This window comes from Dunckerocampus dactyliophorus, chromosome 15 (assembly GCF_027744805.1).
Source record: "Dunckerocampus dactyliophorus isolate RoL2022-P2 chromosome 15, RoL_Ddac_1.1, whole genome shotgun sequence".
Classification (NCBI taxonomy): Eukaryota; Metazoa; Chordata; class Actinopteri; order Syngnathiformes; family Syngnathidae; genus Dunckerocampus; species Dunckerocampus dactyliophorus.
In genome coordinates this window covers 27,292,701-27,347,327 of record NC_072833.1, presented here as the reverse complement: position 1 = coordinate 27,347,327, position 54,627 = coordinate 27,292,701, and the positions used below count along the sequence as shown (strand labels likewise).

At 45.6% G+C, this 54,627-nt stretch overlaps 1 protein-coding gene across 7 annotated transcripts; it reads right to left on the bottom strand.

Annotated features, from left to right (window-relative positions):
- Nucleotides 1–1,130: 1,130 nt before the first annotated feature.
- Nucleotides 1,131–53,479, bottom strand: ppp1r12a (protein phosphatase 1, regulatory subunit 12A). 7 transcript variants are annotated; one of them, XM_054800412.1, is made up of 27 exons: nucleotides 53,117–53,477; nucleotides 32,220–32,350; nucleotides 26,356–26,474; nucleotides 23,822–23,981; nucleotides 23,382–23,526; nucleotides 23,228–23,302; nucleotides 23,071–23,162; nucleotides 22,842–22,999; nucleotides 22,210–22,331; nucleotides 20,556–20,771; nucleotides 18,107–18,198; nucleotides 17,921–18,037; nucleotides 17,395–17,547; nucleotides 16,725–16,913; nucleotides 16,486–16,635; nucleotides 16,167–16,257; nucleotides 13,270–13,443; nucleotides 13,032–13,185; nucleotides 8,647–8,768; nucleotides 8,473–8,538; nucleotides 7,710–7,726; nucleotides 7,511–7,631; nucleotides 7,334–7,438; nucleotides 6,735–6,782; nucleotides 6,164–6,191; nucleotides 5,618–5,668; nucleotides 1,131–2,456 (listed from the first exon to the last, which is right to left on the bottom strand). In XM_054800412.1, exons 1-27 carry the CDS (start codon nucleotides 53,351–53,353, stop codon nucleotides 2,446–2,448), a joined length of 3,144 nt encoding a protein of 1,047 aa, XP_054656387.1. In that variant the 5' UTR covers nucleotides 53,354–53,477; the 3' UTR covers nucleotides 1,131–2,445. The 7 variants fall into 7 exon arrangements, with proteins under 7 accessions (XP_054656387.1, XP_054656386.1, XP_054656382.1 ...); XM_054800407.1 differs by lacking the exon at nucleotides 1,131–2,456 and adding an exon at nucleotides 2,471–3,256 and having other exon boundaries at nucleotides 53,117–53,479; XM_054800408.1 differs by lacking the exon at nucleotides 1,131–2,456 and adding an exon at nucleotides 2,471–3,256 and having other exon boundaries at nucleotides 8,479–8,538; nucleotides 53,117–53,479.
- Nucleotides 53,480–54,627: the final 1,148 nt, after the last annotated feature.

Genomic DNA, 54,627 nt, shown 5'->3' with positions numbered 1-54,627 from the left:
CTAAAACTAAAATGATTGACGCATGAAGCTGCAGTTGAGCGGAGTGGCGCGCTCGCCGATGGTGAAAAGAAGTATTGCAGCAGCTACACAAATACAGTTTTAGTATAAAATTAAAGAAAATTCTTGAACAAAAAAATGCACATAAAACGGATACATTTCTTAAATTGTATTATATTTAAATGCACGTTTAAAACTACAAACAAAAGATCAACTAGTATCAATAGACTGTATTGAGTATTCCAGCGGTGTCGTGCGCACTCTGGTGGTTAAAATAAGTATTGCAGGAGTTCTAGTTCATCCATTTATTATAAAAGTAAACATTTTTTTCCAGATTAATTTATTGAAAAAATTCTACATAAAACACATACATTTAAAAGAATGCGTATAATTTAAATTCATTTTTACAAATATCATGAAAAGATGAACTAGTATCAGACTAGTTTTCAGAGTGGTGAGGTACGCCCTCCGGCGGTGAAAATGAGTATTGCAGCAGTTATAGCTCAGCAGTTCATCCGTTTATTATATGAAACAATTTTTTCCAGATGAACTTAAAACTGCATATAAAACACATACATTCAAAAATAAATGCATGTTTTAAAATAGCAAAAGATGAACTCTTGTCAATACTTTGAGTAGTGTGGTGCGCACTCTGGTGGTGAAAAGGAGTATTGCAGCAGTTAAAGATTAACACTTCATTTATTATAAAAGTAAACTTTTACCCAAATGAACTTGTTGAAGAAAACCGCACATAAAAACTAACTGTAAAGATTGTATTTAATCTAAATTCATTTTTAAAAATATAATCAAAGATGAACTCGTATTTATTAATAGAGTGTATTGTGTTTTCAGACTGGTGTGGTGCGCTATCCAGTGGTGAAAAGGAGTATTACAGCATCTGGAGCAAAACAGTTCACTTTTTTTCCAGACGAACTTACTGAAAAACAATTGCACATGAAAACAAATAAATGTAAAAACAAATATTTAAATGCATTTCTAAAAACTAAATATATGTAATTTTTTTTTTTTAAAGTAAATGCATTTAAAAAAATATTAAAAAAATAATCCAAAGAAATGCTATCAAATGCTTTTTTAAAAAATCAAATAGAGACACAAGGACAGACGTGTGAACTTTACAATGTACAAGTTTATTTTTAATGAACTCTTCAGTGGTTGGTAGTCACAGCACAGCTTGCATGTATTTAAGCCACACACCTATTTTACAAGATGACCAAACAAAACATCATCATCATAATAATAATAAAGAATAAAATAAAACTTAACCAGAGTAGATCAGTCTATTTGCAGTGACTTTTTTTTTTTAAATCCCCTCTTCGTCCCCTTCTTTGACTAAAACAATTTAAAAAAGGCCACTGAAATGCATAAAAAGTTTGCGTGGAATATTAGTTTGTACTCCCGCTGCGCCGTGGACAGTGCACGTAGACTTTCTACTTAAAAAAACAAAAAAGGAGGGCGAGCGCCACAATAGATCTGTCTGGGCTATAATACTAAATAATACTACAGCTTTAAAACAAAACAACTGCACTCTTCCTTCCAGCGTACGCAATACAATGAAATGTTGTTTTGGAAAGAAAAGGAAAAAGTCCTGTGGAATTTGGATACTTTTAATAGTAACAGACGGGAAGGGACGCACGGCCAACAAATACGTACATATCAGCAAGTACCTGCTAAAACAAGGTGACACGTACACACAGAAACTAACCCGCTAACACGACAAGCCAAAAGAAGCGATGGGGGCCGTGGTGGAAGAAAGAAAGATGTGATGACTGCTCATGAAAGCATCAAAAACAAAGAAGAAGGAGGAGAATTATGCATATTGCACAGTCAGTGAAAGCTTCAATTCCACCTGCTCCGCCTCCGTTTGCTTATTTTTCCCTCTTGGAGGAAGACGACATGCAGAGGTAACCACACAGCTGGGGGAGTGAGACTGTGTGTGTGTGTGTGTGTGTGTGTGTGTGTGTGTGTGTGTGTGTGTGAGAGAGTGAGTACACATGTGATCCTTGTGTGTTTAAAAAAAAAACAGGGGAGGGGGAAGTGGCACAGCACACGTAGACCAAAATAAAAGGTGGCGTGGCACAAATAAAATCAGGTGTTGATATTAATAATAATAATAATAATAATAATAATAATTGTTCATCAAGAGCTTTCCTCTTTCTGTACAACTAAGGCTTACTGGTTAAATAGAGCTCTGGCTTCCCCGCCCACGATGCTCGTGCACGCTGTAAACTGGGGGGCGTCTATGATGATGGGGGAGGAGGACGCTGCAGTGGGACAACAATAAAAGTCTCTTGCCTTAATATCTAGATGTGCAATTCCATTAGTCACTGCCAGGGGGGGCATCGGTGGGGGGTCTACTTGGAAAGCTTGCTAATGACTCGAATGAGCGCTCCGTTCTCGTCCTTGAGCCTCTGGTTGTCTGCTTTCAAGTCAGGGAGCATCTGGAGGGCGAGAAGAGAAGGACAGGCGCTTAGACACCACGCCGCCACCACTCAGCGTTTGTCGCCACGTGGGCGCCATGCAGCGCTCCGACCCACCGTTTCATCTTTTTAGTCACACCACAACAAACACTCCAGTCACATGACCACACACACACACACACACACACACACACACACACACACACGGCACGGACGCAAGTATTGGGACGCCCTCGCTTGCTTTGGTACAAAGGCGTGCTTGGATGAGTTTGGTGTGGAAGAACTTTCTTCCTGTGACTTTCAGGAGGTGTCCCAATACTTGCATCGATGTGGACGCCTTCATGGAGGAACACCCCCCCCCCCCTCCATATTTCATATTTCATGCAGAGAAGCCAAACAAGGTGAGAAGCAGGACCCCCCCCAATGGACACTTTCCTGTGCAGCGGCTGCGAGCTCGTTGCTTTCACACCAACTACTGCCAAAGGAAAGTAGCCTTTTTTGGGGGGCGGATCAAACCAAAAATACTACCCCCCAGTGAAGGGGAAGAATTGAAACAAAAGCAGTTGGGCGGCAGAGCACCTGTGGGCGGGGCAGGGTGGGGCAGGGAATGGCTGAGTGGCTGAGAAAGGGGTGGGGAGTGAAAAGGATGGAGGAAGTGGCGGTGGACAGAAAGGGCCGTGGCTTTAGAGGTCGACGGCGGGCAGCTGGCTGCAGGCGGACTGAGAGAGCTTGGCCACCACGCGGGCCAGCGCCCGGTTCTCTGCCTGCAGCCGCTCCTTCGCCTGCCGCAGCGCCTGCACCTGCTTTACCTGGGGGAGGTTCTGTGGACACAGCGGGGGGCAGAACAGAGTGGTAGAAGAAGACACAGGGTCAAGTATAAGAAGAAGAAGACAACACATTGATAGAAGAAGGGAGCGAGAGGAGGAGATGAGGAAACAGAAAAGGAAGATTGTTAGAAAATGGGGACAGACTTTGGACCCGCATGGACTCAATTCAGAACCCGAGTTACCCCTTCTCCACTGTGCCTGCTTTGGATCCCTGGTTCATTGTCAAGGTTCCAGCACTGCTTGCAAGTGAAGCTGTCTCGCTTTGGTTCAACTCTGCTTCCAAAAGCCTGCTGGGCCGAGTGAGTTTGCATAACGAGGTGGGCGGGGTCACCTCCATCTCTTTAACAACGCTATGAAATGGACACTAGAGGAAACCTGCTGTCTCTTGGAAGAAGTGCAGAAGAAATGTGAACCCTGCCGATACTGGAAGGCATCAAGAGGCCTTTCAACAAACAACTACCACAGAAGGACTAGAGAGACCAGGAGAAAGACCTAGGCAGGAGTGGCAGTGGTCGGAGCTTAAAGTGTTGGGCCACAGACACCGCTGGTGCTGGTGGGTTTAATACCACATGCCGTACTTCTCCCAGCTCCACCAGAACCCTGGAGGGCATCACTAAAGAAAACCCCCAGAGCCGCAGGTTGGATTTCTTTCATGTCATGTTGACAGCAGAGTTTTGGCTGTAAATACGAGCCTGCTGTTGGGGTTAGCACGCTAGCTTGCAGCCTATAGTCATGGAAGAAGCAACATTTGTTAACATTTACTGTCTTCTGCTTTCATAAGCTTTTATCTTTGGGCCAGAAAACCATGGTGATGAGATGCTATGAGCTCCCCACACAACCCAAAACTCTTTATCTTCACATGGTTAGCATTTTTGTAGCATTTGACCTGTAAAGAATGTGCACTATAGTGAGTTGTGTGTTTGGATTCCAAAATGGTCAGCACTGTTATTTGCTGATGGAGGCGTGTGTCACTGCGCCACAAGGGTCATTACCCCCCAGGACAATGGAAAATGAAGCCAGTGTCTGAGTCAGTTCGCAGGCAACACGGTTCCACCCCGGCCTCTAACTTCACCCAGCACCAACACCAAAGTCAGCTACAGTGCAAAAGGGGTAAGTGTGACCCAAAGGACAAAAAAAGTGCTCAATCAGCTCTACGTGGCCCCCTGGTGGCAAGACGCCATCAATACATGCCCTCCTGTTCCCATGTTTCATTTCATGGTGCCAACACATCCCAGGCATGACATTAATCAGGTATGTCCCGATCTGATCTTCAGGATGGGGATCAGCTGCCAATCCACTGTATTTTGAAGATGAAATATCGGCTTCCGCCACGAGATGGGGCGAATAATGTGTCAGCCACACTCCAACACGGTAGGTGCGGTGCCTCAAAGCCGGTTGCCACTCAACTCCCGCCCCCCGCAAGAAGAAGAAAAGGCAACACCACCATGAAGACATGTCTGTGGTGTACCACTGGACATCAGATTTCGGGCTCAGTAGTACAGCGGTAGTTCCCCCTCACTGTGCTCGGACTGCTGTGTCATGGTGCAGGGAGCTCACACGGGAAGTGCTGCGCTAACCGCTAGTCGTTTATACTAGGGACCGTCAATAAATTACTATTGTGTTGAAGAGAGTTTGTTAAAAACATGTTGTATAAGGTCAATCACAGCACAAATTGATCTATCATCATGTCAAATGATTAGTCCTACCCTAGGAGTATTTTGCACACATTTTTTTTACAATTTGATCTTTTATTGGATTAGGGACCTGACTCAGAACCAAAGAATATTGTTGCTCATGCTGTGTAATAAAGTACATTCAGCAACAATTTACTTTCAATTCCACAAATTCATTTTCGTAATAAAAATCTTACAATTAAAAAAAAATAATTCGGATCAGAAGCCAAAAAATGTGGATTGGGACACCCCCAATATAAATAGCATCCACAGCCCATATGTGATATGATTACTTCTGATGGCAACACATCAAAGAAAAGTCACATGAAATGAGACATTAGGAATCAATTGGCTGCATGCTGTGGCCAGCAGGAAGGGTAAGGATGTGTGCTCCTATGAAATGGACAGTAATAACCCGGTAGTGTGGTGGTCTCATTACTGACGCTTCCTCCTACCCTCCCTTGCAAGATCCAGTATATGATGAGATAATAAGACAAAGATTTTAGCATCTTCAAAGCATCCTTTACTTTTCCTCAGCGGAAGTTAGGACGAGCCTGCGGTCAGTCCACAGGCTCTTTGGTGTGTTTACATCATCAAGGAACCAAAATCCATCCCAGTTTTACCAGCATGGACTACCTGTTCTACTCTTAGCATTAGCAAGTGTGTGTGTGTGTGTCAGTACCTTCAGTTCCTCCTCCATCTCCGAAATCTTCCTTTCGAGAGCTCGTCTTTCCTGTAAGGGGGGGGAGACAAGATTGTGAGTCATATTTGATTGTGGGTGGTAGTGTAACGTGGTTGGTGCCTAATGATGCGCGCGCGCACGCACACACACACACACACACACACACACACACACACACACACACACACACACACACACACACACACACACACACACAGGCGTGAGGCATCTACAAGCATCGGCCATGACACACCAACACAATCCGTGATCAATATGTGCTTGGAGAATCTACTTCTGGTCCAGTCGGGTCCAGTGTGATGACGCAAGCGCGCCGACACATGCACTGTGGCTGGCCTAACACACAAATAGAAGAGATCCACGCACGCAGCCTCTCAGGCCTAAAAAGGCAGCAAAAGAAAGGTGGTGGTGGGCAGGGTTGTAGAGTGGCAAGGGGAGTGGGGCGGGATGAAGTCCTGCCCGGCGCCAGCTACAAGTAACGTGACACGACAGGCAGCAGCACAAAGTCAATTCATCTTAAATTCATACCCCCGCCCAGATGATATCTGCTTGTTACCTTCAGACATAAAGCCAGCCATTTTGACACTCTTATTAGTCAGAATCATCATCATCCTTCCTCCTTTTCAACTCCATCACTCTCTCTCTTATGCTAGCTCAGGCAGGGGTGTCCAAAACACAGCCCGGGGGGCGTTTGCACTCCGCTGCCTTTTTGCTATTGCCTAAAAATAGCATTTAACAAGAAAACTACAAAAAGAAAAACAGCATAAATAAAGTTGGTTGGGGAAAAAGTCCAAATATTACAAGTTGAACATTTACGAGGATTAATTCAGAAGAAAGTTGAAATATTTGGAAAATTGAAAACAGCTAAAATGGGGGAAAAATAGCATGAAGTGAGGTTGATATGTAGGTTCTTCACCTACATACTGTATAGCATATGACAATGCTGACATGCATTGAAATACAGTATATTTTAGCATTTTACAAAGTTGCATCCTTTCATTTTTCACTATGTGGAAAAGGTTTGGACACCCCTGGTGTATTTGTTTATGTCTCATTTTCATAGGTTCCCATGGTGCTAACTTAAAAACATCTCGCTTACCCTTTTCTCCATCTCAAGCTGTGACCTGTCAGCGTAGCGCTCCTGCCTCTGCAATGACACACACACATTACACGTGTTGTACATTAAAAGGGTCCTTATGTACAGTAGCACCTGGTTTTCGCATGGGTTACATAAGCTATTGGCAGTAACTCATCCGGCCATCAAAATGTATATTTTTGCCACGCCACGCGCTCCTCCACCTCCAAACCCATTTGCAATAAAAGAGAGTGTTGTAATAATTTGATCAGATTCAAGCCTACCCTTCTCTCTTCAATTGCCATTGTTGACTCCCAACACAATCCAGGTTTCATCCCTAAATATGCCTCACACACTTAGAAGATGATCTATCAACAGATGGAATGGGAGTCACGGCACACAACTATGGTGCGTTCAAGGACCACCAAACTAAGTGCAAAATGGAGAAAACCATTGCCATGGCTGTGAATGCTGCATGCCACACTGTACTGCATGTGTGGGGACTATCTACCGGAATATCTCTAATTCCATCTCATTCATCAACTCTTTTTGCTACAACATGCAGATGCAGGTAAACAAGCGCTTTGAAGTCTGACGTGAAGGTGCGCCAGGACGACACGTACCTGCGTGGCCTTCTCCAGTTGCAGCTTCAAGTCAGCCAGCTCCACGTCCGTGTCGCGTAACTGCGCCTTCAGCTTCTCATTCTCAGCTAAGATCTGCTCATAGAGCTGTGAGGAAGCACTTGCTCAGTCAATAACGGAAGAAATATGCTCCAACAAGCCAGACGGTGTTTTGGGTACCTTTTTGTAGTCTGTGGCGTCGTCTCTGTCCAGCCGGCTGGAGTACGGCCTTCGACTCTCGCCGTAGCTGCGGCTGAGGAGAGAGTCGTTGCAGTCTAAGGAGGAGGTGCTACCCTCGTTCCTGCAACAGCAATGGCCGATTAGAAGAGGGAGAGTTCACGTTAACTGCAACAAGGGAGACACTGGCAGGTACACTCACCTGGACAGCCTGTCCACCTGCAACAAAAGAAAAGACGTCAGATATGGAGGAGCAGTCAGAGGGCGGGACTTAACCTTTATTCTAAACACCTTGGCTCGTTACCGACTTCCCTTCTTGTTGGTGTACTTGCAGCATATTCTCATGCAGTGGTTCCCAAACTTTTTACAGAGGCGTACCCTTCACACATTTGACCTGAAGCCATGTACCCCCTACTCCTGCACGCTTCTAAACATAAACCTCATGGTCTCAATGAACTTGAAACAGTGAACATGGTTCATTGTTTTATTGTTTTTATTGTAAATGTGTATTTTTCATAAAGTTTGACATGAACACTGATAAACAGATAAGTGATATCTTTTATATGATGCACACGGCGCAAAGAACAACTTCATGCCATGCGGTGTTCAGGCACACTCCTAATTTTGAGTGCTAGGTGCCAACTGTTTTTCATTTTTCTTCACGTACCCCCTTATCACAATTGGCGTACCCTGCTTGGGGAAGCTAGGTTCTAATGTATCGGAGGTGCACGTGTACATTGAAAGGCTGCAGGCGTGGTTGGAGGGAATATCAAAGTCCCTTGGCCTCAATTGAGGCAAGCGGACACGAGGAAGAGCCGGCATATGTGATAAAAGCAGTGGGTCAAAGATCAACAGGAAGTCTTGACATCCCCAAAGAGCAAAAAATGACTCACTGGGTTTAAATGAAATGGCTGCTTTGAAAACTCACTTTCTGTTCATGTGTGTGTGTGTGTGTGTGGGGATACCTGCACCTCTCCCTTGATGCTGCCTTCCTCCGAGTCAGACAGGTGTTCATGGTCGTTATCATCACCCTGCAATTAAAGCACAGACGTTCAAGATAAAAGATGAAAGCTGAAGATGAAGGTTTGAGTGAAAATGGGCCTTAAGGAAGAATATCATCACAGCGAGACCGGCCTTACATCTTGGGACCAGAAGGAGACCCCGGTGGATCGTCTCTTCTCACGGGGCCGCCTGCGATCCCGTATGGAGCGAGGCTGAGACTTGTCGTCGCCCTCCTTCTCCTCCTCCTTCTTGTCCGTTTCTGTGTTGAGAGACAAAGAATGCTACGCTAGTCTCCTTCAGCGACTTCATGACATGGCCATCTGCTCTGGAAAATCAGAAACATGTGCTTAAAAAGGACACCGTGAGGTTGACGTGTGGAAATAAACAAGACAAAGAAGTTGGTGTTGTCCTTCAGATGAACACGCTGAGGCTGCCATCCTGTTTCCATCAGGGCTTCATTCTCTTGCTATTTGAAGAAGACACGCAGACAAAGGCGTGTCGCAGATGGTCATCATAGTGGACAGAACATTGGAACACACTCATGCGGGTACTTCACAGGTATGCCTTACACCTGAGAGAGGCCTTATTTCTGCACCAGGTGTGTATGTGTGTAAGTGTATGTGCACTGATTTGAATGCAGATACACAGGTTATCATACCATTCTAAAAAACAGAACGATTCGATGCAGTGTACAAACGATATGATTCCATTAAATTTAATTGGTTTAACGGTTCATGTTTGTTGATGTAGATATTGCTCTTACATTATAAAATAAAGATGGCAATGATATGAAGGTGTCATTCTTACAGCATTTTGTAATGTGTTAAAGAGCACATCATACCCCCACGCATACTGTAAGGCACTAGCAAAAATAGAAAATGATGGATGGATGGATGTACAGTGTTCCCTTGCTCCACTGCACTTCATGTTTCATGGGCTCACTCTTTCGCAGATTTTCTTTAGTGCAATTTTAGTGCTTTTTAAATTTTTTGACAGCGTGTGAATGCTGTTACAGGCCATCCTGGCCTTTTAAGAAGAATTTCATTGTGTGAAGTTGAGTGCTGTAGTCTTCTGCGTCCTGATTGGCTGTAGACTGCCTCCTGTTGTGGTCATGGCCATACATGGCTAGCAAACTAGCTAACAGTGTGAGCTGTTTACCACCGCCAATACTGTCAATAATAGCCAACCAAGCCACTCCGAACGCTGCAAGCCTTCTCCCCGACAAAACACCATCCATCCATCCTCACTAGGGTCGCGGGTATGCTGGAGCCTATCCCAGCTGACTTTGGGCAAGAGGCAGTCAATGGCAGGGCACATCTAGACAAACAATCATTCACACTCAAATTCATACCTATGGACAATTTAGAGTCTCCAATTAACCCAACACGCATGTTTTTGGAATGTGGAAGGAAAGCAGAGCACCTGGCAAAAATCCACGCACGCACAGGAAGAACATGCAAACTCCACAAAGATGCCCGATCTCCTGATTGTGTGGCCAACATGTTAACCACTAGGCCACCGTGCAGCCTGCCGAAACACCCTGCACCCAAATGGAAGAAGAAGCAAGCCACTGCACAACAAGCCGGACCCCGGCCACGCCGAAGGAAGGCAAAAGCCACACGGCTGCAGGGTGCCACGACAGAACAAACGAATCCTCGGCTCACGGATGACGACGCAGGGGAAATAAAAACAACGGCAGGAGCAACATGCTTCAACAAGGACACAAAAACGGCATGGTCAGAGGAGCAAAACACACAAAAGTCACTGAATCATTTCTTGTGTCCAAACTACTCTAGAAGGTTGATCATTAAAATTCAAAGGAAATGGTCACTTTGAGAGTGTTTTAAACAAGAGGGAAATGTGAGAAAATGTTCATGCCCGCCTGAGAAAAGTGTATCAAGTGTATGGTGAGGGCTTTTACAGCCTTAAAACATATAGAATCATTGGAAACAAACTACTACTTCTTCGCGGATTTCACTTACTGCAGGCTATTTTGGGAACCTACAGACCCTTTCCAAAAAATTTGAATGTCATGGAAAAGTTGTTTAATTTCCATAATTCCATTCAAAAAGTAAAACTTTCATAGATTATAGATTCAGGGCCCACAATTTAAACGATTGCAAGTGTTTGTTTATTTTTACGTAATTTGGGCTTCCAGCTCAAAAAACGCACAAAACCAAGAATTCAAAAAATTTGAATACTGTGAAGAAATCACCATTTACTTCTGTTTTTGCAGGAAAAAAAGAAAGAAATTAGGATCACATCAAATCAATCAAAATATGGTGCTTTCAAAACGATATGTCAATCTTCAATACTTGGTTGGGAATCCCTTTGCCTTAATCACTGCCTCGATGCCACGTGGCATTGAAGCAATCAGCCTGTGGCATTGCCTGGGAGTTATGGAAGCCCAGATTTCCTTGATGCTTGCTGTCAGCTCTTTTTTGTTGTTGGGTCTGGTGCCCCTCATTTTCCTCTTGAGAATACCCCATAGATTCTCAATGGGGTTTATGTCCGGTGAGTTGGCTGGCCAGTCAAGCACTGTGATGGCATGGGCATCAAACCAGGTTTTGGTGCTTCTGGCGGTATGGGCAGAGGCCAGGTACTGCTGGAAGATGAAATCTGCATCTCCATACAGATCCTCAGCAGAAGGAATCATGAAGTCCTCTAAAACATTCTGGTAGACTGTTGCGGTGACCTTGGATTTAAGAAAGCAGAGTTTACCAACACCTGCACCGGACATTGCACCCCAAATCATGACGGACTGTGGATATTTCACACCGGACCTCAGGCAGCTTGGGTTCTGTTCCTCACCCGTCTTCCTCCAAACCCTTGGACCTTGATTCCCAAATGAAAGGCACACTTTACTTTCATCGGAAGAGAGGACCTTGGACCACTGGCCAACAGTCCAGTCCTTCTTCTCCTTGGCCCAGTGGAGACGCTTCCTATGTTGGCTCAGGTTCAGAAGTGGCTTGACCCGAGGAACCCGACAGTTGTAGCCCATCTCCTGGATGCGTCTGAATGAGGTGGTTTTTGAAGCTGTGACTCCCGCCTCATTCCACTCTTTCTGGATCTCTGCCAGATTCTTGAATCTTCTCTGTTTGATAATCCGCTGAAGCCCACGATCATCTCTTTTGCTGGTGCATCTTCTCCTGCCACATTTTGCCCTTCCTCTAGACTTTCCATTGATATGCTTGGACACAGCACTCTGTGAACAACCAGCCTCCTTAGCTATGAACTTTTGTGGCTTACCCATCCTATGGAGGGTATCAATGATGGTCTTCTGGCCAGTTGTCATGTCTGCAGTCTTCGCCATATTGAACCAAACTGATACAATTGAACCAAACTGAAGCAATTTAATGACACCTGGGGAAGCCTGTGCAGGTGATTTGAGTTTAGTCGATGATTAGTGTGTGACACTCAGTTTAAAACATTCATGCCCTGCAAAATTTGGGCTGATTTCTTCACAGTATTCTAATTTTTTGAATTCCTGTTTTCGTGGGTTTAATGAGCTGGAAGCCCAAATTATGTAAAAATAAAATAAATACTTGAAATCGTTTAAATTGTGGGCCCTGGTTTCTTCAGTTTATTGATCCATTTGAATGCCTAGTACAACTAAAGATACATTTGTTTCATGATGATAACAAATATAGCTCAGAAGAATTTCATTTAAGAGCTGATATCTAGCAACTTCCATGCTTTTCTTGATGATAACCAAAATCACTCCAGTTCTGACATGAGTAGCTATAGCATTGTACTGCCAAAAAATGGAACACTTATGAGCTATTTTTGTTGTCATTGTTATATTTGCCCACACAAAGGTACCTTTAGTTTATCAGGCATTCAAATGAATAAGAAACCGAAGAAAAAAGGGTGCTCTAATCAGTTTTTACATGACTGTATATTATGCATTGACAATAAACATCTATCTCTTCAGTCCAATCAATAATACACAATAAATAAATAGTGCAAAGCCCCCTAAATAATGACATCTCTTGCAAACACAGAAGTAAATGGAAGTATGAAAATGCTGTTTTAGCTTAGACAGGTAAACAATCCCATACTCAGAATGTCCTAACAATGGTCATGGTACAACATTTCAGATGCAGCATAGTGCTGTCAACACTCCAGCAGCAACATTTCGAAGTAATCAAGTTACAAAGCAGAAAAATTACCATACTGGCTGCTCAAGTTTTGCACCCTCCTTGAAATGAATCCAAAGATGTTCCAAATTTGGGCGTTCAAACACCAGCGTTAGCATCGTCGTCTTCAGCCATGGCAAGTTATGGAGCATGCGTGACAATCCTTTCACTGGCAGCCCAGGCTCTCACATTGTTTATAAAGATCCTGTCAACTGCTGCCCGGTGCATGTCTTCACAATCCATTCATCTAAAGATCTATGGCCGATTACTATCGATACAGGAGTCTTACCAGCACATCGGAATCGCTCCTCAAACCAGATAACCTGTCGCACCGGTTTATCACTCACATCCCTAGTGTGTGTGTGTGTGTTTTAAAAGCACACCTTTCTCGCTGTCTCTGGACGAACGGCCGTAAGAGGAGGTGATCCCCGTCAGACTGTTTGGCCTGTTGAGGCAGCTGGCGCTCAAAGTGGTGCTGGAGTAAGACGGCGCCGAGGTGGTGCTGACCGCTGACATAGAGGAGGAGGTGCGGTAGCGCTGGTGGCGAGAGAAGAGAGTTTAAAGATGAAAGATTTCAATCATAGACTGGTTTTAAAAAATCCATGCCACGCGTCAACGTACGTCTTCAAAGCTGCGGTACTTGGGTCGGTACTCGTCTTCCTTGGCTTCATATTCCTTCTTCTCTTCCTGCTTCTCCTTGTCCTGCTTCTCCTCTTTCTCCTCCTCGCGGGTCTTGGAGGTGCGACTCCTGCCGATGGTCTTCTCAGCCTCTTGCAGGTCGGTCAGAGTGACCCCCTGCAAAGACATAGGACATGCTTATTGAAGATGCTCATGTGTCGTGTGTGGGGTTGGCCATCATTTCAACGTTTCCTCACGATTCTCACTTCTGTTGCTTTTAAGAGGCAGGGTCATAAAAGTTTGCATGAAATGGATGAAATGTCTGAACTTCTCCATGAATTTTTTCAGAATACTGTATAAACTTTTGATCAACTTTACTATGAATTTCTCACAGACGTATTTAAGCAGTATATACTGTAAATAGCAAAACATTGAACTTGAATATAAATGTTATCAAGGTTCTTTTTTTTTTTTACAGGAGTACACTTTCACAAAGCATGTTTATTTTTGACAAATAGTATACGCAATGTTGGAAGCTATTTTTTAACCACACCCTTATTTTGTTAACACAAGTTAATAGAATACAGCCCAAATCGTTCTTATTTTGAAGGCCACAAGTGTGTTGTGTGAGCTGAGAAGGTCCCTTGACTGTGCAAATGATAAACTTGTTCTTTATTTACACAAAACTTCCACATCAGCTGGCATCCTGAAACCCTGGCTTACACTGGCTGTGAATATTCTCATTCGTCCTGGCTTCCATTGGGATTAGACACACCTCATTTATTCTTTCACTTCCCTCATTCTGACTGCTTACAGGAAGTCCGACGTAGGACACCAATGACAAGTTACTGTCGTATTTCTACACCATGAATGTGTCATCCATCATGTTGGTAAGCCTTTCATGATAAAGTTTGTGCTACAAATTATCGTCGATAATCGATACCGTCAACATTTTTTTCAGACCATTTTTAAAATAGCCATGGGAGGTGCAATTCACATTTGAACCACGAGATGGCACCCAAGAACATAATGTGAGCCACATTAGCTTGACATAGAAATGCCAGTATGTATGTTTAAAATGCATGCCATATTGAATGGTTGCATTTCTTTTGCAATGTAGCAAGCGACACTGTGAGGACGCACCATTTTGCACTGTTTATTTTATACACAACAAAAATATAAACGCAACACTTGTTTTTGTTTCCATTTTTTGAGATGAACTCAAAAATTTAAAACTTGTTCCACATCCACAATATCACCATTTCTCTCCAATATTGTTGACAAATGTGTCTAAATGTGTGATAGTGAGCACTTATTTGCTGAGATCATCCATCCCACCTCACAGGTGTGCCATATCAACATGCTGATTAGACACCATCATTAGTGCACAGGTGGGCCTTAGACTGCCCACAATAAAAGGCCACTCTGAAATGTGCGGTTTTGTTTTGTTTTATTGCCTTGAACAGTGTAAACCAGGATTCAACCGTGAAGAGAACACCTCTCCCACATGCCAGACGCCATCCAATGTGAGCATTTGCCCACTCGATGAGCAGGAGTCAGGTCGAGACCCCGATGAGGACGATGAGCATGCAGACGAGCTTCCCTGAGACGGTTTCTGACAGTTTGTGCAGAAATTCTTTGGTTATGCAAACCGATTGTTTCAGCGGCTGTCCAAGTGGCTGGTCTCAGACCATCTTGGAGGTGAACATGCTGGATGTGGAGGTCCTGGGCTGGTGAGGTTACACGTGGTCTGCGGTCGTGAGGCTGGTTGGATGTACTGCCAAATTCTCTGAAATGTCGTTGGAGACGGGTTATGGTAGAAAAATGAACATTCAATACACGAGCAACAGCTCTGGTTGACATTCCTGCTGTCAGCATGCCAATTGCACGCTCCCTCAAATCTTGCGACATCTGTGGCATTGTGCTGTGTGATAAAACTGCACATTTCAGAGTTTCCTTTTATTGTGGGCAGTCTAAGGCCCACCTGTGCACTAATGATGGTGTCTAATCAGCATGTTGATATGGCACACCTGTGAGGAGGGATGGATGATCTCAGCAAAGGAGAAGTGCTCACTATCACACATTTAGACACATTTGTCAACAATGTTGGAGAAAAATGCTGATATTGTGGATGTGGAACAAGTTTTACATCTTTGAGTTCATCTCATAAAAAATGGGAGCAAAAACAAAAGTGTTGCGTTTAGATTTTTGTTGTGTATTTACATTGCTGACCAAACACCTCAGTAAGCGTTGACAGTTTGGAAGAAGGCTCTGCCGTACAAGTAGCTGAATTTTTTTCTCAGTTGAGAAAACGGTCTGTGTCAGTCGTCTGCGTTCATGCGCTCACCTTGTTCATTCTGTTTAAAACCCAAATATTTCCATACTGGGGCTGCTGGCTTTGGCATTCGCATCAGAAACCATCGCTTCTGTGCCTTCATGCATGTTAGCGTATGCTGTCTCACGAAGCTAACTGCAAACCCCCTGTATCCACAAAGAGGCTGAATGAGATGAGGGCACACTCTCTCCGTTCATTCCACTGTAGAACCAATGTGTGGCACAGGCAGATGAGCAGATGAAACACACACACATGCCTGCACATGTTAATTTATCCAGGGCAACATAATTATCGACCTGTTTTTTTTTGTTTTTTTCTTTAATCATTCCATGAACCCTCCTTGTGGTGCATGATATCATTATGTTGCATGATATCATTGTGGTTAAGCCAAACTTTTTAGCCGCTTCTTCTTCGTCGGTGTTGTCGGCTATTTCTTCCGGTTGGCGAAGTGGGCAGAATAAAAATAAATACCCCTGAACGATTCCGGGAGAATGGGAGCGTTAGTCCAGGTTCCCATGGATGTCCGACGCAGGTTGTGTGTCATGGTTGGCGTCAGTGAACTAACCTGGGTTGACCTCCTGGACTGTCTGGCCTGTCTGGAGCGTGCTTTCCTCTGGGACTCGGACTCTTCGTCTCGCACAGGTGTCAGGTAGGACCTGAGAACACAGGAATATAACCCAACACTGAAACACTGCAGGATTCCAGCGGTCCCAACAGCATGGTGTTCCTTCCGGTCCCCTTGTGGAAAATAAATGCGCGGGCCGCCCTCCATATAAGGAGAAGTTGAAGGAGCATTGCTTTGCGCACCACCGCCACAGGTGGCTCCTTTCACTGCTGCAGTGTGAAGACGTGCTAGAGCTGAAAAGCTTCAAGTGGTGTCACACCTGCGTCGTTCAGGACCAGTGCCTGTGATGGTGGTTGTGGTGGTAGATGTGCCGGTGGTGGTGGTAAAGCCAGTGTTTATGGTGGGGATGACTGCTGCCGACTCCCGCTCCTTGTCCTTTTCCCTCGCTGCACTCTCCTCTGACCAGTACCTGCAAATCATCAAGAAAAACACACTTTTGAGTCCTGTGAGCCAAGCTTAGCATCAGTAGGCGACGTTGCGTTGGTCGTGCCAGCCTACCTGCTGGTGAGACTGGTGGTGCCAGTGCGTGTGGAGGAGGAGCCCAGGCTAGAGAGCAGGCCACGGTGGCCCGTAGGCGAGGTAACAGATGAGGAGGTGGTGGTGGTTGTGGTAGAGGAAGATGAGGAGGAGGGGGCGGTGGTAGTCGTTGAGGAACTCAAGTCGTCGTATCGTCTACCGAAAGAGCCGCTGCAAGGTGAAGACACAACAAACTGCTGTGAAGTTACGTACGACCCAGAAGATGCTAGCTACAGTTTTATCACAATGGTGTCCTGAGCCTATGGTGCTACCGTTGCTATGACAACAGCAGTCTAGCGCAGGGGTGTCCAAAGTGCAGCCAGGGAGCCTGCAGCTTGTTTTTCTTATTGGCATATCCTGAAAATTTAATTCATGGATTATTCATAGGATCCATATTACAGTGGTGTAACTATTTGTTGCGTCACCTATAACACAAAAGCTAAGATGTTAGCTTAGCATATATTGACCTACAGTACATTCATGTACTAAATGTATGACAGCCTTTCATTTTTTTGTATGCAGCTCTCTGTGGAAAACGTTTGGATACCCCTGGGTCTAGAGTCTTCATAGATTCGCGGCTCTACGCACATCAACAAGAAGTGGATGTTTGGGTGTAGGACAGTGGTGGGCGGTGTGAGACATGGCGGTGTACCTGCGGTAAATGCTGTATGACTGGTAGTGGGAGATGGGTGGTTGCCAGGGTTTAGTGTTACAGGTGTTAGGATCCAAGCTGGAGGTGGACGAAGACTTGGCCGGCACGTCCCGCGTGCTGCTACTCCGCCCTAGCGCTAGCGTGTGGGACGTGCTGGCGGTAGCGGCAGGTGGGCGGGTGAAAGAGGCATGTTAGCAGTGTGGACACACAAACACACACACACAGATACAATATGACAGACATATTTGCACCACACTAATGTTGCATGCATATCATATGGGACCTTTATGCATGAAAAACACCCAGAAGGTTCCTCATATGAAGTGAATGCAACGCAATTTCAAGTCCAGGTTCTGTGCCATTGTTTGCAATCCATGTGTGTTGGGTACGTGCATGTAAGCATAGGGATGCATGACAAATTCCAAGAAAATGTGGTGTATGGAATGAAAACAAGTTTATTCTTTCTGATGTTGAAAGCATGAGCTGGAGTGGGGGAGAAAGAGACAAGAGAGGGAGGGAGGCTAACCTTCGTTGGTAACTAGAGGTTCTATTGGTGGAGGTGGTTCCTTCACTGTTTTTCAGGTCGTCATCCCAGCGCCGCCGGGTGTAGGAGCCGCTACGTATAAGCGCCGTGGAAGAGTCCCTAGGGGATCACACGCCGTTGGTTAAATACTTCCTAAATACTCACTTCTATGAAGTCCTGAGAGTTCACCTGTTTTCCTTCTCATCAATGTCTGATGTACTGGCCAGTCTCCTGGGAATGGTGGGGGCCACATATGCAAGCCGGGTCCCTTTGTCCTTTTCCTGCCGACAGGTGAGTAATGACTTCAGAGTAAATTTAATTCCGGTGTTAAATTTAGGAAAAACGTGATCTGTACACACACACACACACACTGGGTTGCAGAAGTATTCATACCCATGAGCAACACTCAATTTCTCAGCACAGAACAAAGGAAAAGTCTGTTTCTTCTCTTTGCATGAACAGAAATAGCACAAACATGACAATCCATCACTGTTTTCGTTCATAAGCACTCTTTACTTTAGATAGATTGCATAAGTCTGTATTTCATTGTTGCAAAAGTATTCATACCATTGCACCAAAGTCGGCATTTTTAGTCAAAAATGATTGCACACCAAAAACCATTGCATCACAGTGTCACAAGCTGGCATTTACACACCTGTGACTTGTATAGGCTTCATTACTCCCTATAAATTGTGCGCATCGTCACCTGTCCACATTCATCCCATGCTTGTCAGCAGACAACAGTCATGAAGTCGAAGGAGCTGTCAGAAGACCTCAGAAAGAAAGTTCTAGAGAAGCATAGAGATGGACAGAACTAAGCAGCCATTGCAGGTTCACTCAATGTGCCAAAAAGTACTGTTCCATCACTGGTCCAGAAGTGGAAGCGCCGTGGCACCACTGTGAACATCCGAAGAGCAGGGCATCCCTCCAAGATCACAGCAAAAGGGAAGAGGAAACTGCTCAGGGAAGCAAGAGCAAAACCCTCCGTAACTCTTGAAGACCTGAAGCAGTCTCTCCAGGTTGCTGGGACTAATGTACACAAGTTCACTATATCCCGCACTTTACACAGGGAAGGTCTCTATGGGCTTGTTGCAAAGAAGAAGACATACCTGAAGAAACAACATCTCAAGGCTCCTTTGCCTATGCTACCACACATCTGAAAGACACTTCAGCGATGTGGGAAAGAGTGATCTGGTCAGATGGAAAAAAATTGAACTTTTTTGCCTGAACACCAAGATGTATGTTTGGCGCAAAGCCAACACAGCTGATGATCTGGCTCATACCATCCCTACCGTGAAACATGGAGGTGGGAATATAATGCTATGGGGCTGTTTCTCTTCCTCTGGTCCTGGTGAGCTTGTCCGTGTACAAGGGACTATGAATAGTGCGAAATACATTGACACCTGGAGAAGAACCTCTTCAAGTCTGCAAAAAGCCTGAACCTTGGGAGGAGGTTTATCTTTCGGCAGGTTAACGATCCAAAACATCCAGCTCGAGTGACACGAGAATGGCTCAGTAAGAAGAAAGTGAAGCTTCTAGACTGGCCAAGTCAGAGACCAGATCTCAACCCAATAGAAAACCTGTGCCGGGATCTGAAGATTGCAGTCCACCGAAGATCACCAAGGAACCTGACTCAGCTGGAGCGGTATTGCAAAGAGGAGTGGGCGAAACTGTCCAAACAACTTTGCACAAAACTCATTGTTGGCTATCCAAAGCGATTGGAAGCTGTTACTGCTGCCGAAGGAGCTGCAACCAAGTACTGACTATCACTTGATGACTTGGTGTGAATACTTTTGCAACAATAAAATACAGACTTATGCAATCTATCTATAGTAATGAGTGCTTATGAACGAAAACAGTGATACATTGTCATGTTTGTGCTATTTTCTTTCATGCAAACAGGTGAAACCACTTTTACTTTGTTCTGTGCCAAGAAATTCAGTGTTGCTCATGGGTATGGATACTTTTGCTAACCACTGTATATATATATATATATACATATAAAAGATATAAAATGGCATATTGTGGTGTGCACAAATCCGTGAGGAGCAGCTAGACAGGAGCCATTGGAGGACAAGCAGCATAGAAAATGATCGATGGCACGGCAATGCTGTCTCTGTCCACCTGAGGGAGCCACATGAGCACAAAGCCCAGAGGGAGGCTGACCTCACTGCAGTGCCCCAGTGAATGCGCTGCTCAGATGCAACGCATTATGGGAAAACTTTTTTTCCATTTTAAACTGGTACATGTTTGTATATTTCTCATATAGTATACCTTTTGAGTGTTAAGCTGCTGTGTGATGAGTTTAGTGTTATTTGTAAGATGACACCGTGAGTCAGGCTGTTATGTTGTTATACTGTTATAGACCTCCTGCAACATCCAATGGGTTGACAAGTTCGTTGTGAGTGCACTGATGGCTCATGATTGGCTCCTGCCAAAGAAAGAACTACCGTTTCAACACTGACTAGCGAGTGGCACAGTTGTTAAACCATTAGCAGTAGTTCTGAAGTAAAGGAGATGTCACGGGATTAGAATTTAGAACCATAAATTAGCCACTGGTTTCAAAGTTAAAAAAAAAAAAAAGTAGCGGCTTATACACCAAAATTTATGGCAAATTGGGGAATTTCTAAGCACAGACCTTCTCTTTGTCTTTGTTGTCCAGGGAGGAGGAGAGACGGGGGCTGGAGGCCGAGCGCATCACCCCCGTGGTGTCCTTCTCCCTCTGCGCCTCCTTGGTGGCCGTGATCTCCGCCAGTGCCCCGTAGCTGCCTGTCTTTCTCAAGCCCAGACGCCACGAGGCCGGGGACTCGTCCTTGCGGTCATCCTCCACTTTGGCTGTGGGCGGCGTGGTGACCTGGGGAGCGAGGAGGGAGGAAGACGGGTCACGTGCTTATTAACCAATGAAAAGTGTGTAGAAAGTAAGTTGTTTTTTAGTCCAACACGCCAAGTTAACAGCTTGGATTAGGTTGAAAGGGACATGCCAGTTTAAAGGTTAACAGCCGACATGGGACTAAGGTGCTTCTGACTTTATCCAAACAACACTCATGAAGCTTGATCCAAAATATTCCCAAGAGAAACTAGGCAAGCAACAAGAACACAGAAGCCACACAAGCAGAAAGTGACAGCACAAGTATGCATTTACGTCAGTCAAGAAAGAAGTGTCAGCAGCGCTGGTAGGGCCCTATGATTTCCACCTTAACAGAACTGGCCAATAGAAACGCAAGGAATCTTGCAGGAAGTGACATAATGTGAACAAAATGCTGTGACGAGAAGAAACATTTGTGCGGGGAAGTATTTCCCCGGCGGACTGCCCCCTCCCGAACTAAACATGTTGAAACGGCAGACTAAAACACCAGTTGGAGAAATCCTCTCTTACGGAATGTGAATGGAAGCTAGCTGGGTTAGCTTTAGTTTAGCAGAGCATGCTAGTGTGTGTGTGTGTGTGTGTGTGTGAGACTCAGGCTGTATGAGTGTTTTCACCGTGTTGTCTTCTAACGCTTTCATGCAAACGAGCATTTTTGAAAAAAAATAAAAGGGTTTTCATAGGGCCCTACACCACACAGGACTGAAGAGTGTCAGGGACCGGGGGTGGGGGGGTGGGGGCAATCAGCAAGAGCCAGGGTACACACCAAACTGCCTCACCATGGCTTTATTGGGCATGAGAGAAATGCCAGTTTTGCGCAAGCCTTGACGCCACAATGCAGGACAGCCCAGCTCCGCCAAGGGCATGGGGCGAGCAACACAATCAAACTAAAGCCAACCAAGACAAGGAGCCAGCAGACGTGGACAGAAAAGAGACAGAGAGAAGAGAAATGGGGGGCAGGGAGGAGGTGGAGAGAATAAGACTGAAGCTGCAGCAAAACAAAGACTTTGTAGCAAGGACAGACTTGTGGCTTTTTTGTGTTGTGTTTGAGGTCTAGTAACACCACACGATCAATATCACTGTTGCCAAAGATGCTGCCAGGCTTGGCTTTGGTATTTGCTTTCATTGTGATGTGTGGGCTGGGCTCTAGACTTCAAAGGAGGATTAAAACAAGATCTTTGCAGGAACAGAAGCAAACAACAGAAAAAGACCCACGCAGGGGGAAAGCATCAATCAGCTAGAATAAACTAAAATCATTTTGGCATGTATCTTATTCAGGTTATGTGCTGTTTGCCAGCAGAGGGCAGCAGCTCCAAATGAGGGGAAGAAAACTCGTTCCTGGTATGAACAACTGAGAGGATTCTGACATTTGACTGCCCCATTTGGTTTGTGCTCCTCCAAAGCCACACTTGGTGGTCATCAGCGGTACCTTCTTTGATGGCGATGTGGGGCTGGTCAGCTGGTTGGTGGGACTGCTTGGTGAGGACACGGTGATGCTGGCCGGGGCGGGTGTTGTGCTGTTGCTCACCGATGCTGAAGGCTTGCTCTTGTCTGGGAGGTGTAGAAGGAAATGTTGTTAGACTAAATCCAAGCTTCAAACTGTACCTGGGGCGCCATCTATAAAAATGTGCGTGGGAATCTAACAAAGTCTTCGTACACCAGAAACCCAAAATGTGTGCACAGACAAAAACATGATATAGAGTTACAAAGAGTGGCGTATGCACACATTCACACCACTTGTGCTTCATAGATTCCACAGTATATGGTGTTAGAATGAAGTTCAGGTTAGAATGAAGTTCTAATAGAGGGTCAAGCTCTGTGTGAGTCTGTGGCGACGCTATTGTGGCTTCGTCCGTCATCATAACAGAGGAGGTGGCTTGACAAGGTGTGCATGCATGAATTGAACTCGAAATGTTAACGTAATTAATGAAATAAATGAGTTACCACTGTTATTTTTAACAGCCTTAGTTTTTATACATCACAAACTTTGCGTGGAAAACAGCGAAGGCAACTTTTGGGCCCCGTGTTGTGCGTATGCAAGCTTTATAGATGAGACCCGACCTGCTTCATTATCCGACTCTGAATCCTCCTCCTCCTCTTCTTCGCTGGAGCAGCTGGATTCGTCCTTCTTTCCCTCCTCCTCTTCGTCCACCTTCTCCGGCTCCAAAGTCTCGATACGTGGAACGGTCTTTTCGGGCTCTAGCAGCAGTGTTTCTTTGCTGCGGCACAAACATGCATGTCCCAGGATGAGTAAGCATGACACAGACTTCACCTGGCCTGTGGGCTTTACCTCTTTAGTGGTTTCAGTGATTGGTTGTTGTCCCCTGTGGTTGTGGTTTCAATCAAAGGAGATTTCTTCTCGTCTTTCTTCTCGCTCATCAGCTGAAATGAAGGACAACGTTGGACTGTTTCAGAAGAACGGATGTCGTCCTAAGCTAAACTCCTACCAGATTTTGTTTCTTTTGCAGCTCTTCTAAGTATCCCAGAACATCTTCATCTGCGACGTCAAAAGGTGTCTGGCCCTAGTGGGCGTGGGGGTCGTTAGAATTAAGAAGTGTAAATAAGATAAGATAAGATAAGACAAGACAAGACAAGACAAACCATCTTATTAATGACATCCATTTCACAAAGGTTGTCCACCAGTATCCTGCAGGCCTCCTCTTTGCCCCAGTGTGCTGCTGCATGGAGAGGAGTCCAGCCGTCATAGTCCTTAATATTTACATCATACCCTGTTTGGATTAAAAGCCTGCACCATAAAACAAACCAAGAGCAAGGACTGTGAGAAGCAAACATCAACAAGCATGAGCAGGTTGTTCAATTGTGAAAAGGTCACATTTCAGCAGTGGTGCTAAAACCCTCAAACATTTACATCTCCATCTTGTTAACTGCCTCCACAGTGAATGTCTGAGATAGTGGAGCTATCTATGGCATTGGAGTGTCCTGGCTGGCTTCCCGGACCAGATGGACAGACAGTTGCAGTCGCATGTATCAACAGCCCGCGGAGAGGTCCGTGACAAGACAGCGTAAAAGTGGAGACTTACTTTAAAACCTCCACGTAGCCCTTAGCGGCAGCGACATGGAGCGCCGTCCCTCCCGACTTGGCATGCCGGATGTCCTGGATCTGGCCGCTGTTGAGCCACTGCCGGGCATCCCGCAGCATGATCCGCTCCTCCTCTTTGCGGGCCGCCTCGATGTCAACCCCTGTCAGAGGAGTTGCATACGAATATGAGCTACGTTGTGGACATTTTAACATTACATTTCAATGTGTCATTGCTCGTGTTCAAGGCTTCGCAGGAGAAGATTTAAACATGATACTTGCCAGGTGTCAGCAGGCACTTGTTGTGTTTTGCAGTTTCTGAGCTCTGAGCCAACGTTCTGTCTTACTTGACAATGACTTAGCGGCCGCGGCCAGATAAGTGGGTCAATGTGTCGGCGCTGTACGCGGGACAGCACGCCATAACAGGCCTGTATTGTCTCACAGGCACCTGGTGGCTAAACAGCATCATCTGCTACATGACTCACTGACTTGTCAGCTACTACATGAGCAGGGAAGGGGGACAAATAGAAAAATACATGTCCAAGTGTATATATATGTTTGCCAAGGCAAGACGCTGCACCCAATGCTACCTGAATGCTAACCTGTCTTTACGACTACAACAACACACTAAGCTGTGATGGCGTGCAACAATACCAGACCAGACGCTAGTCAGCCTGAACTCCGTCAACGCAGAGGAGCCGACGTAGGGAATGGGGAGCCGGCCGGGTGAGGGAGGGGGTGTCCCGTGATCTCTTGGGAAGTTGCCTACACAGCTTCTATAAAAAGCAGGGAGCCTAATGTCCTCTAAGTAGGACTACACAAAGCACAGCGGAGGAACTGGCAGCAGTTCAAAGCTGCCTTTTTACAAGAGAACAGCACATCTTCTACCTGAGTGGCCAGGAGATAAAGACAAAGTCTGTTAGACCAAAAAAGGACTCGTCTCTCCGTGGAGGCCCCCTTGACAATATACAAAGTGTATGTGTGTTACAGATGAAACTACAGGAATGGCCAGTGGAGCCATGTTTCATACACACGTCAAAAAAAACATACTACTTCTACCAGGCTTACGAAGGATTCCATGGCGTTCCATGAGCGCTTCAAGAAAACCCAGATGAGGACCAAGCGCGATGGCCAATGACTAACAAGTTTAACACATTGAAAAGGAGAAAATCACATTACAAACATACACAAGTGTTACGCAACACGCAACCGCCCGTTGCATAATGCTGCTGTTGTCTTCTCGCATACACACCAGGCTTCCCTCCCAACACGCAGCCAAGCATCACCAGGCCTCGCAACATGACAGCCAGCGGCCAAAAGCGCTCATTCAGGTACGCGCACGTTACCCAATTCAGTCAAGGGGTAAGAGTACATCACTTCAACTGTCACGGCTGACGCCACAAACACCGTGTATAAAACATCATCATCTTAAAATGATTCCAAGCATGCATGCATATGCACACCTGCCTTCTTGTAAAAAGACAAAAAAAAACAAGATGCGTGGGGGCACTATAATAATTTAACATATTTGTTCATAATGTAAAAAGGTTTGAAGAAAAACAAAGCAAAGCTTTGTATTATTTGTCTACTTGATCAACATTTCAGCCTGGTCCTCGTTACATTAAAGCTTTTGCGGGGTTTTTTTGCTGATTTTATTGCTACCATGTGCAAAAGGTCCCGGGCCACACTTTAAACACCCCTGCTTTTATAGCTCTTTGTTGTGCATGACGTGACGTTAACTGTGTGACTATTTAGCTTGTTAGCTTCCAGTGGTGAGGCTTTGTTAGGCTCCAGCAGTACGCTGTCGGCTGGATAGCCGAAATCGGAAATCGGTGACATGCAACAAAATGAGAGCAGCGAAGTGCCGTGTAGGAAAAATGTGTACATGTTGGCAGGTCTCCTGACGGCAAAGGCAGGAAGGCTTTCTGTCTTTACCAATATTGTTGAACTGCACAAGGCAGGCCTCGTACAAAGCACCATTGCTGCAGAGGTTCCATAACATTCAGGATGGTTTAAGAAATGTCTTACTGTGTCCTACGTGTCATGTTCAACAGTCCTTCCCTCTTTCTGCCTTTGTCATGTCAACGTCTGACACTGCTCGCCATCTCCACTTTCTGTGTCGGATGGGCTTGTTCTTCAACAGCAAACTCATCCGAGCATGCCTTGCTTTGTGCACAGTCACACTGCAGCCTCATCGTCATGAGAGAACACCCAGAATAGAAAGACTTGACTTTTCCCTTTTTAATCATCACAAGAAGGCTGACATCACTGTGCTATTATGCAAGCCAATGGAAAATAAAAAAGCCCGTCGCTGACAGTCAATGAGAAGAGAGAAACATACTCATACACGCATGACATACTGATGGGGCCCCTACTAGACTCTAGACGCTTACTACTTTGAGAAACAGCGTGATTAAATACGCTTAACCTTCAAAAGCATCCAAAACTTTTTTTTTTTTTTTAAATGAGAATTCATTCAATGGCCGATTTTTAAAAGAAATAAGAGTAAATAAAAGGATTCGTGGTTAGAAGCGGTACCTTGCCGGTTGATCTCATTCTGGAGGAGCTCTTCCATGGCCTCTTCCTCTGCGATGTCCAGAGGCGTTTCACCCTCGCTGTTGACGACGCCCACGCTGGCCCCCTGACTGATGAGATACCTGCCAACGGCAACACAGCCAGACATTTCACACGTCAAGCAGACGCACTCTGATACACCAGCAGTGACACGGCCATCAGGGAGGGAAACTCTGGAGGAGGCCTTGTCCTTTTTGGCCCGCTGCCAGCAATGGCAGGGCACCACCTGTCCCACCGACTCTGCCACACCTCCACGGCAGCTGACCTTTATTCAGTAGTAGTTCAGTAGAATGGATAAGGACTTTACCATCTGCCACCATCTAGGTGTAACAGGCAGACATCACGGCTAAATGGCAAAGACACTTGTAGCTCGTTCTTTCTAAGCTGTCACGTATGCTAATAATTGACTTTATTTCAAACATGCTTCACAAATACAGCGGAACCTTGGTTTCGCAGCATTCATTCCTTCCAGAAGGTCAACCTAATGCAAACAGTTACTAATCTCAGATCTCACCAAATGTTCAGAAAAAAATGTGATAACAAATGACTGAATGAATCACACAATAAACGAAAATGAAGCGGATAATATACTGCCATGTGCATGCGTGTCTGTTTTCCTCCAAACAGGCAGGAAGAGGTTTCACTCTGTGCATCACTTCCAGCACCTTGGCACGTTTGTTCCACAGAACAACAGCATGAACAGAGTGAGCCCTTTTGTCAGTCATACAGTCTTTGTCTTGGTGGGTGGAGGCGGAGGGCAGAAGATTGTAGCAATGCAAGATACCGTAGGAGAAATTAGTAGATTGCAATATATTGTCATATTTTTATTGGACTTTTCTTAAAAGTAATGCTAAAATCAAAGCTCATCTCGTCCTCGGAGACCCAATCTTGCATACTGTCTCATCTTGTGACACCCTTAACGTTATCCAAATCCAGGGTTTCCCAGAGGATTTTCTGAAGCTGTTGTGGTGGTCTGCATGGGAATGCCACCGTTGTGTCGTGCCGCTGCTGCATCTGCAATTTGTTTTTACTACAGTGTGGAAAAAAACATTTTTTTTAACGATTTAATTTTAACAACCAGCACAACATGAACGAAGAACATTGCAAAAGTGTTCATTTAATGGCAAAGTATTTTAAATTAAACCCTCCATAGACCCACCGCCTGCAGGGGCAAGCATAAGGGTCCGGCGCATTGTGCTTTGGGTGGCGGTCGAGGGCAGGCGCCTGGGCGACCTGGTCTTCAGCAGCCAAATCTGGTTCTTGGGACATGGAATGGCACTTCTCTAGTGGGGAAGGAGCCCAAACTTGCGTGAGAGGTTGAGACATTCCGACTAGATATAGTCGGACTCACCTCGACCCACAGTTTGGGTTCTGGAACCAAACTCCTCGAGAGGGGCTGGACCTTGTTGTACTCTGGAGTTGCTGCAGGAGAGAGTGAGAGTGGTGTGGGCTCATTAATAGCCCCCCAGCTCGGTGCCTATGTGTTGGCGTCATCCCCGGTTAACCAGAGGGTCATTTCCCTACGCCTTCGGGGTGGGGAAAGGGTGCTGACTGTCATTTGTGTGTACGCGCCGAACGGCAGTTCAGAGTACACAGCCTTCTTGGAGTCCATCAGAGGGGTGCTGGAGAGCACCAACTGGTGACTCCATCGTTTTGCTGGAAGACTTCAACGCCCATGTGGGCAATGACAGTGTGACCTGGAGGGTGTGATTGGGAGGAACGGCCTCCCCGGTCTGAACCTGTGCGGTGTGATGTTGTTAGACTTCTGTGCGAACTTCTGTTTGTCCATCACAAACACCATGTTCCAACATAAGGATGTCCACAAGTGCACATGGCAGCAGCACACCCTAGGCCGCAGGTCTATGATTGACTTTGTAGTCGTATCATCAGTCTGCATGTTCTGAACACGCGGGTGAAGAGAGAGGCTGAACTGTCATCTGATCACCACCTGGTGGTGAGTTGGATTAGATGGCGGGGGAGGATGCCGGACAAACCCGGGAGACCCAAACGTGTAGTGAGGCTGTGCTGGGAACGTTTGGCAGAGTCTCCTGTTTGTCGAGTCTTCAACTCTCACCTCGGGCAGAGCTTCGCCTGCATCCCAGGGGAGGACGAGGATATTGAGTCCGAATGGGCTCTATTCCGTGCCTCCATTGCTGAGGCAGCAGACTGGAGCTGCGGCCGCAAGGTGGTCGGTGCCAGTCGTGGCAGCAAGCCCCGGACCCGATGGTGGACACCAGAGGTTAGGGCTGCCATCAAGCTAAAGAAGGAGTCCTATCAAGCATGGATGGCTTGATAGGTACGGGCAGGCCAAGCAACATGCGGCTTCGGCGGTGGTCGAGGCAAAAACGCGGGTGTGGGAGGAGTTCGGTGAGGTCATGGAGCATCACTTTCGGTCGGCCTCGAAGAGGTTCTGGCAAACCGTCCGGCGCCTCAGAAAGGGGAAGGAGTTCCTGGTCCACACTGTTTACAGTGGGGACGGAGGCCTGCTGACCTCGACTGAGGATATAGTAGGACAGTGGAAGGAATACTTTGAGACCCTTCTCAATCCCACTGACATACCTTCCATTGAGGAAGCAGAGTCTGACGACACAAACGTGGACAGTATCTGGGGTAGTCAAAACACTCCCCAGTGGAAAAGCTCAGGGAGTGGACGAGTTTCGCCCTGAATTCCTCAAGGCTCTGGATGATGAGGGACTGTCTTGGCCGACTTCAACATTGCGTGGAAGTCGGGAACAGTACCTCTGGATTGGCAGACCGGGGTGGTGGTCCCCCTTTTCAAGAAGGGTGACCGGAGGGTGTGTTCCAACTATAGAGGGATCACACTCCTCAGCCTCCCTGGGAAAGTCTATTCCAGGGTGCTGGAGAGAATGGTACGACCCAGAAGGTGCAATGTGGTTTTCGTCCTGGTCCCAGAACACTGGACCAGCTCTACACCCTTGTGAGGGTACTACTCCGGCAGTATGGGACTGGTGGCACGCTACTACAAGCCATTCAGTCCTTGTACAACCGGAGCAGAAGCCTGGTTCGCATTGCCAGCAGTAACGTTGGCCTCCGCCAAGGCTTCCCTTTGTCACCGATTCTGTTCATAATTTTCACGGACACAATTTTTAGGCACAGCCAAGGTGTCGAGGGAGTCCAGTTCAGTGGCATTAGGATCTGGTCTCTGCTATTTGCAAACGATGTGGTCCTGTTGGCCTCATAGGGCTGTGACCTCCAGCTTTTACCGGGACGGTTTGCATCTGAGTGTGAAGCTTCTGGGATGAGACTCAGCACCTCCAAATCTGAGGCCATGGTTCCCAGTCGGAAAAGGGTGGGTTGCTCCCTCCGGGTTGGGAATGAGGTCCTGCCCCAGGTGGAGGATTTCAAGTATCTCGGGGTCTCGAGTTCACGAGTGAGGGACGGTTGGAGCATGAGGTCGATCGGCGGATCGGCGCAGCGTCTGCAGTAATGCGGCCGCTGTACCGGACCGTCGTGGTGAAGAGAGAGCTGAGCCAGAAGGCAACCGATCGATCTATGTTCCCACCCTCACCTATGGTCATGAGCTTTGGGTTGTGACCGAAAGAACTAGATCTCAGTTTCCTAAGAGATAGGGTGAGGAGCTCGGTCATCCGGGAGGAGCTCAGAGTAGAGCCGCTGCTCCTTCACATCGAGAGGAGCCAGTTGAGGTGGTTGGGGCATCTCGTCCGGATGCCACCCGGACGCCTCTCTGGTGAGCTGTTCCAGGCATGCCCAGCCGGGAGAAGGCCCCGGGGCAGACCTAGGACACGCTGGAGGATTATGTCTCGCACCTGGCCTGGGAACGCCTTGGTGTCGTCCCGGTGGAGCTGGCCGGGGACCGGGAAGTCTGGACTTCCCTACTGAGACTGCTGCCCTCACGACCCAGACAAGCGGAGGGAGGGCGGGAGGGATGGAGGGATGGAGGGATGGATGGATGGATGGAATTTTTAATTGTTTTCAAACTAATTGTGGTCAATATGTGTGTAAATAATAGCCTATATAAAGTATGTATCTATATAGCATATGCAGGATATACATTCACACAATATATTACTTAAATTGTTTTCAAGTTTGTTTGTTTGTTGTTTTTTGTTTTGTTTTGTTTTGTTTTTTAAGGTGTGGCGGCTTTTACTTTGTAGTTTTTTCACAATCAATTACATGTTGCGGAAACCCTGAAATCATGTACATTCAATTCACGATGTATCTAACGCATCGTATCTTTGGGAACAATCATGTCTTCGATGAAAATAAAAGTAAGCTGAAATGTTAATTTATGCCATTCAATCACCATTTCTATGCATTTAAAATAGTTTTATGCATGGAAAACTAGAAAAAGGTGTTTTGTTTCAACATTTTTGAGTGCTCATGCAGTGTAATAACACGACAAGACGCACAGCATATTCTATGCTAACCAGAGAATGCATGCAAACAATGTCAAAACTGTGGCGTAAATGTTTGACTTTAACCAAAAAACACGCTAACCAAGGTTCCAATGTACATCACATTCACACTTGCTCAGTTTAACGTTTACCAAAAGGAGCAGGAAGAAGCATAGAGCTTATTTAACATACATTCATGAATCACCACAGATACATTTTATTATTTATTTTTTTAGATTTGGTGCTATTATTCTTGCGCATGCACACACATGATAATGGCAGTCTGTGTGTAGCTTGTAGTTACAGCGCCACACAGTAGATAGCATCATGGCTCTAATGCATCTTATTTATGACTGGCAACATTTCAATTGTACACTGTTTTATTTAGCGAGCCCATCTCCACTCAAACAGTCTTTATGCTATTTTGTGCTCATTTGTCATTATATAAAAGGCATTTAGTCTGAAATCAACACTTCTAATCAAAAACTACTAAAAGTTGAAGCAAATATTCTTCAGTGACACTTGAAAAAGTTAGTACGTACCCCATAAATGTATTATCCACTTCTCTGTGGAACAAAAAGGAGCTCCCAACTCACCGCATTGCTTGTTTGTTTGTTTTAAAAACAAAACGTCACATTTGGAGGCTGAAGACTCCAGCTAGAGTGACAGATAGGCAAAGCGTGTCAAGAAAGATGCAAGAAAAGTGGAGGAACAATAGATTTGCTAAGGGATTGGTGTAGTCTGTGTCAAGATGCAAGACTCAAACCTTTGAGCTTTTACTCAATACAGGTGTTGGCAACCCTACGTACCATTTTTGTACGCCGATGGTTTTTGTGGTGGGCTTTGAAAGGCATTTGTGGGCATACGCCCATCACGTGTTTTTATGGAAATCAGCCAATACTAATCGGTGGTCGATGGATGGGAGCATCCCTTGTAAATACGTAATAAAGTGTGCCAAAAAGCACCACTTGAAGGACCAGCTGAGATTATTGTTTCCAGTCGTGCTGGCACACCTTTGATGTGACAGAGATGGGAGCTTGTTGAGAAGATATTGCAGGACGCTCTCTCCACGACAGCATGTCTCCATTATTCACCAGCCAGTCTGACCAGCCACTTGACCTTTGCTTACACTTGTGTGCCACCACTTCTTTTCTTCTCATCACAAGACGAGCGGTTACGTGGCGTGATGTTTAGATGGGTTTGCCCTCATGCTGTATTTCCAAAAAGGTGTCAGATAGAAATCAAATGTGCAGCCTGGCTGCAACAGTAAATGGGGTCGATGTGCTTGGGAAATGTTTTGTCTTGTTTAAATAACCTCTGATAACATCAGTGTTGTTATCTGCGGACGCCGCAGATCTGCTTCCCTGAAAAGACGTTCTCCATAGGATGACCCTGATCTCAGCTTCTATTCAATTACATCAGCTGGCCGTGCCAACCTTTTCTTTTACTCACTCTGCAATGTCCAGGTATCCACAGGAGGCGGCGGCGTGGAGCGGGATCCAGCCCTCGTTGTCAGGCTGGTTGATGCTGGCTCCATGGGCCACCAGGAAAGTCACCATGTCAACGTTGTCGTCGATGCACGCCTGGGGAGTGACAAACACCAGCAAGGGATGAGACTGCTGCAAGACGCACAAACTGGCGCGCGCACACACACACACACACACACACACACACACACACACACACACACGGTTTGACTTGGTTACGCAAACTGCTCACAGGTTATAATAAACAAACTCATGGAGTCGTTCACACTTTGTAAGTGCAGTGGTGTGCTTTTTTGCGTGCCACTGAGTAAATTGGTGGTCAACATGTGTGAAGTGTGTGTAGACTGTGCGGGGTGGCGTGCCAGTGCTCAAAGAATATTTTAAAATTTTCAATATTTGTGGCATGCATAATTTCCGTGAACTAGTCGTGAATGCAACGTGAACACAACGTGAACACAGTGCACCCAATATGCAAACAACACAGGCGCTGTGTATCAGTGTGTCTCAAGTGTGTCTCATTCACATGAATGGGTTACCCTCCTGGAGCAAGTCAGGGGGAATTCAAGTCATTTCTGTAGCGTCTTGGAGCTTTCTCATGAATTTCTGTTAATAAGTGATCGTAACGCCCAAAGCCATGTCTTCTAGTCAGCAATGCGCACCGCGTGTACCACTGTCGTGGACTAGATGTAAACACTACCTGACAAGGCGTAAATAAAAGTCATACGGGGGTCATTTCATGCCAATGCACACCAGTTTCAGTTACAAATTGTGTGCCAAGTGCATAAACAAAAGGCAAACTGTGTGCAAACTAGCCTTCGAGCTTTTAAATAAATACTGTAAATGTCACGCATTGCCACAGCAAATTGTGGGACAATGCTGAGGCAAAATGCATTCAAGTAAATGCTGCTATAGCTCCACTTAGGCCTGTCACGATAATAGATCAATCAATTAATAAAAAAAAACCTGAATGATAAATATGAGCCCTGGATAATTTGCCATGTGCATGTATGCATGTTTCATCTGCTTGTTTAGCTTTACCACACAGGCTGGATGACATGAGGGTTCACTTTGCATCTGTCTGTGTGCATTGCTTCTATAGTGGAAAGAACGGAGAAAGTGAACCCTTCCTGTCCTCTTTGTGGAGGCAGGGCTACTCGTGAGTGGACCCAGGGTGCTAGCAACAAATTAGCCTTGTGCGAAAGCATATGCTAACATGAAGGATGGTTTCTAAGACGAACGCAACAGCCCCAGTGTGGCAATATTTCAGTTTTAAACAGAATGAACAAGGTGAGCACATTTGCTCGAAAGCAGTGACGAGGGGGAAAGGGGGAACACGACCAACTCCCTCATAGTCCCGTGGAACATTATGCGGGAACCACACCACCTCGGGAGAAAGTGCCAGCCAGGCTTTGAGCTTAACAAGTCGGCCACCATGTGTCCCCCTCCCTCTGTGTCTACCTTTTCCTGGGAAGCAACGGCTCCTCCCACAGCAGGAACTCTGGCATGTCAGCCAGGTAAGAGGGATGCATCTTGATTTTAAATAATTCCTGACAATCATACACCAGCAGAGAGTCGATGGTCCTCACAAGAAACCATAAAACAAACAAAGATAAAACCAGTGAGCTGAGGGAAGCGGCAAGCCAGACACACCAGCTTATATTACGCCGTTTAATTGATGGAAAAAGGTGTCAAAATTGCCGATAAAAATCGATTATCGACGATTTGTAGCACATTTATCGACCAGCAAAACGTGCAATCGTGACAGGCCTAGCTCCACTACATATTGCAATTAGCACTAAGAGAATCCCGCTCACTTACTATCCTTCAACACAGCACCTAGACTGTCTCTCTCTCTCTCTCTCCTGGGGTTGCTATGACAACAAAACTCATTGACAGATACACACACACACACACACACACACACACACACAAGTATATGCAGAGTGGCCTTATGTTCAGGGCACACATCTGACTGCAATCCTTGTCCAAATTTGGGTGCTTTGCAATGCCATAGATGGCCAAGGCTGCTGAGCATCTAACTAAGCTTATCTGACAGCATGTGTGTGTGTGTGTGTGTGTGTGTGTGTGTGTGTGTGTGTGTGTGTGTGTTGTGGTTTGGCTGTGCGCGGGTGCTCCGGCATGCTGAGGGAACATCTCCAGGCGCAGGTGGACCTGAAGATAAGAGTGGGTGGAAGTCTAGCAAAGATGTGAAAATGAAAAAGCTGTGGATTCTTTATTCCGCCGTCCTGAAGATGGACTGTGCCTGGGGGACAAGCACAGTGTTTTGCTGTAGTTGTGCAGCAGTTAGCTTGATGGGATTGTGTTGCTATTGGCAGCAAGGGCTGAGCTGAGGGTGGGTAATCTGTTGGTGGTCTTATGCTGGCGTTGAAATGACATGCAAATGTGCTCAGTCAGCTAAAATGTGACAGTCACCAGGCCGGAGAAGGATGCAGACTGCAAACAGACTTGATAAAGGACCTTTCCTGCGCTCACAGTGAAGCATTGAAAAGCTGCAGTGAGTCAGTCTCCTGCAGGCACGTTGTCATTTAAACCTATTCAGCCAGTGCGCCTTAGAGAGGTAGCCTTTGTTGGGCATGAAACCCACAAGTTGGGTGACAGTGCGTGTGGTTTGCAGTACATACGTAGTTACAGCATCTGTACAAAGTCATAGCGAGGCAGCAATGTGGGATTTATATTGCACATAAATCTCTTAAAGCCTGACAGATAAGTAAAAGTTCTCATTTGCCACAAGATGCATGTTGACAAGGACATACACACCGCATTGTAACATAATGGCACACTTGATAGCCCCCGACAGTTTGCAAGTGTCAATGGAAATATACGGAAGCACTAATCCCATCAATAAACACAGAATGTGCATGGACTGGCCAGAAAAGAGCCATTTACAACACTAGCGGTGTCCCAATCTGATATCGGGCCAATATCGGCAACAAAAAAAATCTGATATTGGCACTATGATACAAGCAATCGATTCCAGACTGCTACCCAGCACGTCTACACAGCAGCGACAGATAGAACCCCATGTGATCACAGCAACACTGCATGCCGAGCAAGTAGCAAGGAGCAGGAGTGATGTTAGCCGTGTGGCAGTAAAACGACTTTGAAAGACTTTCAAATTGGCCATTGGATGACGAGGTAAACGACATTGGACCGACCACGAGGCATAGGATGGACCCTCTTCTCAACCCTTGAACATTTACATTTCACTGATGACCTAGTACCTAGTAGTCTCACACTCATCAGCACATGTAAGACAAAACCACTTGTCTCAGCATGTTTGCCCAACAAGTAGAATAAAATTAAATGAAATGATTACATCACATTACAAGTTGAAAACAATATATTTATGTTGGGACCTTCTTGGGCCACTTGATTGCATTTATTTCCATTTGGTTTTGAGTTTTTGTTTGTTTGTTTTTAACCCCTACAGTATATTATATACTGTATATATTGTATTGTGACTTCAGCTGCAGGATTAGCCACAGTAGACTGCATTTTATTCATTTATTATTTATTGAGAAAGAATTCCCTTGTTTTTTGATATTTTAAAATACATGTTAAATACATACATTTAGGGGTGCAACGATTCCTTCAAGAATTCCAGTACCTCCATTACAAAAAATAAATGGAGTTTTTTTTTTCCCTACCTCGAGGAATCGCTTACGTCACCCATGCAGAGGACAAAGAAGGCAGCAGATGGCGAGGGAAGATTGAAGAGGCGAGAGAATGACAGAGAATGTGTCTAAACAGCAAGTTGAAGGCCGTGACGTGTATCTGTTGTAACGAGGCACCTACATACCACGACATCACATCTTATATGTTCATTATCTCCTCCCGAATGGAGCGGACAAGGTGACAATGTAGCGCAAATCAGTGAGACAAATGTTCGTGTACCGTATTTTCACGACCATAAGGCGCACCGTAAAAGGCGCAGTCTCAGTTACAGGTGCTATTTCTGTATTTAACACATAGATAATGCACACCGTATTATTGGGCGCAGGTATGCACGCTAAAACATACCGTGTCGCTCAGAAGTCAGTGAGGAAGCGACAGTCATAGAGATATGGAGAAGGATGTCATCCATGGAGAATGGGAGGTAATGAAGAAAAGGATGCAGAAAGATGCAGCAAAGCACCCAATGCAAGAAGAAAAATGCACAGAAATGGAAATAACATTCCAAAGCATATGGACTGAGACAAGGCAATACAGCGTCCATTCTCAAATCCTAAGGTAAGATCCACAGAAATTCCCAGATGTGTTCCCTACAAGCACCTAACAGGAAAAAAAAAAAAAAAAGCAGCCTTGAGATGCACCCCAGAAGGGAGGCCGGCCCGTTGCTACGACAACAAAGCCAAAAAGAGAACATGGGTTCAGAGCTTGTCAGGCTTTTGTAAGAAACATAAATAAATAGAGAAAGCAGTTCATTTTAAAGCAACAAGGGGGTTTGCTCTCATGGCTGCAAAAGAAAAAAGAATTTAAAAAAGCACAAGACATCAAGGTGCCATCTTTGTTTTGTTTTTTAACCTCCTGCAAGCAAGACTTAACCATGACGTCTCGTGACTTTATATGGCTAAAAGGCAGATGCTTTAGAATCTGTTATTAGGCTTGCTCACCTTCACACATTACGATCAGACATTGAGGACACGCTGTGAGTGATTACAGCCTGAGAGCTAGCACAGTAGCTATAGAAGGAGTCATGAAGACATCCGTCCATCTTAACAGGAAGTGCCCCCACAAACACACGAGATTGAGAAGTGACAGGCTAGAGCTACTGTTTATTAGCAACACTGGAGGAGGCTCTCCTTCACCAAACGTCTGAAGGACCATTAGAAAAAAGCTCATTGTGCTATTGTCACGTATCATGTACAAAGCTAAGAAAAGCAAAATGTCAAATCAAAGGGCCAGCGCTGTGAGCCTGATAATAAAGTAATGGTAATACTTTACTTTTATTTCAACATGCATACATCACATTATACAACTCACAGTTCCACATGTCCAAAAGGAGTAGGAAGAAGCAAATTTATTTATTTAACCCTACCCCCATCCATTCCACATCTAGTACAGTACATGTTACTCACTTCCTGTATTTCATGTGATCTTATTAATACATAGAAAAGTCATAAGGTAATGTAACAATATGGTAATTTCATTGTCAAGGTTTTTCCACAATCATATGTATATAAATAAGAATAAACATAACAAAACATAACAAGTTCAAGACTCTTTGCCCTTCTATTTTGCAAACAACTGCGTGTTTTGTTTCTTAAAATGGCTCAACTGCGCGTATTGTTTGAGTTACTCAATCTGTTCCATAATTTGATTGCACACATACTGAAATGCTGGGGGTTTTAGCATGTTTTAAGGTTCGTTTTTCCCCCGAGATGACATTTCTCCTCTCTTGTAGAAAAGTAATAATAAAATGATAACAGTGTGGTTTGATGTGTTTTACCAGGGGTGTCACGAGACACCCAACTCACAAGACCAGAAGCTGGGAACACCAAGGTAGGGTGGATTGTAGGGTTTAAAGTGTGCCTAAATCACTTCGTGTTTGCTTCTGATAATGCCTTGCACACTGCCACTTCCATATGACTGTATTATGATTCATACTTCAGTCTGCCCTGTTGTCACCATACAGCTTTTCTCCAAACCACAAATCTCCTCACGTTTTAATGGATAACCGTAGTGTTTACCCTCCATTTTGCAGCAGAGCCTTGCTTTGGTAGTGCACTGGCCACACTTTTGGTCTTAATGGTTAAGTTCTGACTTACACTAAACTGGACCAGAGTCTAGGAAAAGACCTCATTCCAGAGGACGGAAAGCAGCTGCTGTCACAGTTTGGGCTGAATTTTGCTTCCTTGTGTGGCCATTATCCTCATGGCTTCTCTCAGCAGTCCCAATGACAAAGCTTGTCAACAGTTTGTCTCTTCATGTACGCATGGGGCAACTTTGACCCCAAGGTGATGTCAGAGTTGTGATGGTATATACCAGTGATGGTATATTAGGATTACTATCATTTCTGGAACTTTGCTGTAGCGTCCCTGGAGCGGTGAAAAAAAATTCATCACCGCTCGTAACCGCGCACCACCGTTTAACAGAAATTGGCCCCCGTTAAGGCAACGCCGTATACGCTCGGCCACCGCTGATGGTCCCTCCTACCGCTCCGAAAGTTTTGAGCTGCACAAAATATTGCCAGCGGTGAGGAGGGGGCAATTTTCCGCTATGGCAAAGTTCATCACCGCTCCAACAACGGCCAGTCAAAGTTTGGCGCCGCTAGACGGAAGTTCGTGGACGCTTGGGTCCGCTACTCCAACGCAGAAATCTTGAACGCTGGACCACTGCTGCTTCGCCAGCTTTGCCCGGGCGGTGATTAAACGTTGCACAAACTTAGTTGGAGCGGCTGTAAGCGTTTTGCGAGCGGACACGGGATTGCTGGAACGGTGTCAGGCGTTGAAGCAGCTATGAAGCAGCGATCCATTGCGGTGAAGAACTTTGGTTTGCCGTTGGTATGGAGGTGTCGGAGGCGGAGCATAATTTGGCTATAAATACAGAGAGAAATGGACCAGGAGCCTATTTGGAATAGCCGTTGAGTGCAGACCTCAGTTATATCGAATTTGCTCAAAGTTACAGTAAAACTGTACTACCATGGATGCTGAGAGACTTGCTATGATTGGTGCACTAGTCCAGCAGCAGAATCAGAACCTCCTCAGATTGCAACAAGCTGTTGACAGGAGAAGAGAGGGAAGGAGAGACAGAGTTGTGTGGGTCAGACAGTTGTTGTGTTTGCAGAGACACACTAGAGGGCACTGTGGGACTGCGAATGAGGATCCACGAGCCTTCCAGCCAGTCATGAGGATGCCACCAGCCCGCATGCGCAGAACGCCACTCTATCGACGCTCGCGTTACCGCTAAACCAACGTTCGCTACCGTTAAACCAACACTAAAGCAACGGCGGCTTCAGCGGTGCACCGCTAGGACAACACCCGTGTTTTCTATTTTTTTCCCCATTTTGTGCGCGGTTACGAGCGGTGATTATTTTTTTTCACCGCTCCAGGGACGCTACAGCAAAGTTCAGGCGGTGTGACCGGGGCTTAAGCCTCTACTTTTTTGTCACGCTTTGAACCCTGCAGCTTGTACAGTGATGCAGCTCATCTATGGCTAAAAACTGTATTTCCCATGATGCTTAGAGTGCAGTTTCAGGAAGTCGTGACATGGGTGAGAGAAGTGGACGCTAATGTCATGTTCTGAAGTCTTACGCAGCGATCTCTGACTCATCTTAAGTAAGTTTGATCAAGTGTAGAATTGCTACAGCTTCTGGTGGACTGCTAGGACCACCAACCATCCACTATCACCAACGTGTTTCCAAAGACAGGACGACGAGAATATCTCAATCTAAATGGCTAATTTGCCTCGAGACAAAAGTGGCAACAACAACAGCAACAATGAAAAAGAGAGAGACCGACAAAGTGTATGATGAAGGAATTATTAGGCTGTTCAATTGTAATGCTGAAGACGACGACTGCTTTTAGTTCCCAGGAGGAAGAGGACAACGACAACAATGAATTACTTTTCTGGTAGGCTTCTGTTTAACTAGCCGTGCTACACGCACTGTTTAACTAGCCGTGTTACACGCACTGTTCTGTACTGTTACGCCAATGTGCTCTATAGTCCGGAAATGATGGTAAATAAAAGATAGCCAGTATTTGTAAAATGGAAATACATTTGAATTTGATTTAACATAGTTATTTGGGGTAGTTACTAGAGAACAGTTAGAAGCAATACATGGCTCTATGGAAAGGTGCTTCCAGAAATCAAACTGTATAGAGCAGGGGTAGAGAACCTACTGCTCGGGAGCCAGATGTGGCTCATTTGATGACTGCATCTGGCTCTCAGACATTTCTTAACACCATAAAATGTGTTTATTTTAATTTGTTTCCCTGACATTTTAAAGTAAAACATTACAGAAATCACTGTTAAAAATGACATTAAAAATATGCATTCTAATGCATTTTAATCCATGCATTTCATTTTGTAGTGCAATGCCAGCTGTCCTTCCCATGTTTTCCGTGTCAGACACCAAAACTTGATTATTATTGGGGTTGTCCCTCCTTTAATCAAATAGTCAGCTAGCTAATTGTGCAGAGACAACCCTTTTGATGAAAAAGGAAAAGAAAGAAAGATACGGATTAGGGCGCAAAACCATGCAGCACCAGAAGTCCCATTAATGGTAAAAAGTAATTTATTAGTAATTATTGGTTAGCTTCCATATAACAACATTACAAAGAATACATTCAGAGACTTATTAGAGTCTAAAATTGTGAGTCTTCCTTAAATATACACACTGGTTGTATTCGGTGTTAAAAGATATGATATGGCTCTCACGGAAATACATTTTAAATATGTGGCTTTCATGGCTCTCTTAGCCAAAAAGGTTCCCAACCCCTGGTATAGACCCCAGTGTCAAAAAAACAATTCTCGTCCCCCCCCAAAGCCCCGGCTCTGCTAGGACAACCTCTTAACCAGGCTGCAGCACAACCCTGGACTAGCATACCAGTGGAGAAATTCCCAGATAAGTATTACTCCTAGCCTCGGGGCTTTCGGCTTCAGCGCTCTGGCCACGCCTGGTGGACCGCGTCAGCTACTCTGAGGCGCACGGCCACTTCCACAAAAGGAATTCCTTCTTACCGCCTCCATGTGTTGTGGGTCTGCACGTGTACATGCAAGGGAGGCGGTTTGCTCGGCGTTTGAAACAGCCAAACAGCACAACACATTTTTTAAAATAGCATGCTATGACATTTATATGTAGCGTGCATGTAGGAAGTTACACGTAGCTGGCATGGAGGAAGACAAAGAGCTCGCTGCTCATGTGCTGTTGGTCGGGTTCAGGAGGCCAGAGGCTACAAGGGGGAGGGCTTGAGCGCTGCAGGGCGACCAGCTGGGTCCCTCCATTCTAGATGAGCTCACTTCTGAGCCCTAACACACACACACACACACACACACACACACACAGCCTTGTAGCTGCTACTGAGGACGACCATATAAGGCCCTGGGATTCCCGTGGAAAAAGAAGAGCAGGATTTTTTTTTGGGGTGAGGAGGACTTGTAAATTTCACTTGGAGCTTCTTCTTCTCAGCAGCCAGAACAATAGACCCAAGCAACATGAGGCGGGGGCGAGGGGGCACAAGCAGGACACCACCTCCGCTGATATTTGGATATAAACGGAGGCTTTATGCGAAGTTCAGCGGCCAGTGACAGTCGGGGCCCTAAAGCGGACTAAGACAGCGTCACCACTTATGCCCAAAGGCTTCCAACTGCAGAGGTTAAGTGGATAGTGTGGATGCCAGGGTCTGCAGGCGCCCTCTCAATTTACGACCATTAGCAGCGCCAGTATGGATCCTGTCATTCAGCCAGGGCCCGTGTTGAGCAGAGTAAAATAACAGCAGGATGATATATGAATGGTGGAGGCAAGTGTGTGTGTGTGAGATGTGTCACAGTGTTGGGCAAGCAAAGATGATAACAGCAGAGGGAGTGGAAGGAGCAGCCTCACAAGTGCAGCCTCAAAGAGGAAATGAGAAAAATAAACAGCCACTTCCTGTTACTCTTTGGTCAGAAGCACTCTGATCTCCTCCGGCCATCAGCACCAAAAAGTCCTGGATTGGCGCAAAACTTGAATTGGAGAATCAATGAAACCGATTTTTCATCACGCTGATGAAAGAAAAGCAACCTCTTTAGCTCGTAAAATGAATTCTATTGTTAGGACTCAAGTCAAGCAGAAGTTGATTTTCTGCACGCTAATGGCAGACGCTTGACAGCAGGAGGTCATTCATTATTCAATTAACATTCGCTTGAAGTGGACAAAAGCACACTGAAGCTAATCCATTGGATTGTGTCTGAATGCATACAACAAATACATTTTATCTTCTGGTGTTTTCTTGAAGACTGCAAGTTTTGCCAAATTCTACTCCACTTACAAGCACTTCATATATCAACTGGAAATGTGTGTGTGTGTGTGTGTGTACACGTATATTGCATCAACCCCTTGTTTCGCTGCCTGAGGATGTGGCAATTTTGAGAAAGCGTGGAAAGAATGCAACCACACCGTCCATCCGCAGACAACAAATGGGACACGTGTGGCTTGGGTCAGGCCCTAATCGAGCCGGCCTCTCTGGAAGACAATGAGGAATTGGCTGTCTCTTGCATCCAGGTGTTTGCACTTCCAAGGCGGCTCATAAAAAGTCTCGCTGGCGGCAAGCACAACAACAGCAGCAGCAGCAGCAGCAGCAGCAGAGGGAAGACTTGTTGTGTGATGGTTTGATGAGCTGAAGTCATCAATGCATTGATTTAGCCACCAAGCCACTTTATGAATTTGCTGCTTAATCTTAACCGCATTCATTTAGGGTAGGGATTAAGGCACTTTGGGGTCAGGTCAAGTCTGTGTCCGTAGCCTTGCTGCCGAGGCAGCGCGGCTAGGATGCGTAGCAGCAGGTTTGCTCCTATGAGGAATTCTCCTTATGACCCCAGGTGAACCAGTTCCAACCTGTCACGACACTCATACGAAATACTTCAGAGAACACCAGATCCCCTGGTGCCTCTGGCAAGGTGCACCGCTAGGTGCTCTCGCAGCACGATCCAAACCAAATAAAACCAAAAATACAGTTCCCCCCCCCCCCGACTGCATGTCTGAATGAAGACCAGGTGCCGTCAGCAGCGAGTCATGAGCCAGCCAGTGACGATCTGGCGGCTTTGCCAGGCACCCATGCACAAACATCACAGTGACTTCCTGCTGATGATTACGGGGTTGGTCGGTTGCCTGAATGAGGCGGCGAGCGAGGCCAGCTCGACAAGGAGAGACCTGCCAATTACAGACGGGACGAAAATGCACGCTTGTAAAACTTAGTCACCGGATAGGTGGCTTCACGTCCAAACATGGTTACAATAACACATTTTGCTGGACGGTAATTGTCCTGCAAATTATTGCTGATTAACGTTGACAATAATATTGATTTTTGAGACCATTTTTTTCATGAATGTAACGATATGTGGCATAATAATGCAACTACACCAAAACTAAAGCAGCAGAAGAGTATTTAACTAACTGGAATGTCAAGAGCTTTTAGATCTAATTAATGAAACAAAACAAAAAAACCCAATGAAAATAAAATTGAGCAAAAATAAATAATCACAATCAATGATAATATTTCAGATTTTGAATCGGTGTCACACAAAAAACAAAAATAACATGGAAATACTGTGAAGTTGACATTGTGTGTGGTTTACCTTTAAGGAGGTGGGACAATTTGTGGGAGCTTGTGGGAGTCAAAGTACATGTTTTGGATGCAGCAAAATGTGTTTGGTGCACAATGGGGTGTTATACTTTGGGAATCGCGTCATGAATCATGTCACAAAACACGATGCGCAAACGAGCGGAAATTGCCATCAGATGGTGTTATACACACACACACACACACGCTCCAAGTAAGTATTCCATTGAGTAGCACACCATACACACAGCTAGCAAGTAGTGCACACTTGCTAGCACCCCGCTGTATTTTGAAGATCGGATAATATCGGCTTCCGGTTGCCGTATCCGGTTTGTAACTCTGCGCCACGCCCAACATGGTAGGTGCGGTAATGCGCCTCAAAGCTGGTTGCCACTCAAATCCCGCCCCCCGCAAGAAGAAGAAAAGGCAACACTGTGTCATGGTGCAGGGAGCTCGCACACAGTGGCCAATGGTGGCCATCTGGACATTTAAGGTGCAGTATTCCCTCGCTTTATCACGGTTCTCCTTTTGCAGAATTGTTTTTGTTGTTTTGGGTTGTTGTTTTTTTTTTTATTACAGCCTATGAATGCTGTTACAAGCCGAGCCTGGCCCTTTAAGAAGAACTGCTTTGTGGGAAGTTGAGTGTCTCTCTTCCCCCTCTCGTCTGTCTATACCGCCCATTGTTTTCTGTGTCCCGATTGATTCACAATGGTCTGCAGCCAGCCAATCTCCTTCGTGCCGCCTTGCCATGTTTCCTGTGTCATTGCTAGCTTGTAAATGAATCTTTGGTTTGAGGGAGGAGGACTGCAACAAGTGTGAAATACGTGTGAATGACTTCATGGTTCCAACCTGTAGGTTGACCATTAAAATTCAAACGGAGGATTGAACTTTTTTGAGAGCGAAATGTGAGAAAATGTTATTGCCTGTCTGAGAAGTGTATGGTGAGGGGTTTTACAGCCTTAAAACATATTAATCATTATAAAAATAAATAAATACAAAAATCAAGTTGGCTACTTTGCGGACTTCACTTATTGCGAACTATTTTGGGAACCTATTACTGCCACCCGTATGCGAGTAATGGCCTGACCTTGGCCACCCCAATGAAAAATTCCCGGCTCCACCACTGACTGCTCGCATGGGAAGTGCTGCCCTAACTGCTGGTTGTGTATATTTATACTAGGGAACGTCAATAAATTACTATTGTGCTGAAGAGAGTTTGTTAAAAAAAAAAAAATTGAAAGTCATATATTCGAAATCACACCACAAATGGATCTATAACAATGTCAAATGATTAGTATTACCCTAAAAGTATTTTGCACGGCCATTTTTTCCCAAATTTGATCTTTTATTGGATTAGGGACCTGACTCCCAGAGGTTTGTTCCAAAGTCCAAACAATATTGTTGGTCATGCTGTGTAATAACAAAATACTTCACTTGCATTCTTTTTAATGCTTTGGAAAGCCATTTTCATAACCATATTCAATTCCACAAATTCATGTTTGTAACAAAGGCTTATTATTATTATTATTAAAAAAATAAATAAATAAAAAAAGAAATGGGATCAGAAGCCAAAAAATGTGGATCGGGTCCTCGCTAGTGATAACAAAACATAGCAATATTTCTGTATACATGCCAGCTCCTACCATGTGTTTGTATGAAATTTTATTTATATTATATATATATATATATATACACACACACACACATACACTGCTCAAAAAAATTAAAGGGACACTTGGAAAACACATCAGATCTTAACTGGGGGAAAATGATCTTGAATATGTTTCCTGATAATAAGTGGGTGATGTATTAGTAACAAAATGATGCCACATCATTTGATAGAAATGAAAATGATCACCCTATAGAGGGGGGAAATCAAAGACCCCCCAAAAACGAAAGTGAAAAAATGATGCATCAGACTGGTCTATTTAGCTAAAATGTCATTGTAGCAACTCAAAATGATTCTCAGTAGTTTGTGTGGCCCCCACGTGCTTGTACGCATGCCTGACAACGTGGGGGCATGCTCCTAATGAGACTACGGATGGTGTCCTGGGGGATCTCCTCCCAGATCTGGACCAGGGCATCACTGAGCTCCTGGACAGTCTGAGGAGCAACCTGGCGGCGCCGGATGGACCTAAACATAATGTCCCAGAGGTGTTCTATTGGGTTTAGGTCAGGTGAACGTGGGGGCCAGTCAATGGTATCAATTCCTTCATCCTCCAGGAACTACCTGCATACACTAGCCACATGAGGTCGGGCATTGTCGTGGACCAGGAGGAACCCAGGTCCCACTGCACCAGCGTAGGTTCTGACAGTGGGTCCAAGGATTTCATCCCAACACCTAATAGCAGTCAGGGTGCCGTTATCTAACCTGTAGAGGTCTGTGCATCCTTCCAGGGATATGCCTCCCCAGACCATCACTGACCCACCACCAAACCGGTCATGCTGAATGATGTTGCAGGCAGCATAACGTTCTCCACGGCATCTCCAGACCCTTTCACGTCTGTCGCATGTGCTCAGGTTGAACTTGCTCTCATCAGGGAAGAGCACAGGGCACCAGTGGTGTAGTTGCCAATTCTGGTGGTCTATGGCAAATGCCAATCGAGCGCTACAGTGCTGGGCAGTGAGCACAGGGCCCACTACAGGACGTTGGGCCCTCAGGCCACCCTCATGGAGCCTGTTTCTGATTGTTTGGTCAGAAACATTCACACCAGTGGTCTGCTGGAGGTCATTTTGTAGGGCTCTGGCAGTGCTCATCCTGGTCCTCCTTGCACAAAGGAGCAGATACCGATCAAGCTGAGGGTTGAAGGACCTTCTACGGCCCTGTCCAGCTCTCCTGGAGTAACTACCTGTCTCCTGGAATCTCCTCCATGCGTCTAGGTACCGCAGTGATGCCCTGGTCCAGATCTGGGAGGAGATCCCCCAGGACACCATCCGTAGTCTCATTAGGAGCATGCCCCCACGTTGTCAGGCATGCGTACAAGCACGTGGGGGCCACACAAACTACTGAGAATCATTTTGAGTTGCTACAATGACATTTTAGCTAAATGGACCAGTGTGCTGCATCATTTTTTCACTTTCGTTTTTGGGGGGTCTTTGATTTCCCCCCTCTATAGGGTGATCATTTTCATTTCTATCAAATGATGTGGCATCATTTTGTTACTAATACATCACCCACTTATTATCAGGAAACATATTCAACATCATTTTTCCCCCAGTTTAGATCTGATGTGTTTTCCAAGTGTCCCTTTAATTTTTTTGAGCAGAATATATAAATATATATATATATGCCAACACTGACTTGTGGTTGACCTGTTTTGTTGTTCAATGCAGCGTGGCTGATGTCATCCAAATCATGAGGGCTGGCATCAGGATGCCCCAGAAGGAGAAAGAAGAAGATCAGTCCGTTGTGTACATTGTGGTATGCAGAAGCGCAGATATAAAGTCTGATCATCGGCTTCCTTACCGGCCAGACCGGCAGCTGAGTGGCAGCCATCAAATCAAGACCGTCTAGATTCCAGTCCATAAATCACGGAGGTGCACCTTTAATGTATTCTGCTTGACGTTACAAATGCATGAGTGGCTCTTGGCGACTGTCAGAAAGCTGATCTTGGCAACAACGGGTCTCATTACACAGGTGCTCTATTTCTTGGCTGTGAAGGACCTCCAAGCTTCTACCCAAGTCACCCACACTCTACATACTCTATGAAGGACATAGAAAATACAGTCATGAAAACCCAAGAATGAACTCAAACTGTAATTACAAAGAAGAGATAGCAACTCCTTCCAGGCCTTTCTACCTTCTTAAAATATTGTAACGTAGAAAGATAACCTCTTCTCCTCCCACGACTTGGTAACAGCGCATGGAATCCATGACCCCTCCAGCATTCAATCATCTTTACACTTCTGATGGTCGTAACAGTGTTTTGAGACCAATATTGACCCACTGACCCACCCCCTCCTGAACTAAACATGTCAGAATGGCAACCTAAAACCGGCAAAACAAACTTGAAAACTCCTCTCTTATAGAGCATGAATGGAAGCTAGCGGTGTTAGCTTAGCATAGCAGAGCACGCGAGTGCAGCTGTATATGTGTGTGAGTGTGTTTACACTGGTTGTGTTGTGTTTTACCACTTTCAGTTGAATGTAAGACGCATTTTACCATGCCAGCTGACGTCGTCCGGAGGAACATTTATTATTGCACCCAGCTCATCTCAACCATCAACAGACATTCTCAACACACACACAGTTCCCGCCTTTTCAAGAGAGATTCAAGAGTTTTATTGTCACATGCACAGTAAAACAGGTAGTTCTGCTATGCAATGAAATTCTTGTTCTGTTCATTCTCCCAAAAAAGAAAGAAAAACAAAAATATCTTCCACTAATAATGCATGTGGAATTGCATGGGTGACATCTTCCTTAATGACAAACACGGCATTGCAGTTTGTTGCAGAGAAAAGTTAGCTAAGCTTCATCCATTTCCCAATTGCTGGACTGAATTAGCCAATGATGTATTGCATCAATAAATATAAGGATTGTTCTATTTCTTTAATGGACATTTTATTCATTACCCCAAAAAGCACACACACTGTATGCTGGTAAAATAATACCACAATTCTAAAGAATTAAAATGAAAATAACTCAATTTGGAAAAAAACTAAACAGATTTGAAAGCGCCCGACAAACAGTTAGTGCTTTGGTATGCAACATATCAGAAAAGAGGCAACAATGTCCGTCAGTGTTTTCCAAAGTCAAAGTGTATGTGTGTGAATATCATAAAAGAGCAAGATAATAAATAGCTCTGCTGTCATGGATCACTCAGGACATTACACTCAATCTCACACTTGAGGATATTTACATTTTGAAAACAAAATGCCAAAACAGTTGTAGATTAATTGGATAATTGATGAATGAATGCAGTGTCGCTGTGCATGTGCGTGCACATACTGCATTCGTACTGTGCACGGCCGAAGAATACACGTAACAAGTCCTCAAGCGAGTCTTGTGTTTGCATTTTTCTTTTTTTTTATGCGTTCGGAACATTACATCATAAAGTGAGGACCACCTGCATCTCAAGTGCCCGCCATCTTTTGTCTTTCCAAAGATGAAATGATTATTTGAAGTACCTGGATCATGTGATTGTGTAATAAATGATCCAAGTACTCTATTGTCTCATCTGTGTGACTTCCCTGCTCATTCCCGGAGTGTCTCGAAGGCTAAAATCCCCTGGAAATGCTGATCTTCGGCACCACGTACACCAAAATGAGGCTTCTACACACAAAAAAAACCCTCTGCTTTCTCATCTGCACTCATTTTACGTGGAATGCAACAAAACACATCATCATCATCTTGAACATACTTGCAAGACATCATCTTGAAAATATGCAATTCTATTTACTATTTACCAAGATGTCATCAAGCCTGCGGGGTTGTTTATGAGGCACATCAGACCTAACACCTTTCTGGCGGGTACAAGACGCTTGCAAGTGTCCAGTAAAACAGGTGAGAGCAACTTGGGAGATCTGCACATCGCAAAACACATTATGCATGTGTTTTGCACATGTAAGCCAATCATAACAAATAGCAGCAGGAGAATAATACCGTACAGTCATTTATGTGTGGCGGCCAACCAGGAAAACATTTAGACTGTCACAAGTAGATGTGGCGCTACCCGTTCACCCTCGCTCATAAACACATTATAACAGGACTGTCTGAATGTAGCTTGTGGTACCGTAGATGGCATGCTAACTCTGCTTCTCAACACGCCTCATACACAGCTGATATGCCAGAGAAGAAGACGACGTAGCAGGAGGGACCAGTGTTGCCACTCTACTGGGCTAGCATTGAGACCCCTCACAGTCTCCTTTTCAAAAAAGTAGGGCCCTTCATTTGCGGACGGAATTGGCCAACTTACTGTTAGACACAAAATCTCACGGAAATGTGAATGAAATGCTGTCATCATGTGGAGGAGGAACCTTTTCCCACGGTGGACCTCTAAATTGTGGTGAATGTCATCACAAATACTAACCCGCCCCCTCCCGAACTAAACATGTCAAAGCGGCGAACTGAAGCACCGACAAAAAGTTGGCGGTAAAACTCCTTACGGCGTGTGAATGGAAGCTAGCTGGGCTAGCTTAGCTTAGCAGAGCATGCTAGTGCGGCTGCATGGTGTCATCTTCTACCGCTTGTTCATGTAAGCCAGTGTTTTAGCATGCCATACCACCATTAAATTAACAGACATTTTATTCACTAACCCAAAAAGCGCACAAGCTATGCTGTAAAGCATCAAAGGCAAAAAATGGGATTTAAAAAAAAAATGAGAACGGAAAAAGCAGAATTTGGAAATGGATTTCATAGGGCCCTAAAAAAAAGCAACTAGTGACAAATCTGGCGGCGTCTTCTGGTCTTCTTGAACACTTTTGGAGGCGCTAACATGAAAGCACGTAGCTTTCTTCCTGATCTGAAAAGCACTCAAAGGCGGCGCCGTCTTGCTTGTGACAAAAGAAGCAAGAGAAGAAAGTTCATTGGTAGCTCTAAGCTCTAAACATATTTGTTTTGCTTTTTTGTGCCTCTTTTCGTCTCCCACAGCTTCTATACAACTTACATGAACATACGTCATGTAAAGCCCCATCCTCCAGGCCACAAATACATTGCAGTCCTGTGGGAAACACTAACACAGGATTTGCTTCCCTTGGCTGCCTAAACGGGCTGTGGAGGAAACAGGAAGTTCATGTTTGATTTAGAAGAGCAGCACGTTGCTGCTAAATACTCCAACACAGACTGAGATGGAGTGCGGTTCCCAGAGCAGGCTAAGTTAGCCCATGGTGGTTCTGTGTGTTATTAGGCATGGGATGCTCATGTGAAATAATTCAAGCACTGATGAGTCACAGACTTGGTGGCTGTCCCTGGCCCGGACGACGAGGCTGATGGCCACCTCGTCGTGCACGGCGATGCTTCCATGGCAACCTTGGAGAGGTTGACTCATTTCTAGGTGCCCGGCTCTGCCACAGACTTTTTCGCTCCATCTGTTATGAAACTCCCTCTCCGTACGTGCAAATCCACCAACGCAATCCGCCAGCAGCCTCGCAGAGTCATCGCCATGGCGATAGCTACAGCTAAAGTCCCGGACGTCCAGGGCTGTTGAACGGGGTCCAATGCCGTTGGCCGAGCGGGTCAGGAAGCCGCAGGTTCAGGTGTGGGTCAGTGTGGAGATTTTCCTGGTTACCTCCGCACTAATTGGCTTGATGGAGCTCAGTGGCCTGGTGGTGTGGGGACAGGCGAGTCGGGTGGGGGTGAGGACACCGGGGGGAGGGGCTTAGGTGACAGCTGAGGAATGTCTGCTCGCTCGCTCTTTGCCATGGTTTCCAAATACTGTCATGTGAGGAATGCAGAGGCCGAGGCGACGGCACTCGGAATGTTGCGCTCCAAGACCAGTTTAGCAAAGAGGGGTTGGGATATCTCTACCTTTCCACCGGTCTGGTCTTTCACTTTCACATCCTCTCAGCGGCCCATCTGAACCGTCGACACTGGCTCTGCGGCATGGAAACCACTGCCAAAAGTGGGCATTACACATGTCCTATTATCATCATCTATGAGCTTGGTGACTTCTCAGGTCCTCCACTACAAAGCGTTGCCACCGACTGAGTCATGGCCAAACTTAGCATCATCTCTTGAAACCCAGTCAGGGAGAACTTGTGGCCACGGTATTTATAACCCTGCCCCGGTCAACGACTTAGGGGAGCGCGATGCGAGCCCTCGTGTACCAACATGACAAGCTCCACAACAAAGCCAGTAGTGGGCCGTCACTCAGACACATTTTCCCCAAAAGAACACAGATAAGATTCCCGTAGTGTCACCTTAAAAAGACCCCCACTAAGGGATCCAATGCCCCACTAAACACACACGCTGCAGCCGCTGTTCTCCAGAGATGGTTAGGTCTGTGTGTGAAGCGGCCCTCGCTTGCGGGTCATCATCCCAAAAAAAGGCCACATTCCCACCCGACGACTTGAGAAGGACAAATTGTACATTCGAGGACAATATTGACGCAAATATTTCCAGGAAAGGTGAGCACAAGCTTAGACGAGTCACGTAGGTACGAATCATTCAGGTGACATCACGACATATCTATGCGTGATTTCTACCCACACACCGCAACGATTGCGTTGGTCTGTCGAGGATTTTATCACCTGTTAGCCAACAGAAAGAAGAACACTGATTCAGCATCATACCGTTACCTCAACTCATAAAAAGAACAAAAACAGGTACTGGTGTTGTGTTGAGTGCAAAACCGCATTTGAATGCAATGTCCTGTTGAAAAAAAACAAAAAATATGTGAAGACATGTTGACATGCAACATCTTCAACCAAATCCTGCAAGATCAATACGAAAGTGGCTGTCATCAATATTATTCCAAGTATTACACATCCTGGCAGTGAGGTAGAGGGTGGAGTGTTTCATGTGGATAAAGAAGCTTGTAATAATGTATGGAAACAGGAATTGCACCACTGAAAAGGTGTACACAAGAGTGAAGCCATTATCAAAGTCAACCTGGCATTCTCTTACAATCGCCCGAGGTGTAAAAATGAGAAATGTTATCAAGTTAGACCAAGCACGGGAATGCAAGGAGTAAATAGCGTTAATCGTCAGCCCAAAGAGCTGCCATTTCATCACCGCACTGCGAGCACGGTGGCTAGCTCGCGGCTAGCTAGCAGCAGCTAAGCGTCGCTAGCGGGTTGAGAAGCTAGCTGGGGAATGATGCTGGCACGTCCGTCAAACGGACACAAACTTTACAGTTCACGCAACACATTGCTCAAACTGACGAAGCCATGCAAAGCCAAATGGCTCGACTGGTGTAACACCCCCCCCCCCCCCAAAACAGCCTCAAGTAAACATCGATGGAAGCTAACTGGAGCTGCAGCCACGATGCTAATGTAGCGTTAGCATCCATTTTATTGCTAACGGTGCACGTCAGTGGTTGACCGTGGAAGTCATGATACAGAAGTGTGCGATGTTTCATATTAACACACTGAATCAAGCGGTTGCCATCCCGGACAACACAAGCCAGTGATAATAAGGCGTGTGTCCAACTAGCATGGCTAACGACTAGCGGCTGCAATGCCATGGAGGCTTTATCAACAAACCGACTTTAGCCGCTAGCATGCATGGAGCGTTTCTATTTCATCTTGTGTTTGCCGTAGCAAAGCAACAGCACCGAATAACAAACACAAATAAAGCAAAGCACACTGTGAGGCAGCTGCAGCGTTACAGCAATTAGACTGCACCCACCGACTCCGGGTATAGCCTGGTGTTGACGGCCATGAAGTAGCCCCCCGAAAGCAAAAGGCACCGAGCCGTTAACTTTGCCGCTTGTGTGCACACAAGAAAGTGATCGTTCATTATTCATATTTGAAGATGCCCCCATCAGAACCCAGGGAGGAAGTTCTTGTAAACGCGGGGGGCCGTGCTAAGTAGGTAAACAACGGGAAGAGAATGGCTTCCACTTGACAGGTGTTCAAGGGACATTAGTGCCCCAAAAAGAGCGCCCACGGGCGGCTTGCATACCCCGACACAGGCCGGCGCTCACCTGGTGGAGGGCGGTGAGACCGTCGACGTTGGCGTAGTTGATGTCGGCGCCGCGGTCGAGCATTCGGAGCACCTCCTCGGTGTCGCCGCTGGAGCAGGCGGCCAGAAACACGGCGCCATCGTCGAACTTCACCTTCGTCTTCTTCTTCTTCAGGATCGGCGGCTCCAGGTCTGTCTCGGAGCCCAGCCACCGCTTCAGCTGCTCGTTCCTCTTCTGCTTGGCGTCCGCCATCTTCATCACCCTCCTGTCTCGGGCTTCTTATATTTCTCCGAGAGAGGATATACTTTATAGTGGCACTATCCCACAGCGCACTGGGGCGTGGGAAGGAGGAGGAGGACGACGGGGATGGGATGGAGGGAGGGGGGGCCGGGCTCGTCAGCGCGAGAAGAGGGCGTCTGGATTGTTGGCTGCAAGTCTCGCGAGATCTCCGTCAGAGGATCTGCAGTGTGACGTTACCTCCAGTGGATTATGGGGAGAGAGAGAGTGAGCGGGGTAATCCCTCATAGACACCAAATGAAACCACAGCGCTTGGAAATATTACATAACATAGTATTGATATTCTAGGAGTACATTTGATCCATTCTAGCTTGTCCGGATCAGCTGGAGCCTACCCCAGCTCACCTGGAAATCACAAACAAGCATTTACTCACACATGGACACTTTACAGCACTGTTCTCCAAAATGCGGCCCGGGGGCCATTTACAAACAGCAGCTGGTCTTTTATTGGCCCGCAGTGCATTCTAAAAATCAAATTAAAAAAAGTATGAATCAAAATAAGAAATTAAAAAAATATATATAAAACAAAAAAAATAAAAACATGACAAATGAATTGAACAAGAAATGGAAAAATCAGCAGAAATTTTACAAGAATAAAGTCAAAATATGAAGAGAAAAAAGTTGTACTTTTACGAGAATAATGTCATAATATTGTGAGGAAATATAACGTAATTTTAGTGGCATAAAGTTGAAAAATTATAGATAAAAATTATAGAGATTTTTTTAAAGCTGTAAAAGAAACAAAACAAATAAAGTTGTAATTTTTGGAAAATTAGGTTGCAGAAAAAGTCATCATATTGCAAAAATGAGGTCAAAATATTATGTGAATAAAGTCAAAACAAAATGTACAAGAAGAAAGTTTTAAATTAAAAAAAACAACAGCAGCAGCAGAAATGGAAAAAACATATGTAAGTATGTAATCAATCCATCCATCCATCTTCTACCCCTTATCCGAGATCGGGTCGTGGGGGCAGCAGCCTAAGCAGGGAGACCCAGACTTCCCTCTCCCCGGCCACTTCATCCAGCTCCTCCCGGCGGATCCAGAGGTGTTCCCAGGCCAGTTGGGAGACATAATAGTCTCTCCAACGTGTCCTGGGTCTTCCCCGAGGCCTTCTATCGGTTGGACTTGCTCTGAACACCTCCCCAGGGAGGCGTCCGGGTGGCATCCTGACCAGATGCCCAAGCCACCTCATCTGGCTCCTCTCAATGTGGAGGAGCAGTGCTTCTACTCCGAG

Bases quoted from the DNA above. Each gene is read 5' to 3' on its own strand.
- ppp1r12a (XM_054800407.1), bottom strand. From the start codon at position 53,353: ATGAAGATGGCGGACGCCAAGCAGAAGAGGAACGAGCAGCTGAAGCGG. The intron at 23,000-23,070 runs GTAAAGCCCACA...TTTGTGCCGCAG, and splicing joins TCACTGAAACCACTAAAGAG to CAAAGAAACACTGCTGCTAG. The intron at 13,444-16,166 runs GTTAGTTCACTG...ATGTCTTTGCAG, and splicing joins AGTCCAGGAGGTCAACCCAG to GGGGTCACTCTGACCGACCT.